This window comes from Seriola dumerili, unplaced genomic scaffold, assembly GCF_002260705.1.
Source record: "Seriola dumerili isolate Sdu_G_001 unplaced genomic scaffold, Sdu_1.0 BDQW01000011.1, whole genome shotgun sequence".
In the NCBI taxonomy this organism is placed as follows: domain Eukaryota; kingdom Metazoa; phylum Chordata; class Actinopteri; order Carangiformes; family Carangidae; genus Seriola; species Seriola dumerili.
In genome coordinates, this window is record NW_019174266.1 from 3,160,326 (window position 1) to 3,221,320 (window position 60,995).

Here is a 60,995-nt window from a genome sequence, read left to right on the forward strand (position 1 = left end):
GGATTCCCATGTTGCTCTGCCACTGGCAAATGTACAAGTAACAGAGTTGTACATTTTACTAATAACTGCTAAGCTATTTTTTATGTAGTTTTTCAGCAATTTTATTCATATTCTGCACATGTTACAGTTATACACTGGCCCATGCTGCTATTTCTGCCAGTTTCTTAAGTACTTCAGTAACTTTCTTACTGTCTGAACAGTGCCAGGCAGGAGCACATTACTTAGCAACACGCTACAGCAATTCAGTAAATTCAGTAATTAAAAAGAAGAGGGGAAATGTGACTCCAGGTAATTTCAAAGTTGTCTTATTTAAATTTTGTGTGTCTTCTTGCCACAGGTATGCGTACGTTCAGGAACTGCATCTTTTGTTGGAGTTAGAGGGTGTGCAACAGCGTTTCTGAGGTCAGGACTTCTGGAGAGCCATGTGCAGTCCCTGAGGCTAAGCTAGCTGCTGGATGGTGAGTAAATCCCTCCAAACTGTAGGGCAGCAGTGTCTTGTTTTCTATTTCTACATGACTTAATACAAAAATGCACCATGTGGGTGTGGAGGAATTTGAGTTGCTTAAAGGCACCTTTAACGGAGCTGACAGTTGAGTAACAAAAGTAAAGTAACAAGTAATTCAACAAGTCAACTTTTGCTGCTCTGTAATGTCATTACTTTTTAAATGAGTAATATGTAATGATTAATGAATACAGTTTTCAAGTAACTCAGCCATCACTGTTTCTGAATCTGAAACAATTATACTTGCAACTTCCCAGTCTATTTCTTCAGTCTGAGCACCTGTCCAGCTCTTCAAGGCATCAATCAATTCTTAAAACTATTCCACTACCCCCGACTGAACCATATTTTATTTACGCAATTCACACAAACTGCAGCCTGCTGCATAATTTGTCTCACACCAGATGCCACCCACTAACTGAAAATGCATCCTGCCTTTCTCCCTGAAGACAATACTCTGAGCTTACAGCTAATTAGTGTTTGTGGATGGTATTCCCTGGGAACATGTAATCCTGTTCTCAGTTGTTCAATAGCAGCTTTTCTTTTCTAATACAGTGTCTCCTTTTGGCTACATTTTGCATAAAACTCATGCTGTGCTGTGACCTTAGGCTGACACTAAATCCTGCTTTTATCGTCAATGAAACATCAGTTCGGCTTCCAACAAATATTATTATTATTGAGCCTTAGTAGTTTTGGAGTATAATCATAACCATGTCTGTAGCAGTAAGTCGCAAAAACTCAATACTTGGTACCAGATCAAATTCTTAATGTTGTTGCTGTTCATTTTTCAATATATCTGCTCACCTACTTTCATGATTTTAGTACAGTGTTTCCGTTATGTACAATGGGTCCAAAGTCGTCGAAAGGACCACTTTCCCATGAATAATATAGTGGTAATTTCTCCGCAGTTGCGGCCCACCACTGCAAAATAATTTCTGCTGCTGCAATGCCATGAAGTTGCAATTACACGACTCTGTAGAGGGCTTTTAATTTGAAATAATGGATACAGAAAGTGGACACACGTGGCGACACCTGGCCGAGAGAGAAAGAAGAGAAAAAGAAAGAGAAGAGAGACAAAGGTAGATTTAACTAGCTAACATTACGTTAGATAGATTTTGTAGTTCAAATAAACATTCATCATGTATTCTCTATTGATGTTCATGGCCAACCGATTATCATTAATATTAATAATATATCATGAAATAATTATCCAGCTAATGTTAGCTAGGTAACACTAGCAAACTCTGTGGATATTCACTACAACTGCAGGCGTACTACGCAGCGTACCACCCGGGTACAACCAAACCCTTTCCCCCCCACTGCTGAAAAACAGCTGTGGTAATTAATTTGTTGATTAATTCAAGCAAACTTTCCTGTTCACCTGTCAGTGTTAGGATAACATCAAACAGTTGCATTTGAGAAGTTTGGCTTATTGTGTTGAGGGTTTTTATAGAAAAGAGTGTTTCAATGCAGGATGTCCCAATCCAGTTTTTCTGGCCTCGATTCCGATCCTGATCCGAGCCCTTAAATATTAGTTAATCTGCCAATATAAAGTCCAATCCAATTCTTATATTGATGTTACTTAAATGTTGATTAAATAGCCTGAGTATCTAACACACTGAAACAACACAGCTGTAAACAACTTCATTTCACACAGCTTATTTTTATGAGCCACTTGATCCAAAAACTGAAGATCATGGTTCAAAATATAAAGTTTATAAACGTCAATAATTGATATGATATGAATGATTGTTCAGTTCAGGGAGGATGCCACCCCTGCCAGTGATGTGACCATCTAAAGACCACACAATCCATTCACTCATGGATGTAAGGTGGTGTAACAGAGTGAAGGATCTTCCCTCTCAAACTATCTCTGACAAGTTATCACAGAATTAACATTAATTAGTGACAGATGATATGACCTACCACCGGTGACATTTGTCATTTAACTAGCAAAAGCGACGCTTACTCTGCACTCTGCTAACTGATTGTTTTCCACTTCTGCTTTGCTAAAGGTTATTAGCACTGCTGCTAAGTGAATCTGTGTATTTTCACATGCTCGGTGTCTGAACTCAGAGTCACACGCTGATTTTCACTGGCTTAAGCTTGGGGATGAAGCACTGTAGAGTCCAGCTGTCTAAAAGTAGAGAAGCTGCAACACTGGCAGGCCGAGGTGGACAGTACAACACAGCAGAGTACAGAGATCAGAATTAAAAAATGCCTGGGTCAACCCCAATACCCATCCTTAGGATCTATAATTTCCATTTATATTAAGCAAAGTATAGACAGGGTATTGTTAGTTTATTTACTTGTGCTGAAAGGTATTCTGGTGTGATAGCAACACCAATATTGAAAAAAAGAATGGCACCCAGATCTTTATTCAACCACACTTGTTGAATACAACAACTTGCTGTTGAATGGCATTGAGATAAAATTTTTAATAACCCTTCTAATTTGACCGGAGGAGGAACCGAGTCAAACATCAATGTAAAATTGTTGCCTAACATCCTTAAAAAATAACTTAAATTAGGAGATAGCATTCCTTATCATTAGCTTCACTGTAGTGTAACACCCTGTAGCCTCCAGTCTCATCATCAACCTCTTCATCACTGCTTGAGAGGGGAAATGAAATAAAGGAAACACTTCATAATGTCTTCACATCTCCACTACTGCTTCATTACAAAACAACTCCTGGAAGGCAGTGAACTTTGTAGCATGTTCTGTGAATGAATCTGTGAAGGGACATTCGTCTTTTCTGGTAAAAAAAAAAAAAAAAACCTATAAATTCCAGAGGAAATTAACCAAACCCTCTCACTTCCACTGACTGCTGAGGGAACAGTGTTGATAGTTTTCACTTCAGACAATAAGCATATGCCGTTATCCAGAACAAGTTTAGGTGCATACTAAAGTGAAATACATGAACATCCCTTGAGCATGACATGGGTGAGCAGCCACATTCTCTAACTGACAGCTCTGTGAAGTGAGACTCCTTTTTCCCACTTTGTTTGTGTTCACTGAATTACGCAAGATGATGGGAACAACATGCACCCCATGCCTCAGGTACTGAAGCCATCACTGCCACAGGAGGGCACATTCTGTGTCAGTTATAGGTGGACAGCAGGCATTAACCCCGAGGGTGGGGTCAGGATAAGAGGAACTGATTTACTGAGTCTACCTGAAGTCTTCAATCAGCTCAGCAGACACCGTCTAACTGTCTATCACTTTGATCTTTTACTCACTGCCGTAAATCCTCTTCTTGGACCTGCACAAGTCTACACAGCCCAGTCGAGCACCCTAAACAACCACTCCATGCCATTTGGCTAACGTGCCAGACGACAGCGTCTTCATTTCAAATATGACCCTTTTTTCCCCTCTAGCATTCCAACAGGGCGCCCTCCTGCCCTCTGAACGTGAACAGACAACGTAATAAGACAGAACACAAACATCCCGTCCATCATTTGCACAAAAACAAAATCTGGCCATGAGAAATTCCATGATATCTGGAGAAACCAACACAAAAAGAGGCAGAGCAGGCAGAGGATGTATAGGGTTACAGTGTAGGTTACCTTTCTGGTATGTGGAGCTGAGGTTTTGAAATGACAGGCTTGAGAGTATTTCTGTCACATATATGATTTGACCAGACTTGCCTGTCCTGTGCGACACCACTAAACGATGCAAGAGGAATTTTTTTGGGGAAGTAAACCTCCAGAACGTTAAGCCCCAATGGCAGCCGTCACCACTGCTCCTGTCTAAACTCTTATGTCAGAGAGGAAAAGTGGTGACGGCTGTGATGGGGGTGGTCGACTACTGCGGCTCACTTTTCTCATCTTGCACTGGCAGAATTTGTCAGACAGACATAGAGCACCGTGCAAAAGTTTTAGGCTAGTATGACAACGAACCAAGAACTATCTTCAGAGACAAGAAGAACAAAGAGTCCTGAAACAGATGCTCTGGCCCCCACAGAGCCCTGATCTCACCATCATGGAGTCAGTCTGGGATCACGTGATGAGATAGAAGAAACTGAGACAGTCCAAGTCCACAGAAAAACTATGGCAGGTTCTGCACGATCATGAACAACCTACCTGCCAAGCACGTTGAAAACTGTGCAGAAAACTGCATGAAAACTATGAATAAATACAAACTATTCATGGCATGATTACCGAATAAATCCTCAGATTAGTTTTTCAGCCTAAAGCTTTTACACACAGCTATATTTGCAGTTTTGGCACAAAATAAGAGAACACATTCCCCAGACATACACTCTGTATTTGCAAGGATGCATCAGCATACAAAACCGACAGAAAATAGAGAAAAATATCCAAAATGTGTTGTTTTGTTCAACCCACAGTCAAAACCCCATAGCTATTCAAATGAATATGATATAACACAGACAAAAGCAGAACATATTTGTATTTGAGGAGCTGAAAACATATTTTGCCACTTTCTCATAAAAAATACTTTAACAATGAATCCATTATCAAAATTGTTTATTTATAGCTGATTATTTTTCTGTCTATAGACTAATAGTTGCAGCTCTACACCAGACACATCTTAAAACAAACCCTTATAAAACACCAACAGCCTACACAGCACATATGCAATGAATCTCCCTGCACATTTTGTGCCGTTGCATAAAATGAAGGTTAAATGAGAAGCGTTTTCTGAGTACAAACTAGACAACCTAAAATATCCTCAGGCAAAGGGATGTGCACGCAGTGGGTAGTGTTTTGGGTTATTTATAGCTCTAAACGCCCGCATGCTAGTGGTTAAAACAGACATATTCCACTGGATGACCTGAGGTTTTAATGTGGTGAGACTTGACTGGTGTTTCGCCCGCACAGGTGACTAAATATATTCACGAATAGACGATGATTGCAAACAACCTGTGGCACATACTTAGCTTCAGAAATTAACCATGGGGAGGAAAGAATTGGAGGCGTCGGGTTAGATGCTTCGAGAGCAGAATTGTCATTTAGCGACAGTTAATTCAATATAAAACACAAAACAAATGAAAACAAAAACACAACGCAGGCGAGGTGACAGCGCTAGCATAAGGGATTTGTAGCCTGTTGTAGCAGTGGTTAGCAGCGGGCAGCTGTTCGCTAAATCCCCCACCAGTCATTCACTGTAACGGTTCATCATCTCGTACTTACCCCGTTTGTGAACGTCAAATTAGTCCCCACACACAACTTCGGCCGGTGTCGTCTACCGGTGCTGTTTCATTACAGCGCTGTCGGTACCGAAAAGGTGAGATGACCGGTGCGGGGGTGTTTGTATTTGGTTTGTTTTGTCTGTATATGTAGACAGATATTTCCCCTCTCTCAGACTTTAACCGTTAGTTGTCCAACTGAACGAGGCTTCTTCTGTCAGTCATCGAGCCGAGCCGGCTGTCCGCTCCGCCGCCATCTTGGTTGTGATGGGGAATCCGCCGTCTCTCTCTCTCTCTCTCTCTCTCGCTTTCTGTCACACACACACACACACACGCACACACATCTCTGGGTGGCAGTTCTACACCACAGCCAGCCTCTTCCAGCACGACGGATCCCAATCAATCTACCTGAAGGCGATAGTGTTAGTTAATAGTGTTTGCAATTATGACCTCAGTTTTATCTATTCATGTATACTTTTTATATAATTTATATAACATTATGTTTATACTTTTTAAACAGTTTTAAATCTGAACGATTTCTGTCCATGATTAATGCAGCAAACCCCCATCATTGCATAATACAGTATTAAATGAACTGAATGAATACACTTTTAATGACAAATACTGTTTTCCAGTGATGGAAGAAGTACTCACATTACTGTTTGGGCCAACTGGGTACAGGCCAAAGGGGCCCAAGAGAGTGGACCAGACAGTGACCATTAACATTACTTGATGGGAAGTCAATCAAATGACTGCAAAGAAACTCAAAACAACCACAAAGACACTCAAAATGACCATAAAGAGACACAAAACAACCAAAGAGAGACACAAAACGACCACAAAGTGATTAAATGACCACAAATTGACACAAAATAACCAAAGAGAGACACAAAATGACCACAAAATTATGCAAATTGACATAAAGAGACACAAAAGGACCAGGAAGAGTCACAGAGGGGGCCTTTTACCTGTCTTTGCCCAGGGACACATTTTCTCCTGATCCATCCATTATAATAAATAATAACAAGATGAACACACTTTGGACTACACAGCAGTTTTCAAGTGGTGGAAGAAGAAATTGATGCTAATTAATTTGACCACTACAAAGTACTCTGATCAAACTGTACAGACGACTCAGAGCAAAGATTAAACACACTGAAACACTGTGGCCTGGGTTGCCCTCTGTAAGAGGATAGATTATATGGAGACTGAAAAAGGGGAAAAATGTATGAAATATTTTTCTACCTGACCCTGTGGGTCATTATTGAATGTCAAAGAGATTGTTACTGAGGAGTGAATTACATTTTCATCCCCAGGAAGCAAAAGTATGGTCTTGGACAGCATCCAATAACTCCCACTCAAAAAATGAGCTTTGTGACTTTTGAAGCGGCGTCACGGTGGGAGATCTACGTGTGCACTTCTTCTTGTTGGATCCTGTGTTTCAGCATGATTTAATCTTTTAAGATGTGAGGCCAGTGTTGCAATATCTTAACAAACTTTCTAATTTTGTTTGCATCAATAGAGTGGAAGAGACAAAGCATTGAAATGCTCAGTTCATATGGCTTTCAAGTTATACGTTTTAATTAGTTTTCCAACGCTGAATTTTAATTTATGGCAGCCTGAGAATCATCGCAATGGGAAATGACAATAAGGTTTTGTCCATTTATTTAAATAATGACTTTTTAATCACTGAACTGCTTTAATTAAACTCAATGATGCACCAAAATCTACAAAAACAACGATAAAACTTTCTGAAGAAGTTAAAACAGTGCCCATTATTTTTCCCAAGATACCAAACTAATTTTACAAGGTATAACAAGAAAATGTTGGAAACAAGAAAAGCGAGAGTATGAAATCCCATTTGAGAAACCCCATGAGGCTTAGTAAAATCTTTGCACTTGAAGACAGAAGTAAAAACATAAAAATGACAAAATAACAGAGAAATATGGGACCCAACAGGGATGAGGAGCGGAACAAAATAATAAAAGTAGGCTATAAATTATGAGAAGCAATATAAATTCCAATAATCATGATGGAGATAATGATAATATCATACTGTAGGCAGAGTGGATGTGTTATCAGGGAGTTATTAAAGAAGTTGTCTTGGCAGTTTTCTCCTACAGATTTGAGACTGTATCCAGACAGATTATATGACAGCTGCTGCTGTTTGATGGTGGGCAGGTAGAGTACGACAGCTACGTTCATCAGCGCTTTGGAAAAGCTGAGGAGATGATGATGATTTTCCATGGGTTCATTACTGTGAGTGTGATCCCTCTCACATTACATATAATTATTTGATTCATTGTTCATTTGAAAAATGCCAAAAATGTGGCGCTTTACATGTCCAGGTAAAGGAGTAATCCAGGAACAATACAGCGAAGACTTATTTGTCCTATGATACATGATTTGTTACCGTGTTACTGTTACTGATGTCATTTCAATACAAACCAGAAAGTAGAAACATGAAGTGCTCTGTGCGGTTTGGCTGCTGTGTTTGTCGACATGAACTGAAAGGGAAATACCCAAGCAATCTGGAAAAGCACCTGAACTGCCTCCATAATTTATGTGTTCAAAGATGTTGAGGAGAGACTGAGCAGACTGTAACACTGCTTTAATACTACTGCTGCAGTATAGTGGCAGCACATTATTTGTTGAGTCTGGGATGTTGAATACTTGATGTTAAGTATTTGCATTTAAAGTCAAAATGCCACGTGTGCTTTGTTAATACTTTCGTCTCATTTTGTCTCAGAATGACAAGATGTTGGCGAGTGATGTGCTCGCCTTGTCTTAAACTGGTCAGAGAGGTGTCCTTCCTTGCCCCCTGTTGCATGCTGGGATTGGCTCAAGCTCCTTGCGTATGTGTTCAAATAAATATGTGTGAATGGAAAACTAATGAATGAATGACGCAAGCTGACACACTCTCCTCAACCTCCTAAATCCTGATTAGCACTGAATTACTTTGTTGATTGTGAGTGACACATCACTCATTTCCAGGGTGAATAAGTCCAGTTTCAATTTCGGTTTGCGTTAAAGGGAAGAATATATGATGAAACTGGCTGAAATAGTTTGGCTGTGAGTAGGTGTGAGGTTTGTTCTGTGTTGTTGCGGGTGGAGAGCTGGCAAAGTATTCCCACACAGTCGTGCAGGCTCATAAGTCCTTTAAACGTCCATTTTCCCTTTTGTTCTTAGAAGTCAGATGCACCAAAACTGGCAGACAGCTCCTGTGAATATTGGAAATGTGCATATTCCCCTCCTGTTTTTCAGAGGATATAAATGCAAAAATAAGAGTACAGCAGTTAAACTGGTGAAAAAAAGTGTACATGTGAAGTTTAGTTGGAGGCTGTTTTTGGAGGCGGGTTGCCTACACAACATCTGATGCCTCCCTCCGGACTCTCACTGGCTGAAAGACACATTTGAAGTTGTTCTTGCTTTGTTTTGCACGGACAGAAAAAAAAACTTGGTGACTTTAAAGCAGCTGGCTGCAGTTTCAGGCAGCTAAAGCAGCATAATGATTATTCTAATGTTTTTGGACTGGCTTACAAACATGTTTCACTTACTGAAACGTGTTAAAATGTAAAGTATATGACGCATTCCTTGATGCGCTTGCTTAAAACACATGAACAAAATCTGTGTATTTGTCCAGAACATTCCATCCCAATTTGCCAAATAAAAAAATGATTAACCCTGTGGTGTCAGAGCTTTCGATCACTGCTTAATATTCATTTCCATGAAAGATTCATTACCTATAACATATTGAAAATCTCATCATTTATAGCCACAAACTTCCTTTAATTTGAGAAATGTGTAGGTTTAATATTTACTGTTACTTTGGCCATTTAAGGATCAAATTCGGTTCTTTTATCTCTTAAAGCAGCTTATTCTGTGTCTTAACATTCATGCTCAAATGAAAACTTAGCATTTTAAGATTTGAAATCCAAAACTTTTGCTACTCAATCAAAAATCTGCTTTCATCCTATGATTATTTAATATCACATATCATGTTAATGTAAAACAATTTTTAATGTGGGTATTATGATGTTATTATTTGGGGAATGAAACTTCTCTCATCCTTTACATGTAATTTAAACCCTGCATGAACTAATCTTATCATAGTGATTTTAAAGAAATGACACATTTATGCAGAGCTGATCTCAGCATGTAAAACATTTGGCGTGATTGTTTTTCAGCAAGTTTCACCACCTTGGTCGTGTCTCACTGCTGTCACCTGCTGTCTGCTGGAGCCAAACACAGTTCCTCCAGTGAACTGCACACAATGGTTTATTGTGAAACAGCACTGGGATATGCTCAGTACTGACCGGCTGATTATTATTGAAGTAGGTGCAGTCCAGTTTTGGTAACTTTGCACAGGCAAAAGTTGCTCTTGTCAAATCTATAAAAATCACTTTCTACGTTTGTTTGTCTCGGGAAAGTTCCTGCTTCCCAGAATGCACCAATAACTGTTTTCTTAGCAGATGGTAAGAATTTCACTGAGGCATTAAGACAACACACATTATCAATAAAAAGTTAACAAAATGAAGTTAACTTCTCATTTCTAAATATTAGTTTGGAAGTTTAAAACCATCCACCTGAGGACAGTAATCATCATGTCTGCTCTGTAGCTTCGTATCTTAAACCTGCTGATGATAACTGGCCTGCAGATAACAGATGGGAGATAACCGCCCGCTGCTACAATGCAGCATGGTTAATGGTTTTAGTGGTGATTAACAGCTTGTGGCCTCTGCTCATGCAGACATGCTGATGGCTGCAGGGTCTCACTGGCACAGCAGGGTGTCAGGTGTCCATCCTCACTGACTGAAACAGAATGACATGAAGGGCAGCGAGCGTGCAGGTTTTCATTACATGCAAATACCAGAATGCATTACACTTTTCCCAAAAAAGAAAGAAGTCCTCAAGAGTCTGCAATGCATTCAACATGTCTTTCAGTCAGGGGGAATCATGTAATGTGATGAATAATTGATGCTGGAGAAAACTTAAGTCATTTTGCTGATGTACACTTTGTATGATCATTAGGATGCGGTCAGTATTTGCTTTATAGGTTTTAATAGTTTGATGCAACTTTCTAAGTCACCCTTTAAGTTGTAACTATGGGATTAATCAATGCTTAATAAATAATTCACAGTGTTTTATAGGCCATAAATAAGCCATAAAAACAACTTCTGCGTTGCTTGGTTGATAATAATCCCTTTCGCTTGTGTTTATCTTCCTTGTGTGTGACACTTGTTTTGTCTTTTTAGTGCTGGAGTTCATCTGGAAAATCAATGAACCAAAATAAAAAATCTGCTGAACACCCAAACTAATTATTGTAAAGACTCTTTATTAATCACTTTATTGACATTTATGGTTGCAGACCAGATGCCCTTTAAATGCATTACAAGCATCTATAATTGCATTATTACCTACTAAACATCAAAGGGGATTTATCACAACCTGGCAACCCAAGAGTTATTCTTATCAAAAGCTGAGAACCCATTTGTCAATCATGTATTAACTATTAATAAAAAAGCATAAGTTACAGCTTAAAAACCCTTTATAACACATACCGACAGGCCAACACACAACCCTCTTGGTGATGAGATATACATGATGTTAGTGTCGACATGCTTAGGGGAAATTGGGCCCAGGTCTTTTTGTTCATTAGATTTTTTATTCTTGACTTTTTTAGGCATCCGCAAAACAGAAAGAGGAAAAATTAATGCTCTGTTGACGCCTGGTTTTAACAAAGAATAATCTACTGTTCGTGTTTGTTACAAGCAAAATTCTCTCAGGAGAGGAAGCAGACGTTAGCTCCAGCATCAGTGATGGGGAAGATGTTTCTGTGCCAGCAGATGCTGAGAGCCGAGGGCGAGGCAAGATTAAAAGCAGTGATGATAAATAGTTTCCTGGTCCCCTCAGAGAAACTTTCTTCCTCTATATCCAGACTTGGCAGAGGTCAATATCTGGACATTGTTGATTGTTCTTTTTTCTTTCTGACAGCAGCTAGAGCTAACAGTGTTCAACGATGTGAAAAATACTTCTTAAAGGCCCCATATGAAGAATGTTTATTTATACAATCTGTAAAAATGATTTTGATAGCACAAGTCAAGTCAGGTTTTGTCAATAGAAACCACTAGGAGTCACCAAAATCAAAACTCTTCAAGTCCTACTCAGGATTTTTAGAGTAAAATGCTGCAAAAATTGTCAAATGCAGTCATGACATAGAGTTAATGTGAGCTGAGGTCAAACCAAACAGACATGTGCTGTGAAACCAAAACTATGAACGACAAGAGGCTAAAGGGTGATTGTAAATAACTCCTTTCACATTACACATTACATTTGATTCACTGGTATCAGAAAAAAATCAGGGGAACTTCACGAATGCTGAGCTTTTAAACAGGATTTTATATAATTGAACAGCTAAGATTAAAGCTGGCAACCGGTCAAACCCCAGTGAACATCCAGACCGTGGCTCTTTATGCTAATGTGTTTGTGTCACCGGGGCCCATGCTTCCGCTGTAAGACAAGCTGTGCGCACAGATACAGAGTTACTGGAATTTCTCCTCTCTGCTATTGATTTTCGGTGGAGTTTGCAAATGTTTACATGACTAGCGAGAGGCATACAAGCTTTTTTTTTTTTTTCAAATGATGCCCTCCCCTGCTCTCTCCTCCGCGCATTAGAGGTCAGCAGACAGGCAGGATGTGAGCCGGCCGATAAGCTGCAGGGAGACAGAGAGGTTGTCGGGGATTCTGTGGTGGTCAGTCCGTCACTGTCTAATAACCTGCGTGGAGGAGAAACTGCTGGAGCTGCTGTCGGACACCGTTTGAGCAGTTCTCAAGTTCACATTGGTGCAACCCTAATCACTTTGGTTTTTTTTATCATTAATGGGTATAGTAGGACATGATGTCATGCTTTAAAGTAGGAGCTCCCAAAAGCACACAATTAAATCCAAAGTTAATCAATACTCAGCCTGTGGTTTACAACATAGCAGCAAACCACGCAGCAGCTCTTTTGTTTTGTATCTTCTAATGGCAGTTGGCTGAAGTATAATTATGGATGACCCGGTCAGACCGCCACTCCTCCACTGTTATGTGGGCTCGGGTCTCACAGATCTGCTGGTCAGTGTTGTGGCTGCTGATACCGATGCGTTAGGAAAGAGTTTGCATCTTTTATCCGGTAACAAGTGTGTTTATTGGGTTGTTTGTAGTTCACACTGCTTCAGGGAATGATTGCAGATACTGCATCATATCTCTGTTATACTGTAACACAGCGAGTTTCTCCAACGTCCAGCCGAGCTGAGAGAGTGGGTGGCAGAGTGACCCCATCACTCGGGTCACTGAAATACCTGAAGGAAAACTTTGGAACATTATTTTTGTTGAAGTTTAGAGACAAAATTAAAAGAAATGGTCACAGAAGAATAACAGAAAAACCTTTTTTTGAAGTTGAAAAGAGCTTACAATGACCCATTGTTATGTTTTATTACTAAGCGACCTCTAGTGGCCTGAGCAATTATGACGGGTGTAAAAGAGGAAGTCTAGTGTTGTATGTAGAGCGACAAAGTCTGCGTTAGGAGGAGGTTGTAATGGATGGATGGATGAAATTTGACTTTTTGTTTGTCCATGATGTTCCACAACCTTTATCGCATGTTTATTATTGTAACCATGACGACGAAGGTCCTCTAAGTACTTTTCTTTTAACCCAGTCCATGATTTCTTTTCCCTAAAACTAGTTTTTGTATTTAAACCAAACCGTGACTGCTCCACCACCTTAACCTCATGTTCATTATTGTAACCATAACGATGAAGATCTTGTACGCCGCCACTGATACACCCCTGTGGATCGTGTCATATCATAGGGTGGGGATAAATGACCTATACTGTTATGGTTGGAGGATTTGAGGAGAACTTGAAGGACTACTTTCCTCCTCGTAAATGCGCAGTGAGACAATACAAACAGCTGGAAGGGATAAGTTCAAAGACAGAGATTGAAGATAATGAGTGAATAAGTCTTTGATAAAAGAGTGCATTATTTCTAACTTGCTTTCGTTAGTGTGCTAGCCATGTTAGCTGCATAATTACATGTTTGCAATCTGGTCTAAGTCCTTCCTGCATTTCACAAGAAAAATGTGCATTTTTCTTGCTAACTCTGGTCTGAGTGCAGTCTAAAGCCTGAAACACCCTTCGCGTAGCTGCAGCCTACTTTTAAAGGTTAGAGGATAGTGTGCTGTAGCAGGAAACACTGGGATGAAGCTGTCTGATTGATTTTTGTCACAGCTGTCATTGGCAGCACAGGAAAGGGAAGGAAGGAAGAAATAATCTGTAAGTGCACTCAGTTACTTGCAAGTACATCCATCATCTGTTGCATTGTTGTTTTTCTGTCAGAAATCATAACCATCAACACTGAATCCTGACTAGCTACATTATGTTTCTTAGCTACCCTTGACCTCTGACCTCTGATGCCCCCCGCCCCCAGGGAGGGATGACAGGAAAAAACACTTCCCTTCTAGGATCAATACAGCTCCACATTATTACACTGCTAGAAAACACCATAACCCTACTGCACATGTCCAAATGAAAGGATTCCCATCGAAGGAGGTGGTAGATCCGCCCTGTTCCACTACCACTGGTTTGAGGGACTCTGCTTGATACAACTGAAACACGTTCTCAGGTTTCTGGCTACTAAGTCAAACCAGGGGCTTACGCTACTTTGGATACAGAAAGTATGACATCCAGTTATGGTTAGGGCTGGCCAATTTAAGTGGATCCCATCTGGTATGAATTATTTAGGGATCAAATTGATATTGCAGATATAATACACGATAATGTGACTCACCTCTTTTAACCTCATTTTCTCCTCCACAGACCTTTAATGCGGTTGAGATCTTTGTTATATTTATTTTTCATTCTCTTCGTCACATTGTTTGAAGACTTCCTTTTGAGAGTCACATCGTCTTGTTTCTGTAGCGTCTGTGTTTTTCATATACTGAATTTGTAGATTGTAACACAGTTCATATCACCTGCCTTTTTCATGCTGCTGTCATCCTCAGGTTTCCATCAAAACAAGGTTTTTGCTCTCACCTCCTTAGATGATTGTTAAATCTTGCTGTCCTGTGAAATGTAGTTTAAACCCACAGAGTTTTTTTACAATTCCAGTGAAAAACCCAAAGTTTCCAAAGAACGGTAAATCAAATTAAAACATGACAAATTTTCGGGAAAGAGCTGGAACAATTTGATAGAGAATATATAATATGTGATAATCAGATAAAGATGATCTTTCCAACCTTCAATCAACAAGAGCAACAAAAGCAAAACCAAAAAGCAAAACCTGAATGTGAAAATGTCAAGTAAACACTAAAAAGCATTTATCTCAATATTCAGGAAATAAAATAAAGTCTGAAACAAAGCGTGAGTCTTGAGACAAGGATGTAGGTTTAATATGAGGGGAGTGTGATGCTAATGAGGTATAAGCAGATTTCTGCTTTCTTGTGTGCTTGTGATTCAATGACATGCAGCACTAATAAGAAGTAATTATGTTATCTTGTTGACGTCTCATCCTCTTCATCCTCTTAATATTGATTCAGATGCACTGCTGTGATGTCCTGTCAGGGCGTCTACATGATGAGCAGATGGAGTGTAAGACAGTGTTGACTCACTTCCTGCTGTCTCACCCAAAAAAAAAACAAAAAAACACACACACACAAGTGAAACTGCACTGAAATAGCAAAAAAAAAGATGCTGCTGCTTCCAGTCTCAGTTTATCATATCACAGTGACAAACAGCACAACAAGGCCAGGATGATGTGTAATTACAGCACTGTGCATGTGTCTGTGCGCTTCCATCTGTGGATGCAGAAACTGTTTTCACAAGGAAAATCTATGTGTGAAAACAATGTTTTCTCACAGACTTGTGGACCATGTCATTTTTATATTAAAGTGGCAGGAAAGTGTTTCAATATAATGGTGTAGCCCAAATACAATTTCATAGGTGTGTGACCATCCTTTTCTATCAGACCTACATTTGTGCTTTTTGAAGGATGTACAGAAACTGGAATCTGAGTGGTGCTCTGTGTGGTTTTTGACTATGCACATGCAAAAGATGGGTAAGAAGAAGACGTAAAAGAAAAAGAAAAATATTCAGAAATATGCTTTGTAAAAGTTTTATGAAGAAGGTAATTGTCTAATATTACACACAATGATCCAGTGAAATTCCCATTAATTCCCATTAAAAGCAAAGGCAGTGAAGGTCAAAAACTCCACAGGGGACCTTTAACACGCTCACTGAGCAGATCATTCATGTCCAAGAAAACACAAACTAATGTTTCAGATAATCTCTTCATTCACACACATTTCCCACGAATTCAGCCTGAAGTATTTGGCATATTTGGAAACTCCACTAGAATTCAAAATGTGGCTTTAAACCACGCTCAGCTGAGAAGGCAACAGAACAGCATCTATGGATACACCTGTCTGAGCAACAAAGGAAAGCTCAAAAAATAACCAACATTTTGGACCATGAGCACTTCTCCCCTCTCTGCTGCTATAGGAAAATGCAGACATATACAGGGGATGCACTTGTTTAAAAATATCTATATATACCAGTGTGTGTGTGTGTGTGTGTGTGTGTGTGTCTATGTGTGTGTGTGTGTGTGTGTGTGTGTGTGTTGTGAATCCAGTGACTAGCCTGGCTTGGGTTACACTCTTTCTAACATGACGAAGAGGAGAAGCCGCTCTGGATGCACCTTGCTTGCGGGAAGCAGAGCGGCTGCAGGAATAAATAAATCTCCCCTGAGGAAAGTTGATACAGAAGCTCACGTGTCTGCAGCAGATGAATATCCAGCACCTTAATGGCTACAAAACACTGTATATGATACACACAAACAAGTGTCCTCTTCATGTGTGGAGGAAGTACTTGAAAAAGTAAACGCAGTACCACAGAAGAAACAAACTTTTACTTAAGAGCAAGGCATCCAAAGTAAAATTACTTATAGTGAAGAAGACTGAAGTTTTAAATGGAGAGGCATGAAAAGCTTATGATAGAAAAAGATTTACCAGCTGCAGAGAACTGTCTTAAAGCAGCGATAATAACGTGTATTTATTAAGAATAAAAAAGGACATTTTCATGTCAACATCCACTTTGCTTTGAGGCAAATGTGGGACAGCTCCGGCTGCTGCGTGGACATTACAGTTCAAGTGAGATGTAATGAGACCCGGTGGTGTCTGAGGAGAGAGGTGCAGCGCTGCTGTTGGTCAGAGGAGTCTTCTGATACAGATCAATGAAAACAACTGAGACCAGTGGAGCCAGAGACTCCCTGCTGATTCAATTTACCATCTCTGTAATTCACATGATCGCACTGCCTCTCAGCTGACACACACACACACACACACACACACACACACACACACACACACACACACACACACACTGTGGCTGTGGTGAGATGTTTCAAGGACAAATGCATGTGCTCAAAAATGGTTAACAAAGGTAATATTTCTGTCATTTATATCACATTAAGACGTGAATAGAAAAGAAGCGGTCAACACTGTGAACAGGAGCTGCCAAGGAAAGAATAATTGGAAAGTGTCCAAACTGAACACAACTGAGTAACTGAGCTTAACCTCAATGAAACACTGAATGACGATGGAGGGGGACGTACATGTTTATACTGCTGAGCCAAACCATTAACTCACACAAGGGATTAATAATACAACATTAACTAAATGTGTATTCTTGATTCAATGAGAAAAACAGGTAAGATATTAAATCAAATGGTAGTGTTGTTTTAATTTTATTAATGTTATCTGTACATAATAAACTTGAGTATCTGGGGAAAGGTCAAATCAAGGTCAAAGTGACAAGGCAAAAGTTTCAAAACACCTTCACTTTTCCAGCTGTTATTTCGATTTTCTCAACGTCTCAATGTTTTTCACTCATTCAGCAGCTGAACTCACTCAAATATTGTTCAGAAGGTTTGTCCCAGGACAGCTGCAGAAGTTCCCGCTACTGTCTTGCATTTGTACTTTGCTTTGCTTTCACCTTCTGTCCAGTAGCTCAGTGAGGTTTAAGTCTGGAGACTGTGCTGGTCTTCATCATGTGAAGCCACTGTCTGGTTCTGTCCTTAATGTTTTGGCTCATTATCTTGCTGTAGGATGAAGCCCTGCACCAACCAGTCTGTCTTCATTTGTTACTGCCTTTTTCTCTCCATTGCTGCAGGAAAGCTGGAAGTTAACCAGTTTTTTAATCCCTGAAAAAAGCCAGTTTTCCTTGAGGTTTACATGATTTTCCAGGTTTTAGGTTTACCACTTGCCTTTGTACCATTAAATGTTATTCACTAGACTTCAGCTACAGAAATTTCTACAATAACCTTTGACCAGTAGAGTGCTGTAAATGATCTGATTTCACAGAAGATGTAAGTGTGCATGAGCATCCAGTGGTGAGTGCAAAGAAACTGCCTCTGAGGCTGTAACACATGCCTTTTGTAGTTTGACTCCTCCGGACTGCATAAATATCAATGAAAACTGTAGTAGCCTTCATATAAAAATACAAGCAGAGTAGAGTCTCCATTCATTCAGAGCAGCATCAATTATTCATAAATGCTCCTGTCGGCTGCGCTGCTCCGGGGATCGATGCCTCTGTAATGTGGACTGATACGAGCCCCTGGTCGAGTCCTGGCTGCAGCAGGTTAATGGGTCGACTGGATTTCACCAACTGCTTGAGGCATTTCCTGCACAAAACTCTCCACCACACCCCACTGACACACTTTGTAAGACCACGGTAGGTACTGCAGATATGTGCAGGCCTCAAAACGTGTGCAGACTGTGGAAAAATATGGAGGTAACATCTTTACTGTCTGCAGGATTCTGAAGGAAAGCTTGGAGTTTAACTTTGTCGCTCCTCACTGGAGTCAGACAATACAAATGTAGGTGAAAGCTTTGGGGCTGAGGTGGGACATGCAACAGCAATCAGTACGGCTCAGTACAATCGATTGACACTTCTGTCAAATGTCCCAAAATGTAGGAAAGAGGTTAAGTGGTTAAGAAATGTAACAATGGATTTAATTTGCATAAGTTAACTTATCTGACCTAATTGTTTTTGTTTTCCTGGGGCGGCTGAATCCTTTCAGCAGAAGTTCCATCAGTTTAGTTTCAGTTTCTCTGCCACTTTGTTGAGTTTGCAGTTTGCAGTCAGATAAATTGATCTGGTTGTTTGCCAGAATGTGGCGTTACCGTCCTGCAGGGCTGTGTGATAATGTGGAGAGCATTAAATATTCAGTTAAGAGGAAGTTGAGTGTCACTACATTATCTGAGATGTCAGACATTTATTGATGACTCTCCTTTATCTGTTAGAGCTGAAAGGGCGCACACACACACACACACACACACACTCAAACATACACACACACACACACACACACACATTAAAACCACTGGGAGTAATATTATTTGTCTGATAGATGTAGTCTATTTGTTTCATGAATTATAGATCTTCCAAAATGTCATCCAGAGCCAGTAGCCCACGCCGACCCACACACTGTGTGTATGACATCACCTTGACAGATGAGTCCTTTTAACAGCACTTGCTGGAAGTTTTAACTGGGAAACTCAAAGGTTAATCAATCAATAAGTGAAGCTTTTTAAAATGCACAGTTGTTTCCTCTACTGGGCTGAATTTTTAATTAGGCAGAGTCTGCTACGCTGAAGCGGGTAAAGTTGAAGTCCACGCAGGCTGCTCGTAAACCCGAGGAATAATCTGTTTGCAGTTCGGCATCCTCCACAGACAGACTTAAACTGATTTAAAGCTCCACATGAAATGTGCTTTGATGCTTTAAGTTAAGCTATGGGCCTCTAATGAAATTAAAACACAAGCAGAAATAGAATTACAAGCAGAAATAATTCACTTTGTGAATGAAAAAGCACTCTCCGGCTGCTCTGGTTATCTTTTATCTTTTTCTTTTTCAGGAGATGGAATTCGTCAATGAACGTGTAAAGGAGATGTGCGAGAGAGAAGAGGAGGATTTCTCGCTGCCATTAACCTGAGACCACCCTCCCCTTACACCCCACCCACCCGTCTCCCAGATCGACCCTTCTCCACCTCCCTTCATTCATTCAGACCCGGCCCTGGCGGAGAGGAAACTGCTGCCCCCTCGGGGATTTGGCATCATAATTATATAGGAAGCAGAACAGTCTGCTGTCTGTTAGAGCTGGAGAGGCTGCAGTTCTGGTCACACGTGTCGGCTAATGTGCAGCGAACAACTGGTCATAACGTGGATGAGGAGTCTTCCTGATATTGTTTGGAAGGTAAGATAATCTCTTGCGTTAATCTTCAGAGAGTTGATAACAACAGAGTGATTACCAGCCTGTGATGTTAACCCTCCTGCCGCTCACAATCTGTCCAGTCAGATTAGATTGCTATTTCTCTCTGCTGCTTCCAAGTACAAATATCGCTGTAACAGACGAGAGCTGGAAGCTTTGGAAGCAGTTTAACAAAACTTTCCCCTTTAACCATCTTTGAACAATGAAGCACTAAAAGTCTGTAGCCTGAGTAGATGTTGAACTACTTTCTGTGGTTTCATGGAAACTGATCCATTTTTGTCTGCAGGCTGTTTCTGAACTCTCCAGTCTTAATCTGATTTATTGCCACTGGAGACAATCAGAAAAAAATCAGTAGTACTCCACATCAGCCTGTTAGTCTTGTACCAAACGATCGGATAACTGTCTTGCACACGCAGAAAGTTCTTGAAGGGTGTAACCAAATTTAATCACATTAATGAAGTGAAAAAAAATCCATGAAAATCAGGATAAAGAAATCTGTGTGGCTCTGAACAAAATATCTTAAGGGGGTTCTTTAACGTACAATTAAGGTCCAAGCTAAAAAGGAAAAAAAGTTCATTCAATTTCTCATATACACGTTGTTTCATAAATGTGTTAATTCTATGAGGCATGGTGCTATAATCCACTCTGACATCTGTTTTCACAGAATCAGAAGAGGAAGCAGCAATGTCAGAGAAAAAGCCACGAGCCTCAGACACACGTCCCAAATGCAGCTTCCGCAGTTGGAGTGCAGACAGTTACGTGTGGCGAGGGAAGAAACGCTCCCGGAGCTCTCGCAGCGGGTTGAGTCCCGGAGGTTTGGAGGCGGAGGGGACGGAGGAGCTGGGTGTGCGGTCAACATCCTGTCCGAGGCGGAGAAGAGAGAGAAAGTGTAGCTGCAGCACTCTTGGGGATGCATTGACATCTGCAGACATTGATGTAGTGTGTCGGAAGGCCTTGTCCCGGCGCTCTCTGAGGCAGAAGTTTCAGGATGCTGTGGGCCAGTGTTTCCCTCTGCGCTCTCATCATCATCACCATCATCATCACCACCATCCACCGGGCTCCTCACGACCCTTCTCAGTGCTCTTCTGGTCCAAACGCAAGATCCACGTCTCAGAGCTCATGCAGGACAAGTGTCCCTTCTCGCCCAAATCTGAACTGGCCCGATGTTGGCACCTTATAAAAAATCATGCCACACACCCAAGTGCCCTCAAGGACATGGAGGCTCCTCTCAAACCCAGTGTCTCATCTTCCTCTACCTCCCCACCACAGACCCCCCTTTCCTGGGAGGATATCTGCTGCTCCCCTGGGCCTGGAAGCACCAGTCTGGAGGACTGGGACCCTTCTTGTCCACATGGGGGAGCAGAGGGCAGCTGTGGCGACACTGACTACATCCTGGTTCCAGATCTCCTCCAGATCAACAACAGCCCCTGTTACTGGGGTGTGTTGAACCGCTTTGAGGCTGAGGAGCTTCTGGAGGGCCAACCAGAGGGAACGTTTCTGCTCCGGGACTCTGCCCAGGATGAGTTCCTCTTCTCGGTCAGCTTTCGGCGCTACAGCCGCTCCCTGCATGCACGCATTGAGCAGAACGGCAAGCGTTTCAGCTTTGATGTGCGTGACCCGTGTATGTACCGGGATCCCAGTGTGACAGGACTACTGAGACACTACAGTGATCCAGCCACCTGCCTCTTCTTTGAGCCCCTCCTTTCCAGGCCACTACTAAGGAACTTCCCTTTCTCCCTCCAGCACCTGTGCAGGGCTGCAATATGTAGCAGCACCACCTACAAGGGCATAAACAGCCTACCGCTGCCACCTCAGCTCAGGGAATACCTCAGACAGTACCACATTAAGTGTGAGGGCGCCTGCGCTGTGTGAGAGGCAAAACAGGCATCAAAGATTGGACAAGCAAAGGCTGGTTCTTTCGGCAAAGAGACAAGACTATTGCCATTGAAGATTTGCTGTTGTAAATCTTTGATATCTAAAAGGTGCAGAACTTGAGAGAGTTTTTTAAAGATGTTTCTTTATTTTACTGCATCAAGAGATGGAACAACCAAACCTACAAAGGGTCATCAGCCTCCTCTACAGGTCTGAATCCATGTACTGTAGGGACACATGACGATACGTCTTGCCTTGTACGTCATCATCAGTGCTAAGGGATGGTTTGAACCCAATCTGCTCACAGCAATCTTTACAGTTACTGGAGTCAAGGTCAAGCTGTGAGCTGTGATACACTGAGACACCTGCAATTAAGCAAACACACCACAAAACATTTGCCTTAATACCCTAGATGGAGTAGGGATGCTCAAAAATCACCAAGACATTAAACTGTAACCCTCACTTTTGTGGAATATTGACTCTTGAAGTTGGAGCACTTTCCTTTTGACCTCAATTCAATCAGACATGTCTTGTACAAGCATCTCAAATCTCTACTGGCCACTGGAAGAACTGCACCTTTTATGATACCTGGCTCAGACCAAGCCTTCCTTCATGTACCTGAAAATCATAAAATGTGGTGCTTTGCTAGGACCTTGTCCTGCACACTACTCACTGCTGTCAATGGTCACAGAGGTACAAAGACTCCAACTGCGTCTAGTAATATCCAAACATTATCACTGTTTCATTACCTTTCCAACTAAGCAACATTTTTAGACATCTTTAGACCTCTCCCCTTGTTGGGGTGAAGTGGTACTTAGTGGTCCTTTCTAACATTGCCGTATAGCCGAGAATCTGTTGTAGTCTAATTCATCCATCCATCCATCCATTAACTTTACCCACTTATCCTTGGGAAGTCGAACTACTCTCTCTTCTCTCAACAGACTTTCTGTGAGCTTTTATCTGGTTTAAAAAATGGGTTCAAACACTCTGTCGGCAGGCTGTATGGGTGAGAGAAAGACATGCTGACAGGAAAAGAGACAGTGTCACAAATGTCACCTCTTTACGCCTTTCAACGATTCCTCTTTAAAAATCACAGGTCAGCCTCTAATGAAGACTTAAACTCATGTTTTCTTCTCTGCAGCCACAAGATGGCAGCACAACTGCACTGATCAGAGGTTTGGGAAGCCTTCAACTGCTTCACTTGTCTGTCACTGTCTTTTCACAGTTCAGCTGCGTCTTTACCGTTAAATCTTAGCTGAAACTTTCTCTGTAAACTGGCATTTAACATCAGTTGTGCCTCTACAGCTTTCACAAGTATTGTTTTTGACTGTTTACACGTTTAGTGGAGTACAGTACTTTAAAGGTCTAAAGCACTACCTTCAAAGTGTCTGAATCACTGTGGTCGCCTTTAAGTATATATTGTATTCACCTCACTGATACAAACCAATAAATGCCATTTACACTGCCTCTGTAGTACGACTGTTTCTCAGGGGTTTTTTTTTTTTGTCATCTCTGGGCCGATTTAATGGTGCAGCATAAGTCATGCTTGCCCATGCCTGTTCGCGCTGCAGCCGTGGGCTGTGCCACAGTCAGACAGGCTAATGGTATGGAAAATGCTGCTTTTGAAGAATCAAACAGAAAACAATTCATCCTGCTCTCTGCTAAAGGACACCTCTAAATGCCAGCGCTTCAGCCGGGCAAATTGAGAGATAAGGACATGAAAAAGACAATTTCCCCCTTGTAACTGGAGTGGAATTCAGATTCATGTGTCATTCACTTTCTTTCCAACTAGCCCTGAGGTGGCTTGTATAAATACAAAACAGTGCATGAAATATACATCATAGTTCAGTTCTTGTCCTACAGATGTCAACATTTTATTTTAACATGCTTGAGTGAATTGGCTGATCTGTTGTGTTCTTTGTTCCATTTTATCCTTCTCTTCCATCAAAGCTCTCTATTTCATTATTATTCTTTCAGTTTGGGCAATTAGAGCTGGTTTGATCTACAGAGTTACAATGTTAGTTGCTTGGTCTTAGACTAATGCAATGTCAGACAGGTGAACCACATTGATGCTAATTCAAGCCTTGAATAAATTCATTTTAAGCCTGAATATTTTTCACGGAAGACATGATCACATGTCAAAGTAAAAAGCATGGGTGTAAATAACAGTGTTAATGATGGCTGAGAATATTTACCTGCTTCAGTTCCATAGTCCTGGTGTTGTTGTTGTTGTTGCTGGCTTAGTGTTACACTGCCATGGTTTACTGGGACACATTAATAGAACAGAACAGAACAGATCCACTGAACAACTGTTCAAAACATCTGCTGGGAAGAAGTGCAATTTGGGTTTTTTTTTTAACAATGTTTGATGAGAAGGTGAAAGAGCTTGGAGAGAAAAGAGTCAGCAGAAACCCAACTACATTAACTGTTAAATATAACAATAAAACAGGTTTTCTGCGTCAGAGGACAGAAGATATCAGCTCAATGATCTTAAAAAGAGATTAAATTTACCATAAATACAGAAACTTAGTCCTTCTTTAAAGGGAACTCCATTGATTTTACACAGAAATATCATTTAAGGCCCTCTGCTGTCTAGCTGTCTATAGCTGTCCAGCTGTCGTGTCCATTGACTCAAAAGCACCTTTGTTCATTTGTTCATTCATTAAAAAACACTTTAACTTTTTGATTATAAAGCAAAGATGCACTTTTTCCTTTTTGACTACAACTCAGCTTGTGAAAACAGCTGTAAGATGTGTAAGATGCTAATTGTTGCATTGTGGGAAATGTAGGACCCAACATTGAGCTTCAGGGACTAAAAGTCAGGATATTTCAGCCTGTGCAGCTTCTATCTTGACCATTAAAAACACTGTCTCTCGTGAGTCATCCATCTTTATGGAAGTGCAATAACTGGTGCAGGTAATCAAGAACTAGACTACTATGTGCAGCTGATGAACTTTAATGTCTATCTCACGCCCACTTGCCAGTATCTTTGTCTGCCTACATGTCAACACTCAGTCAGTGAGCAGAGTCAGGAGCCACATCTATTGATTGCCCTGAACCACATACATGAAATATTAATGTAACCTTGTATGATCTATTGTCGAGCATCATTTTTCAGCAGCTCAGAACCAACATGCTGTGTTATATTAGATTCGTATTACATTTGATATCCTTGGATATTAAATGTAATATGAATTGATTAGTAACAGTGAGTTTATCCTGCTCTCTGCCGGACAAGATAAAACAGGAAATACATTTACCCTTGTATGGTATTTCACTTTATTTCTTGGTTTGAGTTGTTTTAATTTAGGAACTTTAAATTTTCCATAGAACAATTTGGAAATCAGAGAAATGAAACATTGGTTTTTATGTTTTGAGATCATTCAGAACTGCTTTATACACCCATATGTAGCCTACAACACACGTATCAGGCCTCAGGCCTGTTGTACAGGTCCATACTATGATTGTCACTGATTCTTTTACCGTATTAGAGTTCAGTGATGTAATATTTAGACACCCAGCTGTTTGCCAGCAGAGTACTTCCTGTTGCGCTAATCAAATCCTCCCCTGAGACGCTGCTCAAACAGGCGAGTGGACAATCGGCCACCGGCAGGTTATGTTTGGCAGCCTCGGACAGAGCCAAGAGGTACATATACTGTATTAATAGCCGCTCAAATGACTAAATAATTCAAGGAAAAGCATTAGTGAGTGAATATTTGTCTTTGGGTGTTTTTGTTTGACCTATCTCCCTCACATCTGATGCCTTTAGGTGCTATTGGATACCCCCATGATGAAATGATACTACCTTGTCTGAGGTTTTCTCTGTGTTTATTACTTGACACAGAAGAAAATTAATGCAATTTGATGAAATATAAACAAATAGTTTAGATAGAGTAGCAAGATGGATGCTGGAGGACCTGTGACAGTTGATACTCTGTGTTAGTGGTAAAAATTCTCTAACAAATTAGTGATTAATTAAATTACATAGACAGAAATAGAGCATCCAGTTTCCCAATTCTGTACCCATGTCAATATTTAAACAATAAATATAAACTTACCAAATTAAATCTTGTCATTTTCAACAGTATTTGTCTTAAAAATCGCTGATTTGTGCAGTAATAGCACATATACTTTTCTTTTTTATTATCGGTTCTTAAATAAAGAAAAAAACATTTTTCAACAAAAATACCAAAAATGATTTTAAAAAGGACAAATACATATTTTTAGTGACAGACTTCTTCAGACAAACATTTCAGAATAGATATCAACTGATTGACTTGTTTTTTTTCTTCTTGCGTGGTTCAAATGTGGGAGGGCTTTCGACGTTTGCGTCATGACGTAGGTGGCGGGAGTTGTGACGCAGAGTTTCCTTGTTTTCAACGCAGCGCGGGAGATTCAGGAGAAGAGAATCGAGTCTGTGAAGTGGAAAGTTGTAGGTTGTCATGTTTCTCTCTTTACAGATTATAACCAGTCACATATCTTCTCCGTTTGGTGCGAGTTAAACGTGTCACGCTGTAAATACAGTGTGTGATTCCGACCGTTAAGTCTGAATTAGCACTTTGTTCTTAGCTTTAGCTCAACTCTTCGGCGAGCAGCCTAGCTGAGCTGCAGACTGTGTTGTACAGATGTGTCACGGATGTGTATTGTTCATACGTTAAACCTGGTTTAACGTGTTGATTTGTGTTTGTGCGTCTCTGTTCGTCAAGGCTGCTGGTTTGTGAAAATGCCTTGTGAGAGGAAGCCGATGCGCTACGGCCACTCGGAGGGTCACACCGAGGTCTGCTTCGATGACCAGGGGAAGTAAGTCAGATAGATCCATGAGCAATACAACAACACTGAGCTGCTCCAGTCAGAAGTTTACTTAAGTAAGAGTACAGAACCACTTTATGCACATTGTCTGTTCACTTACTGTGCATCTATTATTGTTACTCTTTATACTACTATTTCCTTTTTTTAGATATCACTTTTTCTTTCCTAATTCTGTATTAGTGCTGTTGTAACAAAACAATTAATCATTAAAGTTATTCTGATTCAGCAAAATGTACTTAAAGTATCAGAAGTAAAAGCAGCTGTTCCCTTTGACCAAAAGTTATTACATACACCCGTTTATTAGATATATATGAAATGTCTGACAAATCAAGGCACCACATTTATTAGCTGGAGAAGCGGGTCCAAGCTTTACAAAAAAACATCCTTATTTTTTGTTGCACAGTGTTAAGTTGATTAAAAGTCTTCCGTCTTTTTGTTTTCTCAAATCTGACCATGATCAAATTTTCCTCAGGTTCATCGTAACTTGTGGAAATGATGGAGACGTTCGGATCTGGGAGAGTCTGGATGACGACGATCCAAAGTTCATCACTGTTGGTGAAAAGGCGTACTCTCTCGCACTCAAGGTTGGTCATCAGATTCAGGTTGTTTTGAGATCTGTCTTTCAAGACTCGTGACGTATGAAAGATTTCTACTCGGACCTTGAGTGATGAATCAACACATGTTGGCAAAAATAGCAGCTGATTGAGACGTGTTCTTTCCTCCACAGAACAACAAGCTGGTGACGGCGAGTTCCAACAACACAGTGCAGATCCACACGTTTCCTGATGGTGATCCAGACGGCATCCTCACCCGGTTCACCACCAACGCCACACATGTCGCCTTCAACAGCAGCGGCTCGAGAGTTGCTGCCGGATCCAGGTACTGACCGGACAAACAGAAGAAAGTGTTTCAAATTAAACAATAATAATATAAATGGAAGCAAAGGGAAAGCACGAGCCTGGCTCGGTCTAAATGTGGTAAGATTCACCTTCCACCACCTTCCTGTGGTATAACAATTTGAGAAAATGGACACAGCACATGACACCACATAAAAGCTTTATCCACTCTTTATGCTAAGCTAAGCTAAGTGAGGATGCTTCAAAAATATTGCCATGAATGGTTTTTATTTATCAATTAACTTCATACAAAGTGCAGCTTTTAAACAGCTTTCCAGGTACTCGGCACGTAGGTTGTTCCAGGATCTTGGAGAACCTGCCACAGATCCTCTGTGGATTTAGTCTCAGTGTCTCTTCATGTGATCACAGACTGACTCCGGCTGTATGTTTGTTTTTCGTTTGTTTGGTCATCCTGCAGAAAGAGTTTGGTTCCTCCCCGATGGTACGATGTAATAGATAAGAATCTAAACATCTAAAGTGCTTATAATGTTTTCCACAGTACTGTATATCTCTATATCTTCTGTATATCTGCTTGATATATAAACAAAAAATAGTTGCTGACAGACTTCATCAGTCAATGAAATTTGCACAAACTGTTTCAAGAGTCACAGTTACACAGACAGAGACTTCATAAACATTTCTGAGAATTTTTCAGACCCCTTGTGCGACATAATCCTGGAGAAAATGACCAAGCACTAGAATGCTAGATATGTATTCAGGTATGAGGATGTCCGGCTGACTGGGCAGATCCATCGCTTCTCCCCGGGGATATTTACCTGCAGCGACGTGATCTCAGTGCTGAGAGATGGTCGGATGTCACGTTCACTTTGTCAAACCATGCATGTTCACTCCACCCAGGCCTCTCCTGTGGCGGCCGGAGAAGCTGTCGTGCGCAATGTGCCTGTTGTGTTCAGTGTGGTGCGCGCTTTGACTAACCCCAGACCATGATCTCGTTAGGTGCGGTGTTGTTGTTCCAGCACAGAACGAGCTGCACACAGACACCAGAGCACCTGAATGATATTTCCCCCTTACAGACAGAGCAGCCCTCTGGATTGGTTTATGATTAGTCTTGATTGGAGATAAACGTCTGTTTGCTGCCAGAATTGATTTACCCTAAACGGGTTTATCACTGCAATAGAAGCACAGAGCATGGCGCCATATTGATGCTGCTGTTTTCACACTGGTAATTCTTGTTGTGATATTGACTGTGAAAATTCAAGCATCTGAGGCTGTTAGGGCAGATTTGGCATTTGCATTCTGGCAGACGCTGGAGGAAATCAGGATTATTTTTGCTTCTCTTGTTCATCGATTTGACAATTTGCACTCGTGTGGGTTTCACGCTGGCGTGTCCTTCCCCTCAATCCTGTAGCTGCTCGCCGCCAGTCGCTCACCTGCGAACACGTGCTGTCCGCATATTTACTCTCAGTCTCTCTCTTTTCCTCAGTGACTTCATGGTTAAGGTGGTGGAGGTGTCGGACAGCAGCCAACAGAAAACACTCCGGGGCCACGAGGCACCTGTCCTCAGTGTCACCTTTGACCCCAAAGATGACTTCCTGGTGGGTAAACCTTCCCTCTGATGGTGGTTTTCTGTTTGGTTATGAAGACTTTGGTCTCTAATTTGAACTCACGGCCATTTCGGAGGCTGCAGTTTGTGTTGCATTACAGCGACAGCATCACAAACTACATCCTCCAAAATCTCCATGAAGTTGAATCAACACGTCTCTGGAACAGTTTTAACACAAACTGAACATTTAAACCTTCACCACCTGCAGGACTGTTGTATTAGACTGCAGTAGCTTGAAAATCTGAATCTGTCCCTTAACTCGATTAGTCAGTAGACATGGAGGTAATCTGCAGATATTTTTGAGAGTCAGTGAATCATTGGAGGAATTTATGAAGCTAAAATACAACAAACATAAAAACATTTTCTTGTTCCTTCTCGTCCATTGTCAGAATTTTCTGTTTTCCATCTTCATTTTACATTTTATAGCCCAGACAACTAATTAGTTAATTGAGAAAATCATTGGCAGATTAATCTACAAGTTAGTTGCAGCCCTATACAAATAAACCTGAGGTTTTGACGTTGCTTTCGTTGCTCAGATCGACAGATACTGTACGTTGTTGTCGTTGTTGTTGTCGTTGTTGTTGAAAGCTTCCAGAAGAATTGAGGAGATGTTCCAGTTCAGCTGTAGACACAGATTTCTGAACAGAAAACCCCACAACCAGGTTTTCAGCTTTTGTGAAAGATGGATGAGAAAATTAATTTGGCTGGTCGAGACGTGAGACGCATTTTCAGTGTGTTAACCTTCACACTCTGTTATCAGGCTCCTAACATCACAGCATTATATCACCACGGCATAATTCCTCTCAAAGACTTGTAGACGACGAATTAGCCGAGCTCTGTTTTTAAAGGTGCAGTTGCAAGTGCATCGTGTTTGGGTGGATAACGTTTGACTACAACACTGACAGACTTTTATCTGTTCTTCTGTCAGGCGTCTTCCAGCTGCGATGGCTCTGTGGTGGTGTGGAGTATCGAGGAGCAGGTATGTCAGCGTTTAATCACACACTCACCCTTTCTTTTTCTTTCTTTCTTTCTTTTTTTTTTTTTTTTTTAGGGATGCCCCGATTTTTCATTAAAAATACGTGATTGGAATTAATGCTTCTAGTCACCGATCACCTGAAAACCGTTCCCCTGTAGTTAATACTCTGGTGTCTGCGACTGAGAGAAGCACTGTAGCGACAAGCCACCAAAACAAAACATGTCGGCCGTGTGGATCTTTTACATATAACGTACGCCATCTGCAATGCATGCTATGATAAAATACTATTTGAATGCAGCCTGTATCTGACTTGAAATCCTATTATTCTTCAGTTTGCATAATGCAACTGAGTTAATGTTCTGAGACATATTGCCTTTTATTTATTAGACTATTTGCACTGTTAAGCCTATTGAATAAGCTTAATCATTTTGTTAATAACTGTTAATTCACATAAATTAACATGTGTAACTATTAATTATTACATTGTTTAATTCAGCTGTTCTTACTGTAGGATACTTGTTGCTGCTGTAACGAAACAAAAAATGATTGGTATCAGCTGTGGATCTGCCAATCTCATGATCAGTATTGGCAACAAAAGAATATGATCAGGGCATCCCTAATTTTTTTTATTTTTATGTGCTCTCCATCTGGCCAGTCCGTCAGATACCGATCTGCTTTGTGTCTGTTCTGTTCAGGCTCAGGTGATCAGTTGGCCTCTGCTGCAGAAGACCAACGACGTCAGTAATGCAAAGTCTCTGTGTCGGCTGGCCTGGCAGCCCGGGGCGGGAAAGGTCAGTGACACGACTCTTACACCTGCATTTCTGCTTCCTCAGTGCAAACCACATCAGCGATTAATCAGTGACATCATGATCAGTTTTTAAAAGAGACGGAGCAGAACAATAATCCTGAGTTAACCAAAAGTTGTCTGTGTGTACACTCAGTTTTTAGCGGTTCCTGTCGACACAAAGGTGCACCTGTACGAGCGAGGCTCCTGGGATCATGTGAGCACTCTGTCCGACGATCTGCTCACACAGGTGAGATACAGTCAGACACACACTCCTCTTCGTGGTTGTTTTTTTGGGCTGCCCTGATGAAAGCTAACCTGAACCCAGGCTTCCTGAGAGACGCAGGAGTCACATTCAATAATGTGACTGATGCAGAATCCACTGACGAGCTTGTACAGAGTTGCAAAGTGTGACGAGTTGCTGGTTCTGAAAGTTGTTTGACTCCATTCTGTTTTTCCATTTCAGTTTTATACAGTAAGTTTAATATTACTGAGCCTACAGGTTTGAGGTATTTGCCATTAGTTTAATTTAATATTGGTTCATCTGATGGTAAATACGACGACACCCAACAGGACAAACTTGCGGTTCCTGGAAAGCTTCCCCTTAGCAATGTTTATGTAAATATGTAAAAGGGTAAAATCTCCCTTCAGTGATCCAAAACTATTTAAATATTTTACAGAAAGTCAAATATTTCCTGTATTGCTGTCTGTCCTCTTACTTTCCTTCATCTGATGGGATGATTTTGAGGACAGTGGTTGAAATCATCGGCCGAACTGCGAGTTCAGTTCGTCAGCGTTCTGTAGGAAATCTGTTTGTCTGTTTGTTTGTTTGTTTGTTTGTTCTCTTTAAATTTATTTTCCCGCCCTGTTTTTCTCTGCAGCCCATCAACGTGGTGGCCTGGTCTCCGTGTGGTCAGTTCCTGGCAGCTGGCAGCGTGGGGGGTTCACTGACGGTGTGGGACGTGAACAGCAAGCTGAGTGTGGAAAGGTGTGTAACAAAGGATGTGGCCTGAAGTTGAGAGTCACGAGAATGAGGCTTTATGATGATTTAAAAAAAAAAAGAAAAAAAAAAAAGATATGAACTACAGTTGAAGTTTCCTGCTCTCTGCTGCAGGCAGAGGCACGAGAAAGGCTTCACCGTGTGCGGTTTGGCCTGGCACCCGTCAGCAGGTCAGATCGCCTACACGGACACAGAGGGCTGCCTGGGCCTGCTGGACGGACTCAGCACCTCCACACCCGACTCCAGCGCCGCCAAGGTAACCAGAGACGCACCTTCAGGAGAGACGAACCAGGCAAAGGCTTGGGGGCCCCCACGGGGAAAAGAGGGCCCCTCCTAGTGGCACATTTTGTAATGAGGGCTATAAACCCACTTAAAGCTCCCATACGGTGCAACACCTAAGTGGGGCCCCTGATGATGTGTGCTGTAGCATCTACCGACTGCATGTGAGGCGTTTAGGGGACATCTGTAAATTGTACCATCTACTGATAGTCTGCATTTGAGATTGGGGGTTTCTGGGCTTTGATTGGCTTCTTTATGGCGGGTTTAAATGTTTCCTCCAGCTCAGGAGCACCAACAGCAGGATGGTGATGACTGGCTAGAAATTAAAAGTCAACAAATAGCTGATGATGTTTTTTCAGCCTCTCTCGTGTCAAGCCGTCTACACACAACATCTAATTTTCAGTATTTTTTTCTCCATCATCATCATCATCATCATCATCATCATCATCTCAGCAGGCACCAGTGAAAAAGCCAGCAAAAGACTATGATGACCTGTTTGACGATGACGATGATGGAGTCATGGATGAAGGAGTGAGCGACACCAACTCGCCAGCGAAGAAACATGTCGCCGGGGACGACGACGATGACGACGATTTCCTCATGCCCGCGACCGGGCGGGTGAGGAACAGAGGGGCGATCCTCGACGATGAGAACTCAGTGGGTGAGTGAGGGGAGGGAGGGGCTTACAGTTCGGAAATACCTTCAATCAATACCTTGTCCAATCCACAAACAAACAATCTGAACAAATATTTGACAATTTTACTAATTTACATCGCATAATACATTAAATAAATATCAGTATTTTAATGTGTGTATGTTCAACGTCACACTCAGATCTGATGAAATGTTAAATGTGAGTGAACCAGGTTATTTTTCCAAATTAATTAAGTGGCTTTTTATCCTATTATTATACAGTAATTAACCAGGTATTGTTACGCGAGTGATCCCAGGGTCGTGAGACTTTAATGGAGCTATTTGTAAGTTCCATCTCTGCACGTGTGTCTTCATTCAGACGCGGCGTCGCTGAAGCTCGGCCAGGACAGATTCGGGGACGACGATGACGCGGGCAGCGCTGTGGTGGCTGCATCTGCCCCTCTGGTGCCCTTACGTCCCGTCTATGAGGGGCCCATGCCAACGCCTCCCCAGAAGGCCTTCCAGCCGGGCTCCACCCCTGCGCACCTCACACACCGCTTCATGGTAGGACACACTGACAGATGGATCTAATGTTAGCGCATGAGGAGTGTGTGTGTGTGTGTGTGTGGAGTGTAAATGTCATATTGTGCCTCAGATGTGGAACTCAGTGGGAATAGTGCGAGGTTACAATGACGAGCAGGACAACGCCATCGACGTGGAGTTTCACGACACGGCCGTGCACCACGCCATGCACCTCACCAACTCGCTGGGTCACATCATGGCTGATCTTTCCCAGGAGGCCGTGCTGCTGGCCTGCCCCAGCACAGAGGAGCTCGCCAGGTAATCCTCCTCCTCCTCCTCCTCCTCCTCCTCCTCCTGTTTGTGTTTTTGTTTTGTGATTTTTAGCAAATCTTTAAACCTGCGCCTCTCTCCTCACAGTAAGCTGCAGTGCCTCCACTTCTCATCATGGGACACCAATAAGGAGTGGATGGTCGACCTGCCGAAGGGCGAGGACGCGAGGGCGCTGTGTGTGGGTCAGGGCTGGGCGGCGGTCGCCACCAGCACGCTGATGCTCCGACTCTTCTCCATCGGAGGCCTTCAGAGGGAAATCATCAGCCTGCCGGGGCCTGTGGTCTGCATGGCCGGACACGGAGAGCAGCTGCTGATAGTCTACCACCGGGGTTAGACACACACACACACACCACACACACACACACACACACACACACACACACACACACACACACACACACACACACACACACACCTTTTTTTGTGTGTAAAATCACCCAAAATCACAGAGTTCCAAATTAAAAACACTTTTCTTTGTTTTATTTAAACAGAATATTTTCAGGTTTTAAACTGTAGTTACTGGAAAACGAGCAACTTAGTGAAATACTCGTAGTATTTTGTTATTTAACGTGGTTTCTGATCGTTTACGGACTGAACACTTCAAATACATGTAAGTGGAATAATCCATCTCAGTCAGCATCAGATCTGCATGTTGGATTAGTTTTGTTCATATAATTTCATCATTATCTGTTCATCTCAAGTAAATGTCAAGGCTCTGCAAATTAATTTTCTTAGTGCCTGAAAATGAGCTGAAACCGGTGGAAGGTTAAAACCAGCAGGCTTTGGAAAATCCCCAGCAGAGATACAAATGTAGTGAATTACTTTAACATGCCTGTCCCTATTATTAAATGTACTGTATTTATATATTCTCCGCACTCTGTTGAAACATCCCTCACACTTTGCCTCATGTCGGTGCATGTGTCTGGTTTTCCGTCATCAGCCACAGGTTTTGACGGGGAGCAGGCTCTGGGCGTCCAGCTGTTGCAGTTCGGTCGAAGAAAGAGGCAAATCATCAACGGAGAACCTCTGCCACTTTCTCACAAGTCCTACCTGTCCTGGCTCGGCTTCACTGCCGAGGGTCAGTCAAGAAGAAATTCCCTGACTTTGTTTCCACACATTAAATTAACAGTTATTACAGAAGTTCTCGTCGGACTCCACCTGAGACTTTTTAGGATGACGGCCTGGTTGTGTTGTGGTTTTTCAGGTACCCCTTGCTACGTGGATTCGGATGGGGTGGTACGGATGCTGAACCGCTCCCTGGGAAACACATGGACGCCAGTGTGCAACACCAGAGAGACCTGCAAAAGCAAATCAGACCACTACTGGGTGGTCGGAGTGCACGAGAACCCTCAGCAGCTCAGGTGAATCCTCTGCTGCGTCTTAGACTTTCATGTCTCTGGTGTTTCTGAAGCTCAGTTTGGACGCGGTTAACATCACAGGAGGAGGTGGGGAATAAAATCTTCACTGTGCTCCTCAGTAATTTAACAGCATTGATAAATTACAGGATGTAACAGACGGGGACATGCAGCTCAACGTTTTCTCTTAGTCGACTAATGTGTGAATCAGCCAGTCGTTGCAGCTCTGCATCAACTTGCAGAAACTTGGGACTTACTCAAGTAAATTGGGGTGAACATTTAGTTGACTTGTCCTGGTTGTTCCTGTTTGGTGGTGTTCATACGTTCAAGTGGTTCAACGCATTTCCTCCATGTGTGAAAGTTATCAGAACCAAGAAGGCTGGGGAAAAATACATTTTCAGCTTGGATGGAGGTGTTTCCTACAAGAACCTGAATGCATCACAGAGAACGAATTAGAGTCATAAGGTCTGGACTCACAGTTGGATCTGCACGTGATGATAACAACTTACAAAACACAAACTTTACAGTGTGAGGGAGAAGATTTTCGTTCTGCCAGCTGAAATAAACTGAAACCTTTTGGATGTGAAATATAAAAACAAAGAGTACGCTTTCAGAACTAATCCGGTCTGTTCTCGTCCCGTCAGGTGTATTCCATGCAAAGGCTCCAGGTACCCCCCCACCCTGCCCAGACCCGCCGTGGGCATCCTGCCGTTCAAGCTGCCGCTGTGTCAGACCAGCACAGAGAAAGGACAGATGGAGGTAAACACACCTGAGACAGATGCTGAAACAACAACAAAAGGCAGATGAACAATTATGACATTTCTTATCATTTTCTAAACTTCTGAACTGTTTCACAACGGAAGAGAAACTAAATGGTGCGAGTGCAAAGAGCAACAGTTGGATACTTGTCTGTAGTGTTGGAAGCACACGGCACTAATTCAGCCTGTGGTCCTGTGTCGTCCTCCAGGAGCAGTTCTGGCGTTCAGTCCTCTTCCACAACCACTACAGCTTCCTGTCGTCCAGCGGCTACGAGATAGACGAGGACGGACAGAGTAAATCCCAGAAGGAGCAACAGGAGCTGCTCATGAAGATGTTTGCAGTGAGTGGGGGTCACACCTGATATAATGACCCCTGATTTACGAGGTGTGCCGTCTTATGTCTTATTATGTTTTCTTCCAGTTGTCCTGTAAGCTGGAGAGGGAGTTTCGCTCCGTGGAGCTGGCGGAGCTGATGACTCAGAACGTGGTGACTCTGGCCATTCGCTACGCGTCCCGATCCAGACGCATGGCCCTCGCCCAGCGGCTCAGTGAGATCGCACTGGAGAAGGCCAACCAGATCCAGGAAGAAGAGCCAGAGGAGCGGGAAGAGGAGCCACAATACTCCAGCGTCAGGCAGAACTCTGGGTAAAGAAAATGAATACGAACACAGAATTGGGAGAAACACTTTATTTACGCAGCACACTCAACTGTGACACAGAGCTGCTAGCATTGTCGCTAAAACCCTGAGCTCTCCTTCAACACATGCCCAACAAGCAACAGAGCAGGTAAAACTCACCACTCTGTGTAATTCATAGACTGACTCCAGACCAGTGACTGTTTGTGCTGCTCAGATTCATTTAACTTAAACATTGAGGAGCACGTGAAAGGGGAAGGCTGCGTCATTCACAAGCTTCTTATTTGGACAGGTACGGCCAGAGCGAGGTCGCAGCAGGACGTCACGGCAACAGACACAATCAGGAGGAGGAAGAGGAGCAAGGAGAGTAGCTCGGTGAGGAAGAGGACGGACAGGAGATGGAGACGGAGGAGTCGACGGAAACCAAAAAACGTCAGTTCCCCCTTCTTTTTTTTTTTTTTTTGCTTCAGCTCTTTGCACATGTTTGCATCTTTGCACCGAAAGTGAAAAGTGGAGGATGTTTTCAAAAATTGAGGCCATGAATAGTTTTTCTGCAGGAACTCGGCAGGTAGGTTTGTCCCAGCGTCTCGGAGAACCTGATACAGCTCCTTCGTGGATTTAGTCTCGGTGCCTCCTGTCTCTTCATGTGATCCCTGACTGACTCAGTGGTTTAGACCATGTGCTGCAGGACTCCTTGTCTCCGGAGATTGTTGTTGACTCGTTGTCCTGCTTCAGCATCAGATGTCTCTGTGATTGTAACTCGAGATGAATCTAAAGTGTCTCAAACATTTGCACAGCAGTGTTTGTCATTGATACCAGCTGACACGTCTCTCATCCTGTAGGTATGAATCCGTTTGCTAAAGAAGCAGGATCACCTGTGCAGCCGTCTCTGACACCGAGTGAGTAAACATCAGTCAGAAACCTGATCTAAGTTATTTTTGCAGTGACTCATGTTAGATACACTATCCTGAACCGTGTGATACTGTAGACTGCTCATTTGATCCAGACGTCAGAGATTCAACATTTATTTGATAAGCGTGAATATTAACCACGGAGTGTAGAAAAACTAAAACATGAAATCAGGTTTCTGTCGGGATTTGGGATGTTTAGTCTTGGCATGTGTGTTTACTATGTAATAGTATTAGTTTGAGGGCAGGGCGTTGTTATGATATGTGTTAACTGATTTCTCTCATTTGTTTTTTCAGTTGGTAAAGCAGGACGTGCAAATCCTTTCAAGGTGAGCACTCCAGATGTTCGGACAGCTTTTCCTCTGATTATTAGATGTGAATGGAGACTATTAACTGGAACGCTGTTAAAAGTTTAAACGGGATATTTTCAGGTATCTGGGAAAGCGTCGACTCCGTCTGGTCAGCCTCGAGTCACAAACATCCTGGACAACATGACGTCCAGCAGGAAGTCGGCTCCACACAGCGGAGCTGCAGGGAAACCAAACAAAAGTCCCGTCCTCAAACCTCTGGCCCCCAGGGCCAAGGCGAAGGTACCGATATCAACAAACCTCTCCGAGCTCAAAAATGCGTCACAACATAGACACAAATTAAATACCATCTTGAGGTCACCACATCACTGTACTTTATTTCTGATGTCACATAACTGTAAACGATCACAAACATCAAATGCATCTGTAAAATAAGTTGCTAAGTTAATATTTACTCATTAATAATAATTTCCCCGTCCCTCTCCAGACTCAGTCCACGCTGCTGCAGATGACCGCCACAAAAGCAGCCAATAAGAAGACTGAGGAGAACACGGAGCCGGCGGCAGAGCAGCAGAAACAACCAGAAGTCCCGCCTCCGGCTTCACCAGCTGAGAGCGCTGAAAACAAGAGGTAGAACCCGACCTTTTGAAACTGCGGAGACTCCTCGTGCAGACTAGGTTTTTTTTTAAAAAGAAACATTTCCTGACTCGGTTGTGTCGTTGACTGTGTCTGTTCAGGCCGAAGACGGGCTTCCAGCTGTGGCTGGAGGAGAACAGGAAGAGCATCCTAGCCGACCAGCCTGACCTGGAGGAGACCGATGTCATCAAAGAGGCCATGGGGCGATTCAGGACGCTGTCAGCAGACGAGCGGCTGGTACGATGCACAGCTTTAAACACGTGTAATTGTAATATTTTAAGGCTCATAATGGCTGCAGTGGTCACATGTTGTGTCATTAGTATAAACATAAAATTTAACCTAAAGCGAATCCTTAAACAACTTCCACTGCTGACTCCACTTGCATTTTCGTTCACATGCGCCGTTCATCTTGGCAAAGAGTGAAATAGTAGCGTGTGACATCGCACCATCTTTTTTTTTTTTTTTTTTTTTTTTTTTTTTATTTTGTCTCTAAAAATGAGCCGTTTTCAGTTCATTCTGCCTCGATCTCGTTTGCCCTGAAGAGCTAATTGACCAGTGAAACCCAACAATTAGACGGTGTGAGTCAGCAGTGATCATCAGATGCAGATCCATTAACCCCGTCCTCGCTGCGCAGCTCGTAGACGCACCGGTCGTCTTTGCACTCCACAAAAATGAATTCTCTACACGCTGCACTTAGATACAACTGTATGTCACTATCTCGGTTCAACATCTGTTCAGTAAACTGTTGTCTAATAGGTAGAGGTGCTGCACACCCCTCAGCACCCCAACCGTCCACAGAGTCCAGCTCTGTCACATAGTTTTTGGTTTCCACTGATTTTCACAAAAAAAATAAAAATAATCCAGATTTTAAAAACCAATTTTCACTAAAATGTCACGTCCCCCACTCATGAACACATGACGTCAGCTGTGGTGGGTCGATGGCTGAATAAACCAGGGCGGTCGTGTCAGTAATGACACACGTGATCCTTTCATCCACCCGAGTGCTGCAAGATGTCAGTCTGTGGGTTTGTGTAGTCGCCTGCTCCTGACCCTGCATTCATCAAGACTCTCAGCAGAGGCTGGATGACACTCGACAGACAGAAAGAAAAGAGGAAGTGGGGGGGGGGCTGTTGCCTGGGGAACCTGTGGAGAGTGTTTTAGCAGTGAGGGCACAGAGCATTGATCTTATGATAATCCTGTGTGAGGGACAGTGAGTGGGTCAGTCTGCCACTGAATGATTATAACGATACAGTTTTCAGTTATTTTAAAGGACGGTTTCAGTGTCATTTGCCTTTTTTGATTTTTCATCACTTTGAGAAACATTCAAGGCCGCTGCAAAATTATCACCACTGCTGCAATATAATTAAGTGAGAACTACGCGACTCTGCAGAGGGATTTTAATTTGAAATGACAGATACAGGAAGCGGGGGGACACCCGGCTGAGGAGAGAGAGAGAGAGAGAGAGAGAGGAGAAGAGAATAAGAAAGAAGAGAGAGAAAGGTAGATTTAACAAGCTAACATTAAGTTTGAGTTTTTATTACCTTTTTTAATATTTGATGACTGCTGGTGTCCTACACACACACACACACACACACACACACACACACACACACACACACCCAGGAGCTCGGACTGGCCGTAATCCGGGCGCACCGGGACAAATCCCAGTGGGACACCATATCAGTGGGTCGCTGTCAGTCTCATTACCGACCCTCTCTGTGGTGGACGGGTCGACGTTTTTTGGGATCGTTGCGTCTAAAATACCTGATTTCGCGGCAGCTTTTCTAAAAATTGCCGTGCATGTTGCGAGGTTTTTTAGATGGTTGTTTTTTTTTTTTCATTTTCCGAGAATTAATTTCAAGCATCTGCTGTTTCCATCTGAAGACGTCACTGTGAAACTCTAACAGGCGACGTTCTGATGTTTCATAGACAAAATGAATAATCAATTATCTATATATATATATATCTATCTATTATATAATAATCACTCATTAAAGTAATCATGAGTTGCAGCCATAATTATATCAAACAGAGGAAAGCAGCAAATCCTCACATGAGAAAACCTGAGAATGTTTTTCAGTTTGATGAATGATCTCAACTATTCATCAGCTGTTGACTAATTTTCTGTCCATTAATTGATTAACTGAGCGATTGATTCATCACTAATTCTTCTATCTGAGTCTTCACCTGCAGCCTTTTGTAAATTATCCATAAAATTCAAGTGAAATTCAATCACAGCTGAAGCTTTTGACTCGTGTTGAGCAGATTATTAAAAACCTGCAGGAGCACGTTTGACTTGAAACCTTGTGTGTGCGCGTGTGTGTATGTGTGTGTGTGTGTGAGAGTGTGTGTGAGTGTGCGCGTGTGCGTGCGCACGAGTGTCAGAGAGTTTCTCCTAATGACATTATTCTGTCCAAATACAATAAAATGACAGTTGAACAGCAGGACGTCACAGCTTGAACCATCTACCAGCTCTCTAATGCGTGTGTGTGTGTGTGTGTGTGTGTGTGTGTGTGTGTGTGTGTGTGTGTGTGTTTGATACGTGTTGGGTTAATGGCAGTGCTTCATGGGGTGCTGGAGGTGAAGAGTTGTGTGTGTGTGTGTGTGTGTGTGTGTGGGGCCTGTGCTGCTGCCACTCCACTCACCAGGCCTGATGATTCATCCCGGCTCCATTACGCTCAGTAAAGCGCTTCCTTTTGTCTCGGCTGGAGAGAGAGAGAGAAATAATAAAAGCAGGAGGAGGAAAAGAGCCAGCAGGCCAAAGAGATGCAGCCTGTCAATAGTGATTATACATGACAGGATGCAATTTCAGACGCACGCCTGAGTGTCCACGTGTGCGTTTAGTCATCGTCACGTAGGTGTTTGGAGCCTGGATAGAGACAGGAGAACAATATCATTTTGTTTTGTCCTGTGCAGTAATTAACATGTGCATTTATGTCCTTTTTTTTTCAGTCATGGACAAACAGAGCAAAAGGCCAAACTGGAGATGCAGCAGATCTAAAGAAGAGGAAAAGAGGAGGAGGAGGAGATGGAGAAAATGAAAATGGACAAACTAAAGTGGATGAAAATAGCGCCAAGAAGAAAAAATCTTTGGATCCCTCCTCTAAGCTTTCAGCATTTGCATTTAACAAAAACTAAACATTTTAATAGTTTTTTGTTTGTTTGTTTGTTTGTTTTGCTCAGATTGATTGATTTGTGAAATCGGTGGAAGCTGATCACTGACATGTTTTGTTTTGAGGCACTTAATCAGAACATTTAAAGCCCTGAAAACGTCCTCAGAGCTGCTGGGTTTGGTTTCCTGGTTTATTACACTCATAACATTTCTTAAAACCCTTTTTACTGTATTTTAATGTTTAAATAAATTTAAATGTGAGTTCTTGTATGTTAACTCTCACTACACATGTTCATCAGCATCTCTACACAACCAGAACCAGAACTTTGCTGCTCACACTGAACATAAGCTTTCAACCCTGCTCTTATTTGTTCACTGACAATTCCAGTAAAGTTTATTCAAAATGGATTGGCAAATATATCAACATGAGACGAGCATTAAACTTAGTATTTGTCTAAAGTAAAATGTTGGCCCACGCTCACGTTTGCTGTTTAGTTCAAATCACAAAGTACAGACACAAAAGTGGAAAAAAAAATACCATTTAATTTCTATTTATCAGCTTTGGCTAATTGGGTTTGTATTCTTACTTTAAGTTTTTATATTTTAGTTTTGTTACTTTTACTCAAATGTAAAAAAATAAAAAACCATCACTGTCAGAGGGTTGATTTAAACTGTTTAATTAACTGATCAAACAGGAGTTCTGGGTTTTCCCGCTGTTCACTTGTGATCATGACACGTCTCACAGTTTAATAAAAAAAAAGTAAATAACGACCTGGGTGAGACACACGTGCTCAACCAGAGGCTGAACAATTATCCTCTTTAAATTGACACAGGAAACTGAAAAACTGAAGCTTCTGTATATTATTTATTTATTATATTATTATATTTCAGCCCTGGGAGAAATATTCCAGCTCTTTACTGAAGTGAAATTACAATGTAAATTAAAATCAGAGAAAAAAAAAAAGGAAACGAGAAAATAACAAAAATACAAACAACAGCAAAACTAATGATGATAATAACAGTGAAAGGTCCACACTTTATCTAAAGCAAAAGTAAGACATTTGATTCAGCTCTAAAAAATAAAAACTCAAAAAACAGCGTGAGTGAAGAATAATATGAGGTTAAGAAATGAAACGAGTTCCTCATTGATGATGATATTCAGATATTATCTTGCCCAACACGCGCTGTGGAGCAGGGAGGTTGTTATTCTCTCATAAAGTTTAGTGAGCTTCATTTTACAGTTTTTATTCTCACAGTTTACTGCTGATGGGAGAGCGTATCTGCCAACAGGATACTGACTGAGAGGGCGCGGTGGTTGGGATTCCCTCCAGATCTTCATCTTCATCTTCACGGTCCATGTGTGAGTCAAAGGGGAGGTGAGCCCTCCCTCTGGAGCCGGACAGCCAATAGGAGCTCTCCCTGGATTATCCCGCTCTTATAAAGCCCGAGGATGCTGAGGCTGCGAGAGGAGCAACAAGAAGCGCCAGTGAGCCTCCAGAGAACCTGATCCAACAAGTGCTCAGCTGAGAAGAAGAAGTGATGGATCAGTCCAAACAGACTCCGTACGGCTCAGGAGAGAAGAAAGACACCGGGGACAGCGGCTCCGTGCTCAACGGACTCTTTGACGGGATGGTGAAGCGGCCAGCCGGCGGCACCGGGCGCACCGGCGCTCCCCAGGCTCCGGGCGCGGAGTCCGGCTCGCACCGACCCGCCACCTCGGTGATGGAGAGCTGGAAGGACGAGCGCACCAGGAGCGTGGAGGACAACGAGATGAGCCTGCCGGCCCTGGCCGCCGCCTACACCACCATCCTGCGGGGGCTCGGGGAAGACCCGCAGAGGCAGGGGCTCCTCAAAACCCCCTGGAGGGCCGCCACCGCCATGCAGTTCTTCACCAAGGGCTACCAGGAGAAAATTATAGGTGAGTTTGTAAATCCTCAAAGCCGCTCAGAGGCGGCTGGGATTTGTCCGGTGTTCAACAGGTGGCAGGTCTGACAGAGGAGAGTGAACTCCTCCAAAACTCACTGGACCCTCAGAAAACAGCTGATCCTGCTTTTTTTTTTTTTACTTTGTGAGAGCAGATCAGACTCTGGACCTGCTGATCAGAGGTCAGCGGTGGGATGGACCAAAGCTATGCACTCAAGTGCTTCAGTTTACAGCTACTCATCTTATAGGGACTTTATAGTTACATTTCACTGCATTTCAGTTCATAATATTATTCATGATTCTATTACATTCATCTGGCAGCTTCCATTACTCTGCACATTAAAAGTTTACATAGTGAAACAAGTGATAAGCTTATAACATACAAAATATTATCACTCAACAACCTATCAAACAGTTAGATTAGCTCCATCTTCACCATCTGCAACATGTAAATGCTGCTTATTCAGTAATCGATCAGTAATAATCAGACAATACTATAGTACACAAACATTTAAAATTGAGATGCCATTCTGCATGGTGCATGTTTGCTTAGGTATTTTTACTTATGTAAGATTTTGAATGCAGAACTTTGGCTTTGTATTTTTACTTTAAGTTTTTATATTTTAGTTTTGTTACTTTTAATTAAGTAAAAATGTAAAAAAAAAAAAACCATCACTGTCAGAGGGTTGATTTAAACTGATTCATTAATTAAATGATCAAACAGGAGTTCTGGGTTTTCCTGCTGCTCACTGATGATCATGACACGTCTCACAGTTTAATAAAAAAAAGTAAATAACGACCTGGGTGAGACACACGTGCTCAACCAGAGGCTGAACTATTATCCTCTTTAAATTGACACAGGAAACTGAAAAACTGAAGCTTCTGTATATTATTTATTTATTATATTATTATATTTCAGCTCTGGGAGAAATATTCCAGCTGTTTACTGAAGTAAAATTAGTGGAAAAATTCTCCTTCACCAGTAAAAGTCTTGAATTCAACCTTTTTATTGAGTGAGAAAAGTACTGCCAGTCAAATGTACATAAAATGTCAAAAGTAAATGTACTCGTGTGCAGACGGAAAAGCCCCTGGCGGTGTAATATGTTGCAAAACTGAATTATTATAATGGATGCTTTAACGTCAGATCTAATTTAACGATGTTGTTTAATTCACTTTATCATTTACGGGTTTTAAAGATCTTAATCTGCAGAGTGCTGTGGAGAAAACGTTCAGTCGTTTACTCCAACATGTGGTGGAGTAGAAGTATAAAGTGACGTTACACTGAAGTACTCAAGTACAGTATTTGAGTAAATGTACTTAGTTACTTTCCACCACCACATTTGAAGTGACCTGTTGTTTTTAGTTGGAGCCATAATCCTGTTTAAAACAGACATGAGTAAAACAAACACAAAGTGCAAAACAGATGTTGCAAAACAGACCTTTTATTTTGAAATATTTCCTTTCAAATTAAAATCATTGCACATGAACATCTGAGTGGATTTTACACATTAAACCTTCTACATTTCCACTTCAGGTTCATCAGCTCTTACAGAGACGTGATATTTTCTCTGCAGTCCGTCAGTTACATCACAAATGAAGGAGATATTCAAACCCAACATCTTCTGTCTTTCATCGCTCCACTGTTTCATCAAATGTAAATATTCTAGTTTTCCTGTGTGGAGCTGGAACGATGAATCAGTGAGTGGATCTGAAGAATTTGGATGATTGGATCAATTGATTAAGTCACTTAGTTTTGTGGTTGTGTTGGAAACTCATTATTTTTTCAGTTTTGGACAAAACGAGTCACATTTTGTACTAACTGACTCATCAAAGAAGTGATCTCCAGATTAATCATTAGTTGCAGCCCTTGTCTTTTCTCAATTCTCGTCAAAATACAGATGGAAATGTCTCTCATATTTGGAAACTTTGGGATCCTTTAACAACAAACTTAACTGCAAAGTGACGCAGCAGAAATGAAGGGGTTAACATGTTGTTCTGATCAGACGGCCCACAGTGAAACCAGCTCTCTGGACAAACCACTGCCATCTGCTCCAAAAACTTAAAAAATATGCTTTTCATCAGTGTCATTGTGCGTCTCCTGCTCTGCTTCTGTTCTCGTGTGTTGCACTGTTTTGTTTGCAGAGCAGGGTTTTTAAAGGGGAAAGTCAAAGAAATGAAATTGAGATTGATACGGCCAGTCAGAGCTGTGTTGTTATGAGACCCCGCGGGCGACAAAAGCAGCTCCTCGACTCTTCAAAAGCTGCAGATCTGTCTGTAAGATTTATATCTCCGCCAGTCCCAGGCCTCATGTTTGATCCGGACAAACCGGCCGGCCTGTTGCTCCGGAGTCGCTCCCAGAGAGGATTTGCTGAATCACGTGCAATGAGAGGGAGTAAAAAGGCATCTGGATGCGGGGTGATTCGCAGAGTCAGGTCCACACGGGCCGGCTTCTCCACGCTGTGGCTCGCTGGGAGTGGCTGGAGTTGGGGGATCTGCCCCCTCGCCTCTGACTCCATCTGGAGGTAGTTTGGCTGTTGTTTAGGTGAGGGGGGGGGGGTGTTATGTGTGTTATGAAGCTGTAATGTTAAAGGAAGGAATGCAGTGGAGCGAGGGAAGAATGAGGGGGCACCCGGTGCAAAGATGGTGGATCGTGTTTTTTGAACGTGTTGGCCGCAGCAAGCTTTCATCTACAGAAGCTCCTCTGAACAGCAGAGGGTGGACAACAGTGGATGATACAGATAGGGATGGTGTATGTGTGTGTTGTTCTTTAGGCAGCGGCGGAGCTCTGTCTGTCTGCTGATTGGCTGCTGCAGGAGCCTCCCCCTTTGACTTGTTGGAAAGCAGAAAAACATGTAGGTTTCGGACTGAAGCTGGAAGTCTGGAGAGTTGTAGCTTTTTGAGAGAAGTGACGCACTGTTTGATCAGTGTGTGTGTGTGTGTGTGTGTGTGTGTGTGTGTGTGCAGGTCACAGGTTCAGCTTTCATCACAACATGAGCCTGAAATCCTCTTGTTGTCGAGCACATGACCAACAAAACAGTAAAGAGGAAAAGTTCTGCAGAGATTAAACAGGAATCCTGAGCTGTTACATGAGGCCAACTAAAGAAACGAGAAAGTCACTCAGTTTAGTTTGAGCCTCTAATTAATAAAGATAATCGTCTGAATTAGGGATGCAACAAAGACAAGATTTTCACTATCAATAAGTTTGTGAATTATCTATAAAAGGTCACAATTTCAATGCAAGTTGATGTATCGACATTACTTTCATAGAAAACGGCTGCAAATCTTTTTGCTTTTGAGAAGCTGGAACCACAAAATTTTTATCATGTTTATTTGAAAATTTACTTCAACGAATATTTGATTTTGTGTATTATATTATTAAGTGGTTGATTAGAATGACTCTCAGTAGCACTTGTTTCTCTTTAAATCTGTGTTCAACACATGTAACCTCACATCTGAGCCGTAGTTTCCAAAATGAGTCCAAATAAGTTCTGAATTTCTTCATCAGATGTTTCTCACAGCAGGACCTGTAGCCGACTTCTCTCCTGAGGTTGAGTACAGTCATACACTCTACACTTGCCTTAAGTTAACTGTGTGTACTTCACCGCAGTACTCTCCACTCTGAGGACTGAAGCAAGAGAGTTTCTTTCATTTCTTTAATCCTCCACTTTGCTCAGATTAAACTCTCTCAACAACTACAGCGTCCCTGTGATGAGTATTAGCAGGCTGGTATTGTATTAGCCTTTACAGCTGGATTGATTACCTGATTAGTCACGTGACCAAAAAAAGAAAAGTGTTTAAACAATGTTAAAAACGATCAATCATTTTACTCATTTTTAAACAAAAACTACAAAATATTCTGTAAATTCAGCTTCTCAGATGTGAGGATTTATAAACTGGATATTTTTGACTGAATATATTTGATTTCGGAAGACAAGATGTCAGCTTGGATGTTTTTTTTTTACCACTTTTTGATATTTTATAGACAAAACAATTAGTTGATCATAACGAGTAATAATTTTTTCCTCCAAATAAATTTGTCTGAGCTGGAGGTTTGTTTAAAACCTGACTGACCTCCTCTCAGCAGCCGACTCGATGCGTGCAGCTTCATCATTACTGACAGAAACGACGACAGAAGAGAAAAAGTTGTAAGTTGTAATTAGACTTTTAACATAAAAACGTATCATCACAGTCATTTGTAACAACTCCACTAACGTGACATTACCTACAACAATACCCAACACCTGTTTGAAGGCCTGACAGCTGATTGCCAGATGACTGTGTGGTTGCCCGGCAACAACAACAACATAAAAATTTTTTTTTTTGTAGCCTCCAACCAAAAGGCAGCGCAGAGCGTCAGGGAGTCGTCAGATTCAAGTCAATAAACGTCCTTTTGCATTAATAGAAACACAATTTCCTGAGACTCAGCAGATGTGAAAACATCACGAAGACTGAATATTATAGGATGCGAAAGCGGGAAATAAACTGTGCGTTATAAATGTCGCTCAAACACAAGTTGTGTGTATTTTAAGACAGGGACGTACAGGGCTGACTCATGATTACATGCCCCGGGTTAAGACTAACCCTAACCACACACACACACACACACACACACACACATATCTGGCTGTCTGAATAATAAATGAATAACCTTGTTCATGTAGTCATTCACTGCATTGTTTCCTGCTTCATTCAGAACATGTCAACATGTGGCCTCTTCACTGTGTGTGTGTGTGTGTGTGTGTGTGTGTGTGTGTGTGTTATTCATTCATTCACTCACTCTCACAGACACACACACAAAGAAGAGGCAGCACTATTGAACGTAGAGCTGATGATGAGTAACACTGTCATTATCTGACACCCAGGGCATCCAAGCCGACCGTTCTCACCTGCTGCCCTTTATTTACTTAAGGTTGATTTAATGTTATTTTCCTTCAGGGGGTGTGTGTGTGTGTGTGTGTGTGTAGGAAACATTGCTACAACAGAGGACCCACAGTTTGTTGTCCCACAGGACGAGCAGTCAGACGATCAGGTTCAGGGTTTTAATGCCGTGTAACTGACGCATATTTTTATATCCAGCGTGACCCAACCTTAACGAGGACATCATTATCTCTGAAGTCCATCATGAATATGCCTCCATAAATCATAGATAAAAGATGCTCTTTATAGCTGCAGAACTGAGAATCATCACATTTTTCTTTAGTGTTAAAATAATCCAGTGATAGTTGTCTGTACAGCTATGAGCTCGCTGCAAACAGGAACTGCTAATAGTTAATTTGTCGAAACAAGCAAGAACATCTACGGTTCAAATGATCCTTATTTATAAGAGTATTATTTATATCACTTATTTTCAGTTTTCCTCTGAGGTTTTCAGCAGCAGAGTTTCTCTTTCACTTAAACTTTGTTCTTGATTACAAAACTTTCACAACAGGATTACCACTTTATTATAGTATCGACCTGAAGGCAAACTGTGTCCAGGATCCATTTTTCTTGTTCGTGGGTTTATAAGGTTTAAAACCAAAGTGTGTCCAGAAGCTGTGGTGAAGATCCAACAAACTGACTTCTAGTAGACGTGCAGAGTTAGAAAATATATGACTTCAGAGCCGCCAACAGCCGTATTGGTGGCACTGCTATTGGCCTCTGGTATTGGCAGTGTCTGTCTGTCCACTGCTTTGCTCCAGACTGAAATATCTGAACTCCTATTGGATGGATTGTCATGAAGTTTTGTTCAGACATTCATGGTCCCCAGAGGATGAATCCTGCTGACTCTGGTGTATTTGATTTTCCTCTGTTTGATACATTTTTAGCATTGTCGCTGTAAACATGTTAGCATGCGTGTAGCTCAAAGCGCTGCTAGCATGGATGATGTCTCTTGGACTGAAAAAGCATCTCTGTGCTTCTGTGTCCTGAAGGAATAAAATCCTCGTGTCGTACGTTGTTGCTCCGACATGTCAGAGCAGATTTACACAGATCTTTCTCATCCGCTTCGTATCGTGCTCACTGTTTCCCCTCTGCATCTCCGACCATCAGTGGGAGGCACCAGGACGTGTTCAGAGTTTCACCCTGTTGCTTCTCCAGTCTTTGAGTCTGTGGGTGACATCACAGAATTAGGCTAATTGTGCATTTACTGCAGGTTTATGTTACAACTTGAAATGTGTCAAATGAAGTAAAGAGGATCGTTCCTTTCAAAAACCACTTCTAAAGTTTGTCACAACAACGACGTGTTGGATGAGAGCCGACATTTATTGTTTACCAGGGTAACGCTGTTGTTTCCTGGTTGTGTCACAGCCACAGTTACAGTGAATGAATGAATATTGATCCGTGTTAACCCTGAATATCGTCAAAAACCAATTCAGACATGATGGTTTCTGCAGAAAATATGAACAAGAATAAAAATCATCACGATGAAAGACGCCACGGCTTTGTTGTTCAAACTGCGTCACAGTCAGACAAATAAAAAAAGAGACTTAAAGAGCGTCTGAATGTTTTTCCCAACCTGCTTCAAACACAAACTACCTGCTGCCTTGTCTACACACACACACACACACACACACTTTCATACAATAAACAGCAGAGACTGAAGCAACAAGTCAGCCTGTTCTCTGTTGTTCCGGTGACCTCGCCCCCCCCCCTCCCCTCCATCGTTCCCTCCTCCCTCCTCTAACAGATAGCGAGTCAGGAAATTAAAAAGTGCCGCGGTGAGAGCGAGAGGCGTCTGCGTCGTCACAAACAGATAAAGCAGTTTATTGAACCCCTGGCAACCGAAAAATGCAATAAAGCAACAACAGGAAGGAGCGTATGGGAGCAGAGCTATAATTAGACGTCGGTGTTTGCTGGAGAGAAACACCGGAGGAGTCCACGATAAAGAGACTCGGCCGCGGTGAACCTGTGACACGGCTGTGTGGGTGGAGTCCGTCTCCGTCCGTCTGTCCTCCAGGGTAGAGGAAGTGATGCAGCATGGTTTTTATACACATGAAAAAATCCTCTGGAAAAGGACATAAAACAACAAAATACAGAACATAAACAAATATTTTTAGGTATTTTAAGTAATCTATTTAAAATTGCATGAGCCAAACTGGATTCATTCATTCATAATTAATCAATAAATTCATACAAAAGCTAATTCTGGGTAGATGAAATAAATAAATTAATGTAGTATTTAAAGATTACATGAGAGAGTTATGGTGGTAGCCAAGTATGTAAATAAAGAAATATAAGATTAAAAAAGCTTGTTCCCGTGTTTTTCTTCTTTTTTAAATTTCATTTTACCTCCGTTTTTTTTCCCCGCAGACGTGCTGAACGACGCCATCTTCGACGAAGACCACGACGAGATGGTGATCGTCAAAGACATCGACATGTTCTCCATGTGTGAACATCACTTGGTGCCCATCTTCGGCAGGGTGAGAGAAGCACGCGCACACACACACACGCACACACACACAGACAGCTACCTCAGGTGAAAGGTACAGTACAAGCCACTGGTTGGTGTCCATGTTTGTTTTGGTACCGGACAGTTGGCGTTCTCGCGGGTCGTCTATTTATTTTATGTGTTTCCGTGTTTCATCTTGTGTACCGTGACATACGCTTCTCTAAACTCTAGTTTCAGTGATATCTTGTTGCCACATCTGTTCTGAATGTGACTCGTTTTACATGTCACCTGTTCTCGTGCGGCTCTTATGGTTTTGGTTAAACAAAGACAATTTTCGTCTCCGTTCTAAGTCAGACTAAAAAGTCTGTGTAAGTTGGTGGAAACCATCTTGGCGCGGTCTTTGTGGATTTCATCTTGTCTTCAGGTTCGTCCCGAGCTGCAGAGGAAGCTGCAGATGTTCATAATTGAATCCAAGAAATGGTAAAAACATGGTAAGAGATGTGTATCTGTCTCTGTGTCGTTTATCTGGAGGCCGCGGGTCTGAACAACAGAGACAGAGAACATGAGAAACAATCAGATTAGCTGAGATCTGTTTATCCTGCGTTTGCTTTGGCCTCCTCCTCCTCCTCCTCCTCCTGCTGCTGCTGCTTTGACATCATTACTCTCCACTAAAGCCTGATTGGCCTCTTCCCTATTTCTGCCTTTTCTCTCTCTGCTTCCCTTTATCCCTCCATCTTCGCCTGCAGGTGCATGTCGTTTAAGACAATCGGGCCTGGCAGCTGATTCTTTTCCATCGGTGTAAATGGGCTCTGATGACAGCAGTGAATCACACAAACACTTACAACACCTCCTGTGTTAGTGTGTGTGTGTGTGTGTGTGTGTGTGTGTGTGTGTGGTGTCCATCAGGTGGCTATTCATACTCATGAACCTCCTCCCTCCCCTCACGTTGCCTCTTACCAGCCTCTCTCATCTGTCTGTCTATCTGTGTGTTGTGTTTCTCAGTGACTCACCACGCAGAGAGAGACCTCCTCCTCCTCCTCTTCCTCCCTCTCCTCCCCCTCCTCTCCGCAGGTAGCCACCGGCTGCTTGATAAACTGTTTTGAGAGCAGTTTATTGCAGGGTGTCGTATCATGAAGAGAAAATACATTTCAAAACACATCTGTCATTCGGTTTCATATTCAGCGTCACGTCTTCCCTGTTGAAACATCTCATTCACGGGTTCAGTTCAGTCTCAAGTCCAAACCAAAGGGCGACGAGTCATGAGGAGGAAGTCGCTTTGGTTTGATACACTTGGAAGAAAGGCAGTGAGAGTGTGAGTCCATCCTTAGACCTTTGTTTAAATATTAATTTAACTGATGTTTATGTTACAAACTGCTTGAACCAATTCCTCAGTTTCTGTGTTTCAAATTGATGATGATCAACAAATAAAAACACGCTCACATGCTGTGAAATTTCAGCAGTTGTACGTAGAAACATATTATTAACTTATTTCCACAAGCAGCACCTGTGAAAATAAAGCGACTCAGTATGACTCTGATGGATACTGACGTCAGTTTATGAACTATTTTTCACTTACCTGCTAAAACGTCAACATAACAAGCAGGTAGTTAATGACTGTAGCAACTTATGATTACTAATAACTTTGTATCAGCCTTTCTTGGACCAATTACTGCTAAATAGACTGTAAATAAATATGGACGTAGCCTTCGTGAGGTTTCTGAAGAACTGTTTTGAAGCTCAGAGCGAGCTGCTCCGCCGTCACCATCTTGGCAGTGTTTGACTCCGCCTCTAACTCACAGCTAATCCAAAAATGGGCAAAAAGGTGGGGCCTGTGGAGCAGAGACTTCGGGCACGCCCTCAACTTTAAGCCTTAATAAAATGTAAACAGGTGAGTTATATAAACAGTTGTCATGACGGAGGAAATTAGCCGTAGAGACCAAAACCGTTTTTTGTACCACGACCAAAATACAGGAGCTGCAAAATAAAGCATCAGCTTATATTTTTTTTGCCACAAGAGGGCAGAAGTCCAACAACCAGCTGACAGCCCTGACTTAAAGTCTAAAAGACACAACAACATTCATGTGCGGTCGTGATCGTGTCCACCACTCTCCTTTTAGCTTTTGATTTGGTCTCCACCGGCTCCTGAGGAAAAACTTCCTCATCAGCGAGTTTCTGCCTTGTTGCCTGGAAACAAGGTTGATGAGAGCAGTGAGCCAAACAGCCTTGAAACAAAAGCTATGAACTAAAAGTGGCTGCAGTGCTATGAAATTTTACACAAGTTGCTCTCCCCTCCTTCTTCTCCTTCTTCTTCTCCTTCTTCTTCTTCTTCTTCTTCTTCGTCACTCGCAGCATGTGCCGGTAAATGTGAATTACACGGGCAGATAAGTGAAGAAGCAGCTGTCACAATCGGTCTGTTTGATGTCAATATATCAGGCCGCCGCAGCAGAGACGGAGGAAAAGAAAGAATTGGAAGAAAGAGAGATATTTGCACGCTCGTTGCTGCTGCCCTTTCTCTCGTCTTGTCAACAAATTGCATTTGACATTTGAGTGGAGCGTACGTACATATATGTGTGTGTGTGCATGTGTGTGTGTGTGTGTGTGTGTGTGGATGTGTGTGGTGGGGGTGTGTGTGTGTGGTGTGTGTTGGGTGTGTGTGGTGTGGTGTGTGTGTGTAAGAGAATAAAAGCCTCCAGCCATCCACAGCAGTGATTCTCCAGCTGATGACTGCCTCTCGTCCTCCTCTCGTCTGCTGCTCATCCACCTGCTCTGCATGCGTCTTTTTGGTTTGTGTCGTATTAAAACGTGTGTGGTCACTTACTCTGCCTCAGCGATTATCTCGTATTTTGTGTAGTGGTGTGTCAGTAGGTTTGTACACTGTGACTTCAACCTTGGACTAGACTACATGACTATATAACTCTACACTTACACTTCACAAGAATTCACAGGGAAATATTGTACTTTTTACTCCACTACTTTTATTCGACACTTATAGTTAAATTTTCTTGATGGTTTAAAGCTCCCATATTATACAAAGGTAGATGTCCATGTGTTGTTTGATTTTAAAGCAGGTCTAGGTTCTATATTAATACTGTGAAAGTATCAAAGCGCTCAGTCCACAGAGAAATGCACACAGCCTTAAAATGAGCCGTAAGGACTTCTGTAACTTTGTGATGTCATAACAAAGCAGTCACCGCTCTCAGCCACGCCCCAAGCCCCGCCCACCTGGACCCACCATCCAACCTTGCAGAATTTGGTTTCTCTGAGTGTTTTACTTGAAATCTGCTATATTTTTATTGGATCACTCAGAAAACAGTCAGCCAATCAGAAGAGAGGCTCAGAGCCTCCTCTCTTCTGATTGGCTCACTGACCTGTTGTTACTAGAGCTCCAGAGAGAAGCCTGAGAGAGGAGATGTAAAACTACACTGAGATGATTTTTGATTCTTAAAACCACAAATATATCTTGTTATGGATCAACACTTCAAATAAAACACGGGAGAAGTGTAAAATATGGAGCTTTAAGATTTTACATTCAAAAGCTTTGATGATGAAATATGAAACTCTCGTATAGATTATACGAGAGCAGATAAACCTGGCTCCACCTCCACCAACTGCAGCTGTAAAATGCTGCCTCCACTTTAATCCACCTCCCTCCAGCTCGCAACAATAATCAGTGTGATCATTGGCAGGTGTTTGACAAAGTTTAAAGGTGCATGAACGTCTTCGCTTCATATTGGTGTTTGTGTGTGATCTATGACGCTCTTCTCCCGAGACGCACTGCCTTAAAGACTAAAGTCAGGGAACAGGTGAAAAAGGAATAAGAAATGTGTCAAGTAAAAGCAAAGTATAGTTAATTTAAAGCAAGATCATAAAAATAGGTTTTCAGCTGTTTCTTATAACTATCAACAGAAGTTGCTTGACTGATTTGTTCCAAACCTCAGGTGCATAAAACCAGAAGGCGGCTTCACATATAAAATATAAAACAGAAAGGGAGTTAAAACAGGGAAAACATTTCAGACAACAACAGAAATAAATAAATAAATCAATAAAAATAAAAAACATGAAAAAGCTAATTAAAAGCTAAATTACACAGGTATGTTTTCAGTCGTTGTTTCAAAATGTCCCCTGACTCCGCCTCTAATAGTTCCTGGTAGGGTGTGCCAGTTTAGGTGCACAGTGGGTGAAGCCCCCCCCCCCAAGATTTATTTTGGGGGGCATTTGGAACAGGTGACGATGTGAACCCTGGTGTCTGTGCGACAACAGGTTTAACTAATGTTGTGTCTGTGTGCAGGTTCACATCGGTTACCTCCCCAACAAGAGAGTTCTGGGCCTCAGTAAACTGGCCAGGTGAGTAAATTTACTCTAATATGATGGACTGTGTGTGTGTGTGTGTGTGTGTGTGTGTGTGTGTGTGTGTGTGAGAGAGAGAGAGAGAGAGAGAAAGAGAGAGGGCTAGTGTGTGTTTAAGCTGATTATTAAATCGTGTGTTTGTGTGTGTACTAGTGTAGAATCTGATCCCACTGACCCCAATACCTTCAGGCTTAACGCACTAACACCCCTTACTAACTTAGTACTGGACACACACACTGTGACACACTGTGATGAGACCGGCTGAACCATTCACATCATTAAGACAAAAACAAACCTCTGGGGCTGCTGGGAATTGGAGCCCGTTGCCGCTTCTGGACGGCGCTGATTAAAAACCTCTAAAATCTGGTTTCTGTTCTGCTCGAAACTGAGAGCGAGCGGAGAAATACTGTGCGCTGTAAAGGATCTTTAAATCTTTAAACTCCAGTTTCATACATGTCATCATATCACTCCCCGGTTACACTTACGCTTAAGTCACCACGTGTGTCTTCAGTGGATCGAGTAAATCAAGTGTAAATGCATCAAAACGTTTTGAAATCTCATGGTTCAAACCACTTCCTCTTGCCAGATGTTGACAAGGCGTGAACACATCTGTCTCAGTGTATGGAAACGGCCATTAACAAAAAATAAATAAATACACAGGAAATATGGTCACAATCTCCCCTCCCTGAGGTGTTTCTGCAGAACATTATGATGTCACAGTGAAGTTGACCTTTGACCCTTTGGATATAAAATGTCATCACTTCATCATTCTGACATTTGAGTTAAATTGTGTCATAGTCAGTGTATGAATATGAATTCATGAGTTATGGCTAAATATAGAGGTTAAGGAGATCCTTTGTCTATCTATCTATCTATCTATCTATCTATCTATCTATCTATCTATCTATCTATCTATCTATTTATCTATCTATCTATCTATCTATCTATCTATCTATCTATCTATCTATCTATCTATTTATATATCTATCTATCTATCTATCTATCTATCTATCTATCTATCTATCTATCTATCTATCTATCTATCTATCTAAAATCGTGTTATGTGAGGTCACCTTTTGTGACCTTGGTCTTTGGCCTTTGACGAATGCATAGTGAGAAATATTATACCCTTTATAGTAGACTCATAGTATCCCACAATGCATCGTGTCCATCGAGCTAACAGGTGTCCATCAACCAGTCAACATCTGGAGTAATGGAATAAATCATTAATATATTGTCTTTAAATTTCCATTTGAAGACGACAGCAGTAAAAAAACAACTGTCTGCCTTCCCCTTGTGAACGTACAGTTACGTTTCACTCCTCGTGCCGCCCACGACATTTTCTTAAAGGTGGATGGGGTCGAATTCGTCCGGAGCGGTTTTGCTCAGTCAGAAGAGCGACGGGTCGAAGGTGAAGACCAGGTCACTCCTGAACATCTGTCCGTTTCCCTTCTGTTCAGACGCTGCAGCAGCTTTACGTTTATGTTGCAGCCTTCGGATCTGGGCCGGCGTGCTCCTGAGAAACGTCCTTATGAATGACCTCAGTTTATGAGACGTCACATGAGCTGACATTTTAAGAAAATAGTAGAGGTCAGGGAGGTCAGTCACCTTTGTCATCAGCGCGGTGCTGAAATACAGAAAACACAAAATGATTTACCATATTTGAAAAGTATGAATTTGAGGTACTTCTACTTTGAGTATACTGATACTATATATTTCTACTGTACTAGAGTAGAAGTATAAAGTAGAAGGATGGATGTATTTACTTTACAGATTAAGATTTCACCTACGAAACATGTGAAAAACCTTTATGCACTGTAAAAATTTTAAACTAAGAAGAGTCAATTAATTAATCAATAAGCTGATTAGTCAGTTATCAAAAACTGTCTAGATAACTAAAAATAATAATAAATAATAATAAATAATAAATATTTTTTATATAAAAATGTTTCAGGGATTCAGCTTCTCTAAAGTTTTCCTGTTTTAATCATAAACTAATGAATAATTAATTAAACAAACACTAAATTAATTAAACAAGAAAATAATCAGTAGATTAAATCCATAATAAAGATGATCATTAGGTGCAGTCTTACACAAATAAAAGGCTACCTTACTCATTAATGCATGTGTAACTCTAATGTAATGCTACACTATTATACGACATGTTTACTCTCTCTCTCTCCTTATATACAGTATATATATATATAAATACTCACAGGGGTCATTCCTCTGCATTGAGTACTTTCATTTTTATAGTTTAAGTACATTTTGCTGATCATACTTGCAGGAGTATTTTCACTGTGTGGTATTTGTACTTTTACTGAAGTAGAGGATGTGAATACTTCCTGCGTCACTGAGCGTCATCACGTCTTCTCTCTTCTCTCCCTCAGGATTGTTGAGATCTACAGCCGTCGACTTCAAGGTACCGAGGAAACGTCTTGTTGTTGATTTCAGTGTTTTTTCTTTCCTTGCTCTTGGTTCTGTCGGACCTGTTTCACGTCCGTGTGTCTCTGTGTCCACAGTTCAGGAGAGGTTGACCAAACAGATCGCCGTGGCGATCACTGAGGCCCTGCAGCCCACCGGGGTCGGCGTCGTCATCGAGGCGACGTACGTGAAGTCCACTAAGCTAAACATCTGTTTTCATACACACTTCAGTCTTTATACCTTCCATCTTTCTTTTCCTCTCCTTCATTTCTGTCCTCCACCTCCTTTCCTTCATCCCTCCTCGCCTCCTTTTTCTTTACTTTCATTTAATCACTTTACTTTCATTTTGCTTTCATTTTCTTCCTCTTTTCCTTCAGTCTTCATTTCTATTCCGTCCATCGTATCACTTCATTTCCTTTCTATTTTCCATTCTCCTTCTCTTCACTTCCTCTTTTCTTTCCACTTCACTTACTTTCATTACCATCACTTTATTTTCATCCTCTTTTCACCCTTTTTTACTTTCATTTATGTCATTTCCTCTCCTTTTATTTGCTTCCACTTTTCTTTTACATCTCCTCTTTTTCTTCACCCCCCCTTTCTTGTTTCTTTCTTCTTCCCTTTCCTTAAATTTCTTTTACATTTCTGTCTTTTCACTTCTTTTCCTTCACTTTCTCATCATTTGTTTCACACTCTCTCTCTCTCTCTCTCTCTCTCTCCTCCACAGTCACATGTGCATGGTGATGCGCGGCGTTCAGAAGATGAACAGTAAAACCGTCACCAGCACCATGTTGGGAGTTTTTAGAGAAGATCCAAAAACCCGCGACGAGTTTCTGACACTGATCAGGAGCTGAGGAGGATGAAGCTCCTCCTCCTCTTCCTCTTCCTCCTCCTCCTGTTGCCTGGGGTGACTTCCACCATTGTGCTAAATGTGTGTGTGTGTGTGTGTGTGTGTGTGTGTGAATGTTTCCATCTCAGCAGAGGCAGTGACAGAGTGTTACTGTGTTTTCAGTCATTTCAATGGTCGGATCAGGTGAAGCGTCACCTCTGTGATTCCTGTCAGGGCGGGGTTTGTCAGAGGTCGCTGACTTGACATGTTGTTTACTCTCAGACAGACTTTACCCCCTTTTGTCCACGTGTGTTGTGTGTGTGCGCTCGTTAGTCAAATATCAGTTACTGGCCTCGAAGTACAGAAGAAGAGTTTACAGAAAAGAATCACGGTCGCTGGGAGTCAGTCAGAGCTGAGAGAAAGTCTGTCTGTGCAGACACCAATTCACAACAGAAGTTATCTCAAGGCACATTTTAACACACAGCATTTTCAATTTTCTAATTAAAAACAAGAGAAATCTAAGACTAATTTCAATGGAAAGTAGCTAAAGCCTGCTGGAAAAATCTCACTAGATGACATAATACCCTAATTAGCATAGTTGTGACGTCACTGTGTCATATTTGCATTAGTCTCAGCCAGTTTCAGCCCTTTACCTGTTCTCTCCCCCGCTCCACTCTGTGCTCACATATACAGCTATATATATATAACGCGGCTGAATTCCCAATAAAGCCGTTCTCATTCACGCGTTTTTCTGTTTCTGTTGTCAGACGACGAAACAAGTGTGAAACAGTGACTGAAGCACGACCCATTAAAAGTCACTTTCAAGCCATTTGGCAGGGGAACAGCGGCGACTGTGTAATGAAGTTTACTGGATGCTGACTGTCAGGGTTTCTGCATTTAAAATGAAAGGCCGGGATAATTTACATGCAGTAGTTGTTAAAACACAGTGAGGAGAGATAAAAGGTTCAATTAAAGATTCATCAGGGTCGGAGCTTTAATGAATCCTGATATTTTGCTGACAGGAAACCAGATCTAAAATGGAGCCCAACCCTTATTATTACTGAAGGACCCGTCCTCTGTGTTTGGTCTGTGTTTGTCCTGTGACTCGCTTCATATTTTTAGTTGAGAACGATTTTTTTTTATATCAATATGTATTTTTTTTTTTTTTTTAAATCTGCCTTTAACAAACACCATTTCCCATAAACCCTAGATGTTCGTCACAGCTCGACAGAAGAGAACGTTGGTGAGATCAAGTGACGCTGCACTTTCAGTTCTTTCATGGGAACTGTAGTTTTTTCTGCGCTAACAAAGTAAATCATGAAGGTTCAATTCCTTATAGCAGCTGCTGTGGTGGACTGAGACTTATCTCAGAATATTGAAAATAGACTCAAGGAACACGTTAACTTTTTCACTGAGTTTCAGAAGCTGGTAGAACATTTTCAGATCTCAGCTTCTGAAATATGAGGATTTACTGTTTTGTATTATTTTAGATGAAACATCTTCAGGTTGCAGACTGTTTGACGACATCACTTCGGGCTCTGGGAAACTGTGATGAGCCTTTTTCACTTATTTCTGACATTTTCCAGACTAAACAACAAATTGATTCATTGAGAAAAAGAATTAATTGAATTAACTATAACTGATGGACATTAACTGTTATTTGCAGCCCAGGACTTTTTAGGTTTTCCTCTACAACAAACCCCTTTGTTTAAAACCTGCTCACACGTCTGATCATGTTTTTTGTGATTGACACTTTAACACTCTGTCACAGCTCAAAAACCTCAGTTTGAAAACTTACTGTCACATCCTTTCCTTTAATTCAGAGCTTCTTTGTTTGCTGATTTAAAACCTGAACCGACACCATGACGTTTGTGTTATCACAACAAACAAAAACAAAGACTTTCAATCTCAAACTGCATCAAACGTTTGGTGCAAAATCAGTGGAAAGATGACCTGAATGCAGACACACCAATATTCCCATTTTTTCATATAATTTTTCAACGTTTTATCATCATTATTATTATTATTATTGCTATAATAATAATTATTATTAAGTAGTCCTGTGCAAGGCTCTGCCTGTATGTGCCAACCCGCCTCTCCATTGAAACCAAAAAACGACTCCACAGTGACGCTGAGCTGCAGACTCAAAACAAACAGAGAATTAGAATTTCCATGAGACGCAAATGTAGTGTGCGTGTGTGTGTGTGTGTGTGTGTGTGTGTGTGTGTGTGTGTGTGCGTGTGTGTGTGTGTGTGTGTGTGTCTATTCTTGTGGGGTTTTCTTTTCTTTTTTTTTGCATCTTAGTGCAGCATAATTTCCCCAAACAGATTTTGGGTTTTAACTGGTGTAATGTGATGACTGGAGTTGTGTGTGCGTGCATGTGTGTGCGTGCATGTGTTGGAGGGAAATTGAGCGCTAAAAAAACGGCTCTAATGTTGTTTTCGTGGCCTTGTTGTGAAGGGCGGCCTGTTCTTTGGCCCCTTCACCATCATTGTCACTTTATGTACTGTGTTCACTTCAAAGACTTTTTAATCAAAGAAAATAAATCTCTGCTGTATGTGACAGCGACGACTGCCTCATTCTTCACATCACACATCACCAACACACGTAAATACAACCTGCAGCAACGAGCCTTTCTCCAAATGTTAATGCTACTTTTTATTTTATTAACTTAAAAGATTGTTGCATGTCCAGATATTGTATTTGTAGCAGCTAAAGGTTTTTCTATTGTTGACTGATCAATTTTCTTCAAACCAATTACGACTAAACGACACCAAACAAC

At 41.8% G+C, this 60,995-nt stretch overlaps 4 protein-coding genes across 4 annotated transcripts in view; 3 read left to right on the forward strand and 1 right to left on the reverse strand.

The window, feature by feature from the left end:
* LOC111223705 (C-myc promoter-binding protein-like) overlaps positions 1-5,733 on the reverse strand; it is a 74,588-nt gene extending 68,855 nt beyond the window's left edge. The window contains exon 1 of the mRNA XM_022747949.1: positions 5,653-5,733. The gene's annotated coding sequence lies outside the window, so the exon portion shown is untranslated. The remainder of the gene's footprint in view (positions 1-5,652) is intronic.
* Positions 5,734-20,635: 14,902 nt separating this feature from the next.
* On the forward strand, positions 20,636-21,823 carry LOC111224920 (suppressor of cytokine signaling 4-like). Its single transcript, XM_022749621.1, has one exon. The coding sequence runs from the start codon at positions 20,636-20,638 to the stop codon at positions 21,821-21,823; it is 1,188 nt and encodes a 395-aa protein (XP_022605342.1).
* A 4,404-nt stretch (positions 21,824-26,227) lies between these two features.
* Positions 26,228-41,540, forward strand: wdhd1 (WD repeat and HMG-box DNA binding protein 1). The gene is given in 26 exon segments (XM_022748967.1): positions 26,228-26,255; positions 26,530-26,623; positions 27,105-27,216; positions 27,360-27,511; positions 28,973-29,084; positions 30,021-30,071; positions 30,764-30,859; positions 31,010-31,102; positions 31,734-31,840; positions 31,967-32,108; positions 32,585-32,792; positions 33,144-33,328; positions 33,420-33,604; positions 33,704-33,945; positions 34,557-34,694; positions 34,821-34,977; positions 35,616-35,730; positions 35,939-36,070; positions 36,151-36,374; positions 36,656-36,795; positions 37,206-37,262; positions 37,569-37,600; positions 37,703-37,861; positions 38,067-38,209; positions 38,317-38,452; positions 41,168-41,540. Coding segments are annotated over 25 exon segments (3,381 nt in total). The 5' UTR covers positions 26,228-26,255; positions 26,530-26,546; the 3' UTR covers positions 41,354-41,540.
* A 1,082-nt stretch (positions 41,541-42,622) lies between these two features.
* gch1 (GTP cyclohydrolase 1) lies at positions 42,623-58,336 on the forward strand. The gene is made up of 6 exons (XM_022748272.1): positions 42,623-43,245; positions 50,538-50,647; positions 54,905-54,960; positions 57,354-57,385; positions 57,486-57,570; positions 58,112-58,336. Exons 1-6 carry the CDS (start codon positions 42,867-42,869, stop codon positions 58,236-58,238), a joined length of 789 nt encoding a protein of 262 aa, XP_022603993.1. The 5' UTR covers positions 42,623-42,866; the 3' UTR covers positions 58,239-58,336.
* Positions 58,337-60,995: the final 2,659 nt, after the last annotated feature.

Bases quoted from the DNA above. Each gene is read 5' to 3' on its own strand.
- LOC111224920 (XM_022749621.1), top strand. From the start codon at position 20,636: ATGTCAGAGAAAAAGCCACGAGCCTCAGACACACGTCCCAAATGCAGC.
- gch1 (XM_022748272.1), top strand. From the start codon at position 42,867: ATGGATCAGTCCAAACAGACTCCGTACGGCTCAGGAGAGAAGAAAGAC. The intron at 43,246-50,537 runs GTGAGTTTGTAA...TTTTCCCCGCAG, and splicing joins CTACCAGGAGAAAATTATAG to ACGTGCTGAACGACGCCATC. The intron at 54,961-57,353 runs GTGAGTAAATTT...TCTCTCCCTCAG, and splicing joins GGCCTCAGTAAACTGGCCAG to GATTGTTGAGATCTACAGCC.